This window comes from Mus musculus, chromosome 14 (assembly GCF_000001635.26).
Source record: "Mus musculus strain C57BL/6J chromosome 14, GRCm38.p6 C57BL/6J".
Classification (NCBI taxonomy): domain Eukaryota; kingdom Metazoa; phylum Chordata; class Mammalia; order Rodentia; family Muridae; genus Mus; species Mus musculus.
In genome coordinates this window covers 42,796,112-42,868,019 of record NC_000080.6, presented here as the reverse complement: position 1 = coordinate 42,868,019, position 71,908 = coordinate 42,796,112, and the positions used below count along the sequence as shown (strand labels likewise).

At 41.3% G+C, this 71,908-nt stretch overlaps 2 protein-coding genes and 1 long non-coding RNA gene across 4 annotated transcripts in view; 2 read left to right on the top strand and 1 right to left on the bottom strand.

Annotated features, from left to right (window-relative positions):
- The first annotated feature begins 14,488 nt into the window (after positions 1-14,488).
- Gm21977 (predicted gene 21977) lies at positions 14,489-28,259 on the top strand. 2 transcript variants are annotated; one of them, XM_011245309.1, is made up of 6 exons: positions 14,553-14,568; positions 15,694-15,856; positions 17,153-17,284; positions 17,938-18,121; positions 25,749-25,889; positions 28,014-28,259. In XM_011245309.1, the coding sequence occupies exons 1-6, from the start codon at positions 14,553-14,555 to the stop codon at positions 28,257-28,259; spliced, it is 882 nt and encodes a 293-aa protein (XP_011243611.1). The 2 variants fall into 2 exon arrangements, with proteins under 2 accessions (NP_001365655.1, XP_011243611.1); NM_001378726.1 differs by lacking the exons at positions 25,749-25,889; positions 28,014-28,259 and adding an exon at positions 19,274-20,048 and having other exon boundaries at positions 14,489-14,703.
- A 3,240-nt stretch (positions 28,260-31,499) lies between these two features.
- On the bottom strand, positions 31,500-41,627 carry Gm7152. The gene is made up of 5 exons (XR_874553.2): positions 41,501-41,627; positions 40,411-40,542; positions 39,549-39,730; positions 38,635-38,725; positions 31,500-31,560 (listed from the first exon to the last, which is right to left on the bottom strand). It is a non-coding gene; the product is annotated as a predicted gene 7152 (long non-coding RNA).
- A 28,457-nt stretch (positions 41,628-70,084) lies between these two features.
- The window catches only part of Gm10377 (predicted gene 10377), a 5,368-nt gene continuing 3,544 nt past the window's right edge, over positions 70,085-71,908 (top strand). Inside the window, exons 1-2 of the mRNA NM_001244671.1 lie at positions 70,085-70,108; positions 71,072-71,228. Coding sequence (NP_001231600.1) covers positions 70,093-70,108; positions 71,072-71,228 — 173 coding nt within the window. The 5' untranslated portion in view covers positions 70,085-70,092. The remainder of the gene's footprint in view (positions 70,109-71,071; positions 71,229-71,908) is intronic.

Sequence of the window (71,908 nt, the reverse complement as noted above, 5' to 3'; positions counted from 1 at the left end):
GAATTCAAGATTATGAACCGTAAAACTAGAGCAAATCTGTGTGTAGGACACTATTGGCTCATCAGTCCTGGGATGCACCAGGGCATACAGTAGGCACATATTTGTTTTAAGGAATCCCTACAGGTATGAGAAGACAGGATGAAGATGCCAAGATCATCCCCCTAAAGAGAAGAGCTGAGAATGTTAACTCATCACCTAATTTGTAGAAAAGTCTGTGCATTCCCTTTTAACTTCCAGCTATGCATGTGTTTAAAAAAGTGAATGAGAAAAGGCACAATGGGGAAATCCCAGCATCTTCAAGAAAACACCATTCTCTTCAATCACAGGAGAGTGGGTTAGGAATGCCTCCCCCACCCACCCGCACAACTCTTCCAGGGAAAACAGAGGCTTTAGAATCTAAAGCACAGACTCACATCTAACCAATGAGAGAGGCATTCTAAGTCAGCTCATACCAGTCCACAGACACTAAATGATACAATCAGAAAACCTTTTGAGATGCAATCCCCTCCACCCTACCACCCACTCCCCCTCCCTTTCTTTTCTCAGACAGGGTCTTTTGTAGCTCAGGAGGGTCTTGAACTCTGGATCTCCCTGGTTCAGTGTTCCCAGTGCCCAGCCTTGAGAGATATTTCTCAAACAATGTTTAACACTAGGCATCAGAGTCTAAACTTCAGAACTTCTAAGACTAGCAGAAGCCATTTTACACCTATATAAAAAAGTCACCACTGTGGGTGTGATTGGCAAACACATTCTTGCACATTTCTGCATTTTCTTAAACTTTATTTACATTATGCTCCACCCTTAAAGTTTCCTTCTAATTATCTGCAAGCTGGATAACTATCTCACTCTGTCTCTCAAAAATCCCCCCACGGACAGGAAAAGTTAAGTAAGGGCTGGAGGGACATTTCTGGGGTTGTCTGGTTTTGTCCCCAAAAGACACCCAATGCCCTTGGACCCCTTGGGGCAGGCAGAGCAAAAGCTCTTCAGAAAATCTTGGCTGCTGGGAAGCTTTTTTCTGCGCTGTCTAGCAGGGTCCCCGGTTTTATCTAGGGAAACTCAACTCTTAACTTTAGTTGGGCCACCAGCCGCCCTTGCCCAGCACCTTCCTGGACCCCATAGCCAGTGCTCCTGGCTCAACTGACCATGATCCAGTGCTCCAATTCTCCAGGTGTCTCAGCACTGCCACCTCGTGGATGGTGGAGAGTCGCATGCCCTCCTCACTGGTCTGCACTCCCAAGTGCTTCAGAGTCAGGAAGGGGCTGCCATTCTTCAGGTTGCAGTCCTTGAACACCTTCCTGTAGGCAGGCACTTCTCCAATCTCTGCCATGCACTCATACTGCTGATCAGTGTGACTCGGGCTGTCCTTCTCCATGCTGGCTGCAAGCTGTAGGCATGGCACAGTGGAACCGGGGTGCGCACTTGGTGCCTTACATGCCTCAGGGACTCCCAGAGTTGTACTGGCCACCAGGCTAGAGGGACCGACCTCCTCTCCCTCCAGAGCAAACCAGGAGCAGCTGCAGTGAAACTCCACCTAGCCAAGTTGCTGCACCTTGTATCCCCTCCTCAGGGATTACAAAGTCTGCCCACAATCTCTGCACCTAGGAGGAGGAGACAGGAGGACAAGGAGAAAGTGTGATCAGACTGCCCAGGAGACTTCCACCAGGTTCCTCCAGCTCCCCTCCTCCTCCACTCTTCTCCCCTTGGCTTCCTAATCCGGCCAGGTTTCTTGGAGAAAAATCAAGTTACTTTTCCCCCCAGCAGGGCCCATGCAGTCTTAGCGAGGTAAAGGTTGTTGGGGCCCCTCAGGGGATGAGTGCAGTGCAGGAAGAGAGGGTGCTTGCCCAGCAGCCCAGAGTGTGCCCAGAGCACAGGGGAGGGGAGGCGCCGGGTAGGTCAATGTCATGGCTCAATATTTATACCTATATTCTCCGCATCATAGTTAATATCAGCTGATAAACTGTATAGAAATACTGATGGGTGGTTGCATGCCAACATTTACTCTTCATAGCCAAGTCATGAATCTCTGTGTTTGTACCCTGTCTCTATTGATAGGGAGAACATATTTATTTTTAATGTATTTATTTTACTGTTTGAAAATATTACACACACATATATGTTGATCAGATTGACGCTTTACTCCCCTCCCAATCATCCAATCTGCTCACACCACTATTTCTGACCAAATTCATGTGCTGTTGAAAAATAAAACAGAGCCTATTTATTCATCCCTGAAGAAAACGGACTCTCCTCTCCTCAGCAGCAGTCAGTAACCAATAGCACCTCACTTAAGAATAGGACTTCATGAGTCCCTCTCTCATTAATGCCTGTGTTACTTGGAAAATATCTTGTGTATGTCTTGTGCATACAGTTACAGTTACTGTGCTTTCATGTGTGCAACATCCCTGTCATAGCCAGGAAAAACTGTTTTATTATACCTACCCACTATGTGTAGCTCTTACAATATTTTCCTCTTTTTCTTCTGATGCGTTCCCTAGGCCTAGGATTTATGGTTGATGTATAGCCGTGTTATGGAGCTCTGAGCACTCAACTGTCTCTTATTCGATGTACAATTACAAACTGGTGCTATGGGTCTCTAATAATCATTGTCTACTGTAAAGGGAATTTTCTCTGATGATGTGAAAGGTGTACTCTTCTTTATATCTAAAGGTAAAACTAAGAGACAGTTTTATGCTATTTCCATATAGCAGGATATTACTAGTAAGAACTCCTTTAGGTCCTGTGCTCTGAGCATTCATGGGCATTTGGTTTAATCAATAGTGCCAGTCATGAGACTTGTCAGACTTTATATCCAGTGAGAAAGTGGTTGGTTGTGCTCACACCATCATACCACTGTTTCCCCTGGGAGCATGTCTTGCCAGGCTGACAATCATTGTATATCTCAGGGTTCAGAGTTGGGTAAGAATGTTGATGACTTTCTCCCATGTTAGCATGTAAGCCATATTCTTTTTTTTTAAATTAGGTATTTTCCTCGTTTACATTTTCAATGCTATCCCAAAGGTCCCCCATACCCACCCCCCAATCCCCTACCTACACACTGCCCCTTTTTGGCCCTGGCGTTCCCCTGTACTGGGGCATATAAAGTTTGCAAGTCCAGTGGGCCTCTCTTTGCAGTGATGACCGAATAGGCCATCTTTTGATACATATGCAGCTAAAGACAAGAGCTCCCGGGTACTGGTTAGTTCGTATTGTTGTTCCACCTATAGGGTTGCAGTTCCCTATAGCTCCTTGGGTAATTTCTCTAGCTCCTCCATTAGGGGCCGTGTGACCCATCTAATAGCTGACTGTGATCATCCACTTCTGTGTTTGCTAGGCCCCGGCATAGTCTCACAAGAGAGAGCTATAACTGGGTCCTTTCAGCGAAATCTTGCTAGTGTATGCAATGGTGTCAGCATTTGGAAGCTGATTATGGGATGGATCCCTTCATATGGCAGTCACTAGATGGTCCATCCTTTCATCACAGCTCTAAATTTTGTCTCTGTAACTCCTTCTATGGGAGTTTTGTTCCCATTTCTAAAAAAGGGTAAAGTGTCCACACTTTGGTCTTCGTTCTTCTTGAATTTCATGCGTTTGGCAAGTTGTATCTTATATCTTGGGTATCCTAAGTTTATGGGCTATTATCCACTTATCAGTGAGTACATATTGTGCGAGTTCCTTTGTGATTGGGTTACCTCACTCAGGATGATACCCTCCAGGTCCATCCATTTGGCTAGGAATTTCATAAATTCATTTTTTTAATAGCTGAGTAGTATTCCATTGTGTAAATGTACCACATTTTCTGTATCCATTCCTCTGTTGAGGGGCATCTGGCTATTATAATTAAGGCTGCTATGAACATAGTAGAGCATGTGTTCTTCTTTCCGGTTGGGACATCTTCTGGATATATGCCCAAGAGAGGTATTGCGGGATCCTCCGGTAGTACTATGTCCAATTTTCTGAGGAACCACCAGACTGATTTCCAGAGTGGTTGTACAAGCTTGCAATCCCACCAACAACCGAGGAGTGTTCCTCTGTCTCCACATCCTCGCCAACATCTGCTGTCACCTGAGTTTTTGATCTTAGCCATTCTGACTGGAGTGAAGTGGAATCTCAGTGTTGTTTTGATTTGCATTTCCCTGATGATTAAGGATGTTGAACATTTTTTCAGGTGTTTCTCTGCCATCCGGTATTCCTCAGGTGAGAATTCTTTGTTCAGCTCTGAGCCCCATTTTTTAATGGAGTTATTTGATTTTCTGGAGTCCACCTTCTTGAGTTCTTTATATATATTGGGTATTAGTCCCCTATCCGATTTGGGATAGGTAAAGATCATTTCGCAATCTGTTGGTGGTCTTTTTGTCTTATTGACGGTGTCTTTTGCTTTGCAGAAGCTTTGCAATTTTATGAGGTCCCATTTATCGATTCCATTTTTTATCACAAGCCATTGCTGTTCTATTCAGAAATTTTCCTCCTGTACCCATATCTTCGAGGCTTTTCCCTACTTTCTCCTCTATAAGTTTCAGTGTCTCTGGTTTTATGTGGAGTTCCTTGATCCACTTAGATTTGACCTTAGTACAAGGAGATAGAAATGGATCAATTCACAATCTTCTACATGATAACCGCCAGTTGTGCCAGCACCATTTGTTGAAAATGCTGTCTTTTTTCTACTGGATAGTTCTAGCTCCCTTGTCAAAGATCAAGTGACCATAGGTGTGTGGATTCATCTCTGGGTCTTCAATTCTGTTCCATTGGTCTACTTGTCTGTCACTATACCAGTAACATGCAGTTTTGATCACAATTGCTCTGTAGTACAGTTTTAGGTCCGGCATGGTGATTCCACCAGAGGTTCTTTTATCCTTGAGAAGAGTTTTTGCTATCCTCGGTTTTTTGTTATTCCAGATGAATCTGCCGATTGCCCTTTCTAATTCGTTGAAGAATTGAGTTGGAATTTTGATGGGGATTGCGTAAGCCATATTCTAATTTTTTTCCCATTTTTATTAGGTATTTAGCTCATTTACATTTCCAATGCTATACCAAAAGTCCCCCATACCCACCCACCCCCACTCCCCTACCCACCCACTCCCCCTTTTTGGCCCTGGCGTTCCCCTGTACTGGGGCATATAAAGTTTACGTGTCCAAATGGCCTCTCTTTCCAGTGATGGCTGACTAGGCCATCTTTTGATACATATGAAGCTAGAGTCAAGAGCTCTGGGGTACTGGTTAGTTCATAATGTTGTTCCACCTATAGGGTTGCAGATCCCTTTAGCTCCTTGGCTACTTTCTCTAGCTCATACATTGGGAGCCCTGTGATCCACCCATTAGCTGACTGTGAGCATCCACTTCTGTGTTTGCTAGGCCCCGGCATAGTCTCACAAGAGACAGCTACATCTGGGTCCTTTCGATAAAATCTTGCTAGTATATGCAATGGTGTCAGCTTTTGGATGCTGATTATGGGGTGGATCCCTGGATATGGCAGTCTCTACATGGTCCATCCTTTCATCTCAGCTCCAAACGTTGTCTTTGTAACTCCTTCCATGGGTGTTTTGTTACCAATTCTAAGGAGGGGCATAGTGTCCACACTTCAGTCTTCATTCTTCTTGAGTTTCATGTGTTTAGCAAATTGTATCTTATATCTTGGGTATCCTAGGTTTGGGGCTAATATCCACTTATCAGTGAGTACATATTGTGTGAGTTCCTTTGTGAATGTGTTACCTCACTCAGGATGATGCCCTCCAGGTCCATCCATTTGGCTAGGAATTTCATAAATTCATTCTTTTTAATAGCTGAGTAGTACTCCATTGTGTAGATGTACCACATTTTCTATATCCATTCCTCTGTTGAGGGGCATCTGGGTTCTTTCCAGCTTCTGGCTATTATAAATAAGGCTGCTATGAACATAGTGGAGCATGTGTCCTTCTTACCAGTTGGGGCAACTTCTGGATATATGCCCAGGAGAGGTATTGCTGGATTCTCCGGTAGTACTATGTCCAATTTTCTGAGGAACCGCCAGACTGATTTCCAGAGTGGTTGTACAAGCCTGCAATCCCACCAACAATGGAGGAGTGTTCCTCTTTCTCCACATCCACGCCAGCATCTGCTGTCACCTGAGTTTTTGATCTTAGCCATTCTGACTGGTGTGAGGTTGAATCTCAGGGTTGTTTTGATTTGCATTTCCCTGATGATTAAGGATGTTGAACATTTTTTCAGGTGCTTCTCTGCCATTCGGTATTCCTCAGGTGAGAATTCTTTTTTTTTTCCCATTTTTTATTAGGTATTTAGCTCATTTACATTTCCAATGCTATACCAAAAGTCCCCCATACCCACCCACCCCCACTCCCCTACACACCCACTCCCCCTTTTTGGCCCTGGCGTTCCCCTGTACTGGGGCATATAAAGTTTAAGTGTCCAAATGGCCTCTCTTTCCAGTGATGGCCGATTAGGCCATCTTTTGATACATATGCACCTAGAGTCAAGAGCTCCGGGGTACTGGTTAGTTCATAATGTTGTTCCACCTATAGGGTTGCAGATCCCTTTAGCTCCTGGGTTCTTTCTCTAGCTCCTCCATTGGGAGCCCTGTGATCCATCCATTAGCTGACTGTGAGCATCCACTTCTGTGTTTGCTAGGCCCCCGGCATAGTCTCAGAAGAGATAGCTACATCTGGGTCCTTTCAATAAAATCTTGCTAGGGTATGCAATGGTGTCAGCGTTTGGATGCTGATTATGGGGTGGATCCCTGGATATGGCAATCTCTACATGGTCCATCCTTTCATCTCAGCTCCAAACCTTGTCTCTGTAACTCCTTCCATGGGTGTTTTGTTCCCAATTCTAAGGAGGGGCATAGTGTCCACACTTCAGTCTTCATTCTTCTTGAGTTTCATGTGTTTAGCAAATTGTACCTTATATCTTGGGTATCCTAGGTTTGGGGCTAATATCCACTTATCAGTGAGTACATATTGTGTGAGTTCCTTTGTGAATGTGTTACCTCACTCAGGATGATGCCCTCCAGGTCCATCCATTTGGCTAGGAATTTCATAAATTCATTCTTTTTAATAGCTGAGTAGTACTCCATTGTGTAGATGTACCACATTTTCTGTATCCATTCCTCTGTTGAGGGGCATCTGGGTTCTTTCCAGCTTCTGGCTATTATAAATAAGGCTGCTATGAACATAGTGGAGCATGTGTCCTTCTTACCAGTTGGGGCAACTTCTGGATAAATGCCGAGGAGAGGTATTGCTGGATCCTCCGGTAGTACTATGTCCAATTTTCTGAGGAACCGCCAGACTGATTTCCAGAGTGGTTGTACAAGCCTGCAATCCCACCAACAATGGAGGAGTGTTCCTCTTTCTCCACATCCACGCCAGCATCTGCTGTCACCTGAATTTTTGATCTTAGCCATTCTGACTGGTGTGAGGTGGAATCTCAGGGTTGTTTTGATTTGCATTTCCCTGATGATTAAGGATGTTGAACATTTTTTCAGGTGCTTCTCTGCCATTCGGTATTCCTCAGGTGAGAATTCTTTTTTTTTCCCATTTTTTATTAGGTATTTAGCTCATTTACATTTCCAATGCTATACCAAAAGTCCCCCATACCCACCCACCCCCACTCCCCTACACACCCACTCCCCCTTTTTGGCCCTGGCGTTCCCCTGTACTGGGGCATATAAAGTTTAAGTGTCCAAATGGCCTCTCTTTCCAGTGATGGCCGATTAGGCCATCTTTTGATACATATGCAGCTAGAGTCAAGAGCTCCGGGGTACTGGTTAGTTCATAATGTTGTTCCACCTATAGGGTTGCAGATCCCTTTAGCTCCTTCGGTTCTTTCTCTAGCTCCTCCATTGGGAGCCCTGTTATCCATCCATTAGCTGACTGTGAGCATCCACTTCTGTGTTTGCTAGGCCCCCGGCATAGTCTCAGAAGAGATAGCTACATCTGGGTCCTTTCAATAAAATCTTGCTAGGGTATGCAATGGTGTCAGCGTTTGGATGCTGATTATGGGGTGGATCCCTGGATATGGCAATCTCTACATGGTCCATCCTTTCATCTCAGCTCCAAACCTTGTCTCTGTAACTCCTTCCATGGGAGTTTTGTTCCCAATTCTAAGGAGGGGCATAGTGTCCACACTTCAGTCTTCATTCTTCTTGAGTTTCATGTGTTTAGCAAATTGTACCTTATATCTTGGGAATCCTAGGTTTGGGGCTAATATCCACTTATCAGTGAGTACATATTGTGTGAGTTCCTTTGTGAATGTGTTACCTCACTCAGGATGATGCCCTCCAGGTCCATCCATTTGGCTAGGAATTTCATAAATTCATTCTTTTTAATAGCTGAGTAGTACTCCATTGTGTAGATGTACCACATTTTCTGTATCCATTCCTCTGTTGAGGGGCATCTGGGTCCTTTCCAGCTTCTGGCTATTATAAATAAGGCTGCTATGAACATAGTGGAGCATGTGTCCTTCTTACCAGTTGGGGCATCTTCTGGATAAATGCCGAGGAGAGGTATTGCTGGATCCTCCGGTAGTACTATGTCCAATTTTCTGAGGAACCGCCAGACTGATTTCCAGAGTGGTTGTACAAGCCTGCAATCCCACCAACAATGGAGGAGTGTTCCTCTTTCTCCACATCCACGCCAGCATCTGCTGTCACCTGAATTTTTGATCTTAGCCATTCTGACTGGTGTGAGGTGGAATCTCAGGGTTGTTTTGATTTGCATTTCCCTGATGATTAAGGATGTTGAACATTTTTTCAGGTGCTTCTCTGCCATTCGGTATTCCTCAGGTGAGAATTCTTTGTTCAGTTCTGAGCCCCATTTTTTAATGGGGTTGTTCGATTTTCTGAAGTCCACCTTCTTGAGTTCTTTATATATGTTGGATATTAGCCCCCTATCTGATTTAGGATAGGTAAAGATCCTTTCCCAATCTGTTGGTGGTCTTTTTGTCTTATTGACGGTGTCTTTTGCCTTGCAGAAACTTTGGAGTTCATTAGGTCCCATTTGTCAATTCTCGATCTTACAGCACATGCCATTGCTGTTCTGTTCAGGAATTTTTCCCCTGTGCCCATATCTTCAAGGCTTTTCCCCACTTTCTCCTCTATAAGTTTCAGTGTCTCTGGTTTTATGTGAAGTTCTTTGATCCACTTAGATTTGACCTTAGTACAAGGAGATAAGTATGGATCGATTCGCATTCTTCTACATGATAACAACCAGTTGTGCCAGCACCAATTGTTGAAAATGCTGTCTTTCTTCCACTGGATGGTTTTAGCTCCCTTGTCGAAGATCAAGTGACCATAGGTGTGTGGGTTCATTTCTGGGTCTTCAATTCTATTCCATTGGTCTACTTGTCTGTCTCTATACCAGTACCATGCAGTTTTCATCACAGTTGCTCTGTAGTAAAGCTTTAGGTCAGGCATGGTGATTCCACCAGAGGTTCTTTTATCCTTGAGAAGAGTTTTTGCTATCCTCGGTTTTTTGTAATTCCAGATGAATCTGCCGATTGCCCTTTCTAATTCGTTGAAGAATTGAGTTGAAATTTTGATGGGGTTTGCGTAAGCCATATTCTAATAACATGAATACTAACAGGAAGGGATTACAGATTAGCACAAAATTGATTTCTCCATGTCCTAAGACACAAGCATACAATGTCTCGAGTGAAAGGAATTTACCATTAAGTTTTATGTGGTAACCAGCTCCACAGCAATAAACTATTCTGGTGGTATGGAAAAAATATGTTTAAATATATAAATATTGACTCAAAAGAAGGATAACATATGCCTAGCACTGCACTTTTTAGTAGACTGTTTTGTGTGGCATAGAACCAGAACTCTGTTATAGAGTAACAACATTGAAGTACACACACACAGACACACACACACATACATAGACACACACACATTTGTGTATATATATATATATATATGTATAATTAATTTTAAATATTATTTATACATTATATTATAAATATATTTTAAGCATATAATTTATATATTACATAAATATTTATTTCATTATATGATGATTATAAATATATAAAATTTATGTTTAATACATATAAATATACATAAATATGTTACCATTTACATACACCTGAGTGTTAAGCCATCTACTATAGTATGGTTCTATTTTGAAGTAGAGGTACAGAATATAATCTGAGGGTTCACAGGCTTCTTGGTTAGGTAAGACTGTTGATCACTTTTTCACAGCAGATTTCATACTATGTAGTCTGCAGGGTTTTGGTATTTCATTAACATGAATATTATATAAAAAAAGAAAGCTAAGTAAAAGATACAAGACTCTAAAGATTACATAGAGCATGACATTAAGTAGGGCATGCACATAGTTATGTTAAAATATTTATGTAAAAACCCTCTCCAATCTCTGACACAATTAGATATGATTCACTAATCAGTATAGTATGAGAACTCCCAGATCTCAGCTAGTTCAGGCATCTCTAGGAAACGCCTCAAAATAGATGCCTTATTTTCATCTCTCCAATTCTACATAATTCCCCCTTCATCTGCATTTTCTTTTCCACATTTAAAAAGCTAACACACTATTATATTTCACTGATGTATGCTTAGAGTATAATACTACTTCCCTTATAGCTATTGGTCATTGCTAATATGTATTGGTGTTGTTAAATTTTTTCTGTAGAATAAGATTCAGGACATGAACCAAATCCTTGCTCCAGTTTTTGTTTTCCTGCAATAAAAAGCTGGGCTGCAATTCTCACATAAAATCTTTCAGAACACCTGGCCAACATAACCATACTTTGGTCAATAGTGGTGACATTTTCCATTCTGTCCAGGTCAGTCATCGCAGCATAGAAACTGGCTGGACGGGTATTGACCTCTTCTGGATAGTTTCAGTACTGCAAGGGGATCTATCACACTTTATCTAGATGTGTTCAGTATTGCCTAGTGTCTTATTCTGGAGTCTGGGTATTTCATGTGTATTTGCATGGGGATCCAAAGGATCTCTTCTGGATACGTTTGTCATTGGAAGGTGATTGATAGCCACCTTTTAATATTTTGAGTACCAAAAGGCAATCTATCCCACTCTCTGGAAAAGGCACTTTGACTTCAGGTCAATTTGGGTGAGGTACTGAGCAGGAAGGTAAGAGCTGACCTGTGTGACATCAGAAGTCCCTTCCCTAGATGTTGTGTTGTAACCTGGAGAGCCCTGGCATTTTCTGTGATGTTACTAATGTTATGGTGACTCCAACTGCTCTTGGAGCATTCATTAACTACCTTTATAGTTCCCCCTTAGACATGTTGACAAAACTGAACAGGCCTCTTGGAGGAGAGAACAATGAAAATACAGAGACCAGAAAGAGGCAGCCACAAGATGGCCTTCAGTCTTAGTGTTAAAGAGCAAGAATTAATGGTCCGGAGGAAGTCACTGTGAATCCTGGGCATGAAAGAGTGAGCTTCCTAGAGAAGGTGGGCTTGAGCTTGGACTTCCAGTAATGGGAATTGGAGCTTGGAGCTTCTGGGAAGCAGTTTGTTTGATAGAGAGCAGGACTTGTCAAGGCTGCACCTGCTCTGCAAGAGCTCCTTAATTTCATTCTGACTGTCAGAAGAGGGCATCAGGAGGTAGATTCCTCCTCCTTGCTCCTAGGGGTAAAACACAAGCTGACTTTGATCTTAAGATGCTCTCTGGATGACTTTGGTACTGGATGGCAATCTGTCTTATCCCATCTTCTGGATACTTTGGGTACTGAGGATCTAGCACCCTCTTCTGGATATATTTGATATTACATGGAGGACTTTCATCCTTTTCTGCTTTGAGTATAGGAAATAAATCTAACCCATTCTTCTAGTCACTGAAGCTACTCCATGACACAGGCCCCAAGGATCATGTGAATTCAGGCTATGTTCTGGACTACCATCATGCAGTGGCTGCCAAATTCTGCTTCCTATATACTGAGACCTTCTGGTGCTTATTAAACTAAGTATCTTGATGCCAGGACAACACAGGTTGGGAATCCTTAGTTAGAGATCAAGGGCTTCAAGACCTCCCTCATAGGCCTGGAAGGAAACCCTTCTAAAATGTTCCCAGGAAGTCTGTGCCACAGGGTGTGGCCCACCTCAACCCTGTTACCACATTTTTTCTTCAGAACACAGATTCTCAGTTGTAGGTTCTTATTGCTACACAGCTACCCAGAGCAAAAAAAATCAGTATTTGCAGGGAGGAGACTCAATATCACGATGGCTATATATAATCCTCATGGGATTTCAATGTGCCATCAAGGTGAACATATAGACAAAGAGCAGTGCTGACTAAGGTGGGATTCCCTGCGCATGGAGACAGCATCACCTTGCAACAGGCCCCACTGTAGACTCCAGATTCCAAGGATGCATAGACCCATGGGGTACATAAGCACATATACACACACAGACATACACACACACACACAGGCACACACACACACAATTGGTCCTCTATGAGGAGTCCATGTCTGTAGGCTTTTGCTACACTGCATCCTTGGTGTATTTCTTTAAGGTCCATGGATGTCTAATAGCAAAAATCAAGAAAAGAATATACCCCTGGACATATTTCAAGTTCTGAGACATTTACTACTTTCATCTTAGACACAGGCAATCACAGCTTGGTGGTGCTAAGCACTAGGGAATCCAGGACTTACTTGCATCACATCAGATACTAGCTGACATTGCCCTCCAAGCACAGCATGGCTGGCTAGCTTATGCCATCCAGAGCCAGTAGGACTGCAGTATGTGCTGAGGTACCTGACTAGCCACAGGGGTTGGGAACAATATCCTATCTTGAGAACAGCTGCCCTGATTTTAGGCCAAGAAGTGGGAGGGAGGGAGTGGGTAGGGGAGCAGGGCGGCGGGGTGGGGGGACAGTATAGGGAACTTTAGGGATAGCATTTTAAGTGTAAATGAAGAAAATATCTAATAAAATAAAATAAAAAAAAGAAGAGGAAACTTCTCAAGGAGTAGCTAAAAAGCTCTTGAAGGTACTGGACCAACAGTTTTACCAGTCCCTTTGAATTGTGTCAAACCATAGCAAAGAATTCATAGCCAAACTTGTCAATAAACAGTGAATGATTTATGAATAGATGGGAAACTTCATGGTGCATGCAGAATTCAGAGTTCTGGTCTCAGGAAGTAAAGAATTTTTCTTGAATGGAAACACTACAAAACTCTCAGTAGAGTTCAGGAAAAGGTGGATGGGCCTCATTCTTACTTTGGGCCTATTGTACCCAAATACAGTGAGGGATTCATGCCTATACTATTTGAGTGGAATCCCTGCTGCATTGTTTTCCAGGCTCAGCGGTAATCAGCTACCCAAACTATAACTAATACTTTTTCATTACCCGTTTTCTCCAGTTCCCCATAAAGGTTATTCATCTGACTACCTGAGAGACAGAGTGGGCTTCTGACTACCACACCATCCCCCAGACACCTTGGACCAATGTCATAGTGATATTGCATAGCTCAAGATGGTAGACAAAGACAACACAATCAATTTGGAAAGGCTTTACATGATTTTTCCACTATTTTACTGGAGAGTTTAGGTAGCATTTTAGCATGCATTCAGCACACCCAGGTCAAGAAGGTAGAAGGAACAGATGTCAATGCCAGAGCCCCTCCTGAAATTATGGATCCATTAAAATTGAGGTTTCACTGGACCCGAGGCCTGTTCATCCTCTATCCATCCAATTGAGTCTTAGGTATCTTATGAATACAGGATCATATTCCAATCTCCAACAGACTCAGGCCTAGAACTGGGAACTCAAAAATGTAGAAACTGGAGAAGTGAGAGCTAATGGGACTACGAAGAAGCAATCCAATGTCCCTGTTGGCCTTTGTTCACAGATGCCTATTTTGTCTGGTTGTTTTGGAGATAGAGAGAATGTGGGATTTTAGCTTTTGAAGAAGGGACATAAACTTTACAATTTGATGTTGCCCCTGTCCCTGACTTCTTCTATTGCCAAGTACAAGGGAGTTTTCATTGCAAAGAAATGGGGTTGTAAATCAGAGATTTCATGAAAACCCATTGCTCACTTTATTGAAACAATGTCTCCTCTCAAGGCAGTTGCACACTAACACATATACTCCAACTTGTGTAAAGTTAAAGGTGCAGGAGTAGGTTTTTGGAGTCTGGGAAACAGAGACACCTGGGTAAATCGACTGTTTGTTACATGAACTGACCCCAGAAGTAGATTTATATTGGAGAAGAATCTCCCTCATAAAAGGATCCTAATGAAGATGAGCTAGCCATGCCATGGCACTAACAAACTCTCCCCATTCAAAGCACTGGAAATGTAGTGAAGCAGAGAGAAATCTCTAGCTTTGGAAGGAGAAGTTGCCAAGAGGTATCCCCAGGGGCAAAAGAGAGACTCCAGGAAAGGGCACCTCAGAAACTGGTCAGATGGGGCAAGCTGGTAAGCCGGTAGGCCATGGAAGTTCCAGGTGACATCATCAGTAGCCACTTCCCTGGACAATCTCTTGTATCCAAGAGAACCCTAGAATCTTCTGTGATGTTGCCAGTGTTGTGGTAACCAGAGCGGCTTGTGGGGTATTCCTTCAGATCCTCATGGGTTCCCAAGCAGGCATGTTGTCCATGCTCCTCAGGGTATTTCGGAGAGAGAATAGAATACACACAGACACTAGACCAAGGCAGAAGGAGGCCGGCCGCCCATCATGGTGGGAAAGGGCAAGAAACAACTGGTCGTGGAGAAGGCACAGTGAGTCCTGGGCAAGGTTTGGGAAGCTCCCTGGGGGATGTGGGCTTCAGCTGGTCCTTCCAGGAATAGGGATTGTGATCTGGATCCTTCAGATTCCTCAATGGTAGAGCCAGAGTCAAGAGTGTCTGATGATTAGTTTTATAGACAGCCTGGTATTGACAAGCCTGCAGGGGCTTTGCTGAGAGATCTTAATTTCCCACTGAATGGCAAATTATGCAAAGACCAAGCTCTGTGAGAATAGAAGTGTTGTTCTCAGGATACAGTGTTCATGTACTTCATCTTTTTTTTTTTTAAGATCTATTTATTTATTATATGTAAGTACACTGTAGCTGTCTTCAGACACTCCAGAAGATAAAGTCAGATCTTGTTACAGATGGTTGTGAGCCACGATGTGGTTGCTGGGATTTGAACTCCGGACCTTCGGAAGAGCAGTCGGGTGCTCTTACCCACTGAGCCATCTCACCAGCCCCATGTACTTCATCTTAATATAGTTTCCTCTAGGTTACATGAGCATGTGATGCCAAGAACAGAGAGGGCTATTCCCCTGCCTATGAACCAAGGTCTCAGACAGTTTGGTATTGAACGCACATGATGTGGACTAATACACAGTCTGGGTTCCTGTAGCAGTGTACGAGCTCTCATCATGCATTTGAAGAAGACTAGAAAAGTGTTGGCTAGTATGCTGAGAGGTACGGCTTTGGTTGTCAGATATGAGCCAACAATGCCCTCCATTTATTCTTGCCTGGCCCAGCTTATGCATTTCAGGGCTAGGGCGATTACAATAGGAAGTTGGGCATATGTTTAGTGGTGGTGGTTGTGAACAGGGACCTAGCTGAGGAGCCCAGCTTGAAGACAGCTATGATGCACTATCAGGGATTCTCAGTGTCTCTAGATTTTCCTCTTCCTCAGGCTTCTGTGTGGGACAAAGCATGGTTTCCCTTTCCCTGCCCTATTATCGCTACAAGGTTACTAGTGTTTTTCTACCTACAGGGTCTGCTGGGGAGGCATCACAGCAAGCCCCCACCATCAATGAGCAGGAGAAGAGACACGAGAGGTTGGAGAAGCTCAAAAGAGAGCTCCAGAACATAAAAAATGCCAGAGACGAACTTCAGGGAATCCTGGCCAACTACACTAACAAGGATTTAAATGACAGGTAGTCATTATGCCCAGTTCTTTGCTGACTATCTTGGGCCATCCCTGTTAAGCCCAGATTCCCTCATACCACAGGTGGCTACAACTCCAGGCTGTTTGCATACCCAAATCAATTTTGCTGATTGGAATTTCGATGCAGAACTTCACGTTCAGATAGGAGTGAGAGGGGGTCACAGGCACTTTTGATTCTTCCAAAAGTAATTCAGAGCCTGTGGCATGAATCACAGTCTGGGGATGAAGGTAGTAATGTGTGAGCTCCCCTCTTGCCATTTAAGAAGTTTACACAGGTGTTGGTTGGTGGGAGTTGCTAGGAAATGTTTGTTTATAGCCAATCCTTTCCATAATTGACCAGGCGGTAATATGAGTCCAATTGTTCCTGTCAACAGCTGGATGGGCCTGTCCCACATACTGCCTATCAGTATGACTGGATTGGCTGCAGTTTATAACGGCTTTTCTCGAATTTTTTTCATTATACTCTCAGATAAAGCCAAATCAATTCATTTATTTGGTATTACGATTGAGTGTAAGTGTGTGTGTGTGTGTGTGTGTGTGTGTGTGTGTGTGTGTTTGTGTGTGTGTGTGTCTGTGTGTGTGTGTGTGTGTTTGTGTGTGTGTGTAAAAGAGAGATAGACAGAGACAGACAATGGGAGAGATACTGGGTGCATGTGATCTTCTGTGAGCATTTGTGGATGTGTGTATTCCTGCGTGTGTGTGTTCCTGTGTGTGCAGCTTAAGATCTAGAGAGTCTGTATCATGTGATATATCCTGAGGTTGTGCCTGACTCCATTTCCAGGCAATAATAGTGAAGAAGCCAGGGAGGTTCATTTTTAGTAGCACAGCACTTAACCTCTGTGCTCACTGTGGATGCACATTGGAATCTCCTGGTAGGTTATAGAGGCTTTTCCCTGTAGATATGATTATGTCCTTTAGGAATTGATGTAGCAATAGAGCCAAGGATTGTCAATTCCGTGTCTAAAACCAGAAGGAGAATTGTACAGATTTAACGTAGACCCAGGCCTGTGACAAGGATTCCTGGAAAGTTCTGGGAGAACTAGTCTATTCTTTAAAACCCCTACAGGGAGCTGAGGCAGATCAGCACCCTGCCTTTACTTCCCTGGGCTTACTGGCCCAAGCTGAAGAGTAATAAGTTTAATAAGCACCAAGTGGAACTGGTAACAAGGAGCTAGGTCAAGTGGCATATATGGGGTGGGGTAGTGCATGATTCAGCTTCAATTGAAATGATCCTTGTATCCTTAGTTCACGGGACAATTTGTTCCTTGTCCATGCCTTCCCACAGGATCAACTTTGAGACATTCATGCTTGAGATGCAACATGACCAGGTGATGACTGACCTGAAGAGAATGCCCCAGGACATCAGTGAGGCCTTGTCCAAGTGCAAGCAGTTGACTAAAGAAAATCAGTTCTACTGGTGAGTGATTAACAGGGTCATAGCCCAAGACCTAGGCACAGGATATGTCTGCCAATGCTTGTATTTGAACTAAAGTGGGGACTCAGGTTCTATACTGTTAGTCTCTAAACAGGAAGCCTGACTCCTTCAAGCAAGGCACTAAGATTTTAACATCTTGGATCATTTTGACCAAGTGTGAAGAGACTGGGAGCCCCTCAAGCCACTGTCCTTTCCAACTAAGTATCCTCAAGATCGAAAAGGTTTCCACCATGATGGAGATATCAATCAGCCTTGGTCCTCTTGGGCTCTGAACATAGATTTATAGATGGGGTTTCCAGGAGAAACATAGAAAGATTCTGTGATGCTTGGGTCTCTTCACTCCTAGAGAATTTTGCCCCAGGTGGGTTTTTTTATACCACAGACTTATAAGCACATATAGACCCCATGTTCTTTTCTGAGAGATACATGAGTCCCTGTTGGTGTCAGGGTTTTCAAAAGTACCTTGGGTCTTCTGGAAAGTGGCAGTCCTCTGGATTTGATCTCCCTCTATGGCCAATCTGGATACTTGTTTGGGGCTGCCTGGGGATCAGGGCCAATGATGAAGGAATGGTCCTTGGAGGAATGGGAGGAAGATGGATGCTTCCTGAATTCACCATGTTTTGTTTGTGGCTCAGCTTCAGGAACTGCCACCTCCTGATTGAATCTAACCTCATCCAGCACAAAGTCAGGATGTTGAGGAAGGAGAACAGACAGCTGCTAAGGGAGCAGATTGCATTGGAAGAAGGCAACACAGAAACAAAAATACTATGTAAGGAAGGCAGCCAGAAGATCAAAGACTACTATACTAAGCAGCAGCAGGTAGGATGAATGAAGCATCAGGGGCAGAATGCCCTAAAGTGTGATCATAAACACAGTTAAGCCTATGTAAGCATCCTGCACCTTATCCAGGCTCTCTCCTATTTCTCATCCAGTTTTACACTTCTGTGATAATTTCCAAGACTTTCTGTGGACTTACCCTCTTTTGAAGAAATTGGATTTCTGCCATGCCCTCTCCTCCCCATCCTAGTCGGCCACCTCTAGCTTGCCACTCTAGGCAGAGGAGATCCTGGACCCCTAAGGCAACCCCTTGAGGCTCTATGGTATGGAGAGGTGCCTCAGGATGCCACTTCCTGAATTATCTAGGAACCAGGTCCTCTGCTCTGCTCTATGGCAACTCATCCTGAGGGGCTTGGGCCTGCCCTGTCCTAGGACCAAAGGGCAGGCTCCAATTTTATTTTGTATGTGTGTGTGTATGTGTGTGTGTGTGTGTGTGTGTGTGTGTGTGTGTGTGTGTGTCATGGCTTGGCTGAAATGATGCAGCGTCCTTTCACTGTCTCCAAGATGAGGTACTAGCACAGGATGGCAGTACCTAAGGAGCCATAAGCATAGCAGGGCTATTGGTTTTTGTTTTTGTTTTTGTTTTTGTTTTTTTTTCCTTCATGAGTATCCCCTTTAGAGTTCAATGCTTACACTTGGGAAGATTTGCATGAAGCACACTCTTGCTGATTACAGTATCCTTTCAGTTTGCATGAATTTCCTGTGAGATGGTTTCTCTGGGGATTCCCAGATATAGGGGTTCCCAAGGAGAGCCAAGGAAGGATTCAGCACTCCAGAAATAATAAGAGCCTTCACTTCAAAGTTTGCTAGGCTCCCTAGAAGGCCTCTGTTTAATGTTAGATTCAGACACTGATACACACTTATTTTTCAATATCAAGTATTTAGACTATTGGAGAAATGTGGTGTTTTACTATAACTCCAGCACAGTGTGTAGTTCACAATCCCTTGTCAAGCAATTTTTTCATTTGAGAAAAACATCCAGGCCCAGGTGCTCTCTTCCCCTTCTCCTATGGGGATATAGGAAAGATCTCAGATGAAAAGTGATACTGGATTGTCCTGCTGAGTAAAGCTGGTATTTTCTGGATACCTGACATGGAAAGATCTCACCAGGCTTTTTTTCTCTTCCTCCCGTAGGTCTGAAATATTCTGCAGAAGCTCAAACAGATCAGAGACCAGGACAAGATCTTGCTCAGACACAACTGTTCACCAGGAGCACTGGGTGTGCAAAGCAAATTAACCACCATTGCATCTAATCCTTGTAACCATGGCAATCTTGGGCTGCATTTTCTTCTTTTTTGGTTTGCTATGGGTAATGAGGCCTTTATTTTGTCTAGCCTCTGGTCCAGCAAGACTGCCTGTTTGGAAGGCTTCAGAGAAGTGCTAAGATACATCAAGATCTGCTCGGCATCCAGGAGAGCTCTGAGAATGCCAATTTTGGCTGGTCCTGTTAGGTCATCTAGAATTATATCATGGTGATCAGTCAAGTGAATTTGAAAAACTTTGAGGTATCATCTGTAACATCTCTCATGCTCAGACTTGAACATCTCTCATGCTTCAGCAGAACACCCACCCCAATGAGGCATGCCTATATTCATCCTGAACAGATTATTACCATCAGTGACTGCCTTTGCACTATTTCACCAAGGCCAGCAACAGGCTGTAGGTCTGTGCTGAACATCTGCAGCAAGAGAATGATGCTTAGCTTAATTATTTTGTTTGGTTTTGGTTAGAGTTTTGATTTCTTTGTGTCTTTGGTTTTCCTGTGTTTCATTTGAAGTTTCATTATGTATTCATTATCTTTTCGTTACTGTAATTAATTTGCTTTTTTAGCTAAATCTATATACTGTATAAACTGACTCCCCACTTCAAGATGTTATTGAATAAAATTAGTGTATTGTTATAGATAAAACATCGTCTCTAATTATGTCTATCATAAGGACATTCTGCATTTATGTGTGGTTCATACATAGTCTTGTAACACTAGAAGTTTCAGGCAGGAATGGGACTCTTCGAGTATCATGTTGTTTAGGTTTTTTAAGTAGTTCCCAGCCAGCCTGAGCTCCACAGAAAATTGAGTTTTTGATGTGGATAATGTGTCAAACTATGTGGATCCCAATGTCAGGATGAAAAAAGGATCCATGCTCTATCTCTATAGTCATAAATTTAGCTACAGTTATAATGTACTCTCCTGAGCATGACCACGTTGGACAAACAAATAAGAAACACAACAGTATTTCTCTAATACATCCCAGGAAATAAAAATATTCACATTGAGTAATTAAAATCTTCTGAATTACAAATAAAGTCATTTGGATAAAAATGACCTTCAAAGGTCATTTCATAATTGAATGTTTGATACCTACTTCATAGAACTGTTTTAGAAAGGACTAGTAGATATATGGCCTTGCAGGAGGAGTTGTGACACTGGAGGTTGGCATTGAGGTTTCAAAAGCTCATGCCAGTCCCTGCCTCTGTCTTTGTCACTACTCTCTGTCTCTGTTGATCTCACTATGTTTCTTTCTCTTTTTCTCTATATCTCAGTCTACACTCTCTCTGTCTCTGTTTCTGCCTCTGTCTGTCTGTGTGTCTGTCTGAATCTATCTCTTTCCTCTGACTTGTCTATATGCATTAGATGCAAGTTCATCTACTCCTCTAGTGCCATGATGCCTGTATGCATGCCTGCCTGCCTGCTGCCATGTTCCCACCTTGACAATCTTGGATCACCCTTTTATATTGTTGGCCAGCCCCAATTGAATATTTTCTTTATTTATTATCCTGGTCAAGGTGTGTCCTAGCAATAAAACAGTGAATAAGAAAGCAAAACAAACTCTTAATCAATGGAAAGATCAGCTACGAGATGGGAGAGGAACTTCACTAAGTGTACATATGACAGAGAGCTCATTTCTAGACAATCGGATGGTGTTAAAAACTAAACACCAGGAAACCTGCCTGTTAAACATTAAAACATTTTAAATTTAAACATTTCAAAACGTTCTATGGCTGTCCATGGTAGAGCACACCTGTAATCCCAGCAGTCAGATGGCAGAGGCAAGAAGAACTGCATGAGCCTCCGGACAGGCTGGTCTATGTACTAGATTCTGGGACAGCAGGGATAAGTAGAGAGTCCCAGTCTCAAACACACTCCCTTCTAATGTTCTGTCAAACTGAACAGAATCTTCAAAAGAAGAGAAAGAAATGGATCATAGATATGTATTTTAATGTTTAATACATTTCCTCATCAGAAAATGCAAATTAAAATAGTTTTAACCTTGTATCTTACTGCAGTCAGAATGGCTATTACCAATAGACTAAATGACCACAACTGTTGGCATGAGTGTGGGGTAAGAGAGTATATATTCACATGTACAGTCATTATGAAAAACAGGAGAAATGTTCTGGAAAACATTGCTAGAGATAGGTCTTCCATAAGAACCAACTGTATTATTTGTGGTGGTTTGAATGAGAAGAACCCTTATAGGCTCATAGATTTGAATACTTGGTCAACAGGGTATAGCACTCTTTGATGGTATTCAGAGCTATGGCCTTGTTGTGGGGGTGGGCTTTAAAGTTTCAAAAGCCCAGCTCAGGGCCAGTATCCCTGCTTCCTGCACATCCAAATCCAGAACTCTCAGCTACTTCTCCAACACCATGTCTGCCTCTGCATGATTCTGTCAAGACAAAAATGTACTAAACTTCTGAAATGGTAAGCAGGCCCCCATTTAAATGCTCTCATTAAAAGTACCTATCATGGTCCTGGTGTCTATTTCTAGAAAGAGAACACAGACTCAGACACTATTCCAGGGCATATAGCCAAAGGCAATATCTTAAGACAGAGACCTGGGTGTGCTCATGTTCCCTGCTGCTTTATTCACAATAGTCAGGACATCAAAACAACCCAGACATAAATAATACTGATGAAAGGATAATGAGTATATGGTTCATATACACAAGGTAATGAACTGTGACAATATAAATGAAATTTACAGGTTAATGGATGGAGACATGAATAATCTTTCTGAGTGATATAAACAAGACCCAAAAAGACAAATACCACATAATGTGTCTTATGTGGATGGTAACATTGAATGTCTAGAGATGTGCATTTAAACTGCAGTATCCATAGAAGGTAATGCACTAGTGTTGGGTTATAGGAGGATATTTCAAGAAAATAATAGAACACATAATTTGTGAAGGAAAAAAAGGAAAACAATAGGACAGAGTGAGGTAAATGTCTTGGGAGATTGCAGAGGAGTGTGGTGGCTTGAATATGGAGGTGGTACTTTTAGGAGTTGTGGCCTTGTTAGAAACAGTGTGTCAGTGTGGAGGGTAGGCATTCAGACCCTCATACTAAACATATGTCCTGGTGTCTCCTCACATCAATAAATCTCAGACTAAGACCTGGGACAGTAGACTACCATGTCCAGAATTTCGTAAATTTGAGTGGGTTGGAAGTCCCAGATCCACAGTAGATGGCAAAAGTGTCACCTGTTTTCTACCAGGCCTCTTTTATGGGACTAAAATCTCTACATAGGAACATGGCCTGTGGTCATTTAGAACAGAATAGGGTTCTCCCTGCTAATGAGGTAATAGAAGATGGTAGGGTTCAGTCAATAAGCTTCCCTTCCTGGACATTCCTTCCTCAGAAGGTACTTAACTTCTAGTCTAACCTTAAGACATGTTATGCTTTCATTTCCATGAAAAACAATCAATAAACAGTTTAGAACCAAGGACTGTCTCTCTCATCAAACCAACTGTGGGTTACATGGAGAAAAAGCCTTTGCCTACAGAGCCTTGCTATCTAAGTCTCCAACAGAAGGCTCCTCATTACTCCTGGGCTAGTCACTTCTGAGCTAATCCAGAATTCCCCATTCCCTGATTTCAGGGCTAGTTCTCAGCCTGCTGGCCTCCTCCATGTTCAGCTCCTCTAAGATTTCTAGAAGTGCCTGCATGTCTAAGATTCTGAGAACCCCTTGCCCTGGTCTCCTTGCAGGCCAGCAGGCTCAAAACTGCTGTGAACTCCCTGTAACCCAGAACTGTCTGTATGTCCAGGATTTCATGGGTCCCTGTCCCCAGACTCCTTAACATAGGCCCATAGAATTCAGAACCTCCATTCTCCACTATTGCCTGTGGTTTCCATTGTCAAATGGACTCTAAGGAGTCAGGGAACCCCATCTTCCATCCCCTCATGTCCAAGTCCACATTCTTCCACCCGTAAGTAGTGTGATTTCATTTCCATCCAGGTCAATATCAGAAAGTGGGCTTAGGATAAATACAATCTACCATGTCTGCATTTGATCTGCCCAGTGGGTTTTCCACACCTGTGGTACAGGACAGAAAGCAAAGCCACACTAAGTCAAGGAAGTAGTATAGAGGTGGGATAAATGACTGAAGACATTTGAAATGCCATGTGGAAACCTACAATTGAAGAAGCTTTATAATACACAAACGCATATAAAGGAGGTTTAAAAAAATACCCTATTAGGGCCAAGTTTGGGTTATCTTGTTTTGGGTTGCTCATCATTGAGTCTCATACACTTTCCCCAATCATTAAAGACTGATGCCATTGCTCTTCCTTCCTTTCTGGAATTCAATGCTAAGACCACATTCCTGAAGAAGATGGTATCTGGCACAGCCATCAATTCAGGCATCTATCTCATTATATTCTGTGTGTTGAGAACATATTTATTACTCTTTAGTAGTTACTTGGAGATATTTGGCCCATTGCAACCCACAAAATTTATATAGAAGAGGTAATCCCTTGGTAGCCGAGATTGCAACTCCCAATCCGCCATCACCCTCCCAACATCTGTCTTAAGATCTGGCAACTGATATTCTAATTTCAGCTTCTCTAAGTGGGCTAAACTGGAGAGGGAGCCCAGGGCATCATGCATACCAAGCAGCAAACACTACAGGAGAGTACACTACACTTCACCACAACACACCCCACCACACCACAATACAGTATACTACACTAGAGAACCCCAGTCCTCTTGTTTCTCTGAGATCAACTTTCTTTCTTAGCCCTTTCACAGCCTTCCTGTATGGATTATCTGCCCAAACAAGGTGAATGTAATAAAAGAAAGTGAACATTTTCTACTTTCATAATCCACATTGAAATTTGCTGTGAACTCTGTGCAGAGTTCATGACCACCAGGAACACCTGGCCTCCCTTCTCCCCATTGTCACTTACTGGGTTCCCTCTCCATTTTTTCTGTTGTCTTTCTAATCTGAGGATACAGCCTTGGATACTCAGATTTTGGGTACTTTGTCCTTTCCTTCAGACCTCTGTATTTGCTGTGTCTCCCCTTAGGACTCTGTGCATCAGGCTGAGTACTTAGTAGAGCTGTTTCTAACTCTGCATCAGCAGATACCCACAAGAGCTTCTGGCCCTCAGACAGGTGGTTCTTCAAAGCTTTAGAGAAGAGATGTGACTCTGAAGAACACCCTGACTCCTGCAGACAGATGGCTGCTGAACAAACTCCATGACTAGTTGTCCCAGGAGGGTTTTGGGACTCCTCCAAATCTGGCTGCACTGCAGCTTCTCCTAGAATTCAATGTGGATGCCTTACAGGTTAAGAGGATCAGTCAAGTACCAACAAGGTGGCCACATGGACGCATCCAGAAAGGCATGGTACAGGAGAAGCTGAGAGTCCTACATGTTCATGTGAAGGCTGCTAATAGAACATTAATGTCCAGGCAGCTAGGGTGAGGGTCTTGACCACACACACACAGTGTCTCATATACTCTAACTTGGCCACACCTTCTTATATTGCCACTCAGTGGGCTGAGCATATGAAAACCATAACAAATATTGATGCACAAATACTCAATAACTGAATCTAATGTAAGAATGATTCAATGTTTTGTAATTCATCAAGGCAATATACTATGTAACAAATTTAAGAAATTATTACTTGATCATCTCATTAGATACTGTATCATCCCACGGATGCAGGAATGATTCAATATATGGACATCCATCAATGTAATCCACTATATAAAATAACTTAAAATATATTGGATAATCTCATCAGATGGTGAAAAGTGTTTGACAAAATACAATACAACTTCAAGATAAATGCATTGGAGGATTCAGAAAGTCACGGTCTATATCTGAATATAATAAGAGCAAAATAGAGCAATCCAGCTGCCAACATCAAAATATATGGAGAAAAGTTTGAAGACATCCCATTAAAATCAGAGACAAGGAAAGACTTTGCCCTCTTCCCCTATGTATTGAACATAGTCCTTGACATTTTATCCAGAGCAATCAGGCAAAAAAGCAGATCAAAGTGATACAAATTGGAAGGGAGGAATTCAAGACACTACAATTTGAGAATTATGGGATATTTCACATAAGTGAGTGGGTTTACAGATGTACCTTGGCTTCCAAAATATGGCTGTCCTCTGGATTTGATCTCTCTCAATGTGATGCTCCGTGGCCAATCTGGACAGTTGTCTGGAGCTGTCTGGGCACCAGGGCACATTGTGGCAGGGATGGTCCTTGGAGGAGTGGGAGGAAGATGGATGCTGACTTGTGTAACCATTTGTTTGTTTGTGACTCAGCATCAGGCACTGCCACCTCCAGAGTGAATCTAAACATCTCCAGCACAAAGTCAGGATGTTGTGGAAGGAGAACAGACAGTTGCTAGAGGAGCAGATTGCATTAGAAGAATGTTCCAACGAATCAAAGAGGCAGTGTAAAGAAGGCAGCCTGAAAACCAATGACCTATGTACCAAGCAGCAGCAGGTAGGGTGCATAAATCATGAGGAGCAGGTTGCAGTCATGTCTAACCTTAAACACAGTCAAGCCTAAGCAACCATCCTGTACCTTATCCATGCTCTCTCCTATGTCTCATCCAGTTGTTCATTTCTGTGATCATTTCCAAGACTTTATGTGCAGTTATCCTCTTTCAAGAAACTACATGTTTGGGAAGTAAACAATCCTGCTCAACTAAAAGCTGCATTTCCTTATGATAGATAGGTTGAACACACAGTACACAAGTATTAGTGAAATTTATTACTAATGCTAAATGTGTTCTATGTGCTTGCCTCCATTGTAGTAGCACAGAATGTTGATTGATGAAGTCATTTGCTTCTTAGGGGTCATGTGAGATCACAGGCAGGACAAAATTTGCAAGTATTAGATCCCAGTGGAATTGCCATATGAGTGGAAATCATTGCCTTTGGGGGGAGGCTTGTATGCTTTCTCTCCCCTTTCCCTGCATTGCAAGATGGTCTCATCACTCTGCCTACATCTTGGCTCACACTGAAAGAGCCTGAGCAGGTACTTGTCAGGACTGTTTTATGTCAGTGTTGCTAGAGTTCTTTCCTAGAGCTTATATTCTGGAGCTGACTGGATCAACAGGGATGTGAGAAAGGCTTCTCTCAGGCTGAGTGTTGGTGTGAGAGTTGTGAGGCTTCAAGAATGAAATTTCACTAACACTCTCAACCTAGCCTAAGAAATGTGCCCCCTAAGAAATGTTAGGGCCCAAGGGATGGATAGCAGAGTCCAGTGTCTCACATTAAACATAAGCCTTCCATAGTCCCCATTCAACTGTTTCTCTACCATCCATTGTTATCTCCTCATAGTTTTCTACTCACTTATGATTTGTGGACAGAGAGAGTGATATATATATATATATAGTGAGAGAGAGAGTATGTGTTTGTGTGTGGCATAAGCATGTCTGTACCAATATGTATATTGTTGGTTTGTTAAATATCCACTTGTTTTGTTCAGTTTTTCTTTTTTGGTTTTATTTATTGATTTATTTATTGATTGATTGATTGATTGATTGATTGGGACAGCATCTTTTTGTTTGTTCGTTTGTTTTTTATTCAGTCTTTCTGTAACATATTCCCTAGAAACCAGGTCTGTCACTGAACCTGAGACTTCCTGTTTTGTTTAAGCTGTCTGACCAGCATCTTTGAAACTTCTGTTACCTCCCAGGGAGAGATCTTTGTATGGTTTGGTCTCAATTAACTGTTATGAGGTTCAATTGCTCATAGCTAGGAAGGTCATGGTGTTATTTTCTATAATTTTATACAAACATTTTAGTGTTTTGGATTTTTTTTATTTGTTTGTATTTGTAAGTGCAAATTCATTAACAAGGAGGAAGGCAATGCTGTCTCCTTCAGGTGCCAGACACACAACTTGGCTCACTGTGCCTTCTCATGAGTTTTATCTCATCATGATGGAAACTTCAGAAAGAAGTAGTAGGGAGGGGGTAGACCAGAGGTGGTCTTATACAAGAAACCTGGGCTACATGTTACCCACAGTGGAGTGTTTCAACAATTAATGCCTTTCTTAGCCAAGAGAAACCAAGTTGCCAACACTTAAAAGTGAATGAAAACATAGATAGGCCAGCCCACCTTTTCCAAATCTTACCATGTGACCTCAGATTCCCCTTCCCAGCCCTTCCCTCATTCATTACCACTTCCAGACCCAGGGTTTGGAGGCCCACCCATGTGAGAAAAAATCGCAAAGCAGGCATGGTACCTTTAGAATACGAGTATGATATGGGGCACAAAAGGGGTGCTCAAAAACAGCTAGCTGAAGAAATGTGACAAAACGGGGCTCCAAGGATCTCGATGTTCCTATTGAAAGAACACTTAGGAACCTAAAACAACAGTCTATCCTTCTACGATGGGAGTGTGGAGCTCTTGGAGGTCAGGGGGCAGGAGTCCAGGCACCGCGGAGTCACAAAAGATGGTTCCCTGGCCTGGTAGGAAAGCATTGGTGTTGGTTGAGGGACCACAGAAGCCAACATACCTGGATTATCATGGCTCTCCATCCACTGGTCCTAAGACTCCAGTGGCCCTGGGATCAAGCTTCTTCGTGAAGTTCCACTTCTGTGTCTGTCTTCTGCTGCAGGGCCTTCACAAAGCACTCTTTCTCTTGCCTGCCTCGTGGATGCTGGCAGGGATCACAGGAGATACTCAGACCCCTGTGTCAGGAGGTGAGGACACCAGGCAAGATGTGACCTTCATGGCCACTTCCAATCTAGCCACACGCTATTGTCCCCCTCCCAGTTGGTCACTGCTAGCTTTCCTTTCTAGGCAGAGGAGTTCCTGGACCCCTGACAGCAACCCCTTCCAGCTCTATGGTATGGAGAGGTGACTCAGGATGTCACTTCCGGAATTATCTAGGAACCAGGTCCTCCGATCTTTTCTATGGCAGCTATCTCAGAGCAGAGTCCCAGTACACTCCTAGGACAAAAGGACAGTCTCCAGTTTTATTGTTTTCTAATTAAACTCTTTAGTAATAAAAAGTTAAGCATGTAAGCATTTTAAAAATAAAACTTAGACTCCTTTGCCTTCATTGCACTAAGATAAACCCCTGGAATCTAATGAGTGTCTTACTGGCTTCACCAAGTGGATTCATGGAATCCTACACTGCATCCCTTTGCTGATGTTGTTTTGCTGAGTGTATCATAGACATGACTTTGCTTCTGTACAGATTCCCTCTAACTGTTTTGCAGAGTGCTGCATTTCAGAAAAATCAAGGCATGTTAAGTCACTAACCTCTTTTTGCCTGACATTACTAATGTGTATGTGTGTGTGTGTGTGTGTGTGTGTGTGTGTGTGCCCACAACTGTGTTCTTAAATTGGGTATTTACTTTACTCACATTATTCCATTTCTTGATTTCCCGTCATAAAAAAAAAAAAACCCTCCCCCAATTCCCTTTCCACTCCCCTTCTTACCAACCTACCTATTCCTGCTTCCTGGTCCTGCATTATATCACATGAACAATAATGAGTTGAATTGCAGCTACTGGATAATATTTATGGCTAACTGTTTTTATTGGTGCTAGAGAGTCTTATGAGAAGTAGCTAAGCTAGGTTTAGAGAGCAGAATATATTTCAGCTTGGAGCTTGCTGGAGGATGTTCTTCTGAACTCTCTCTTTTAGAACCTTGAATCTTGTGTGGACCCACCTGTGTGTGCAGAGGACCCATTTGGCTGTTCTATATCATACTTGTAGAAGCAGCAAATATCTGCATGGAAAAAGTTCCTGACAAGGAAATCAGCACAGGCCCAGGCAGCACAAGTTGGGTTAATTTAAGAATCGATTACAGAGCTCAGGTCTCAATACTTACTCAGTTGTCAGGAAATGTGCTGTAATATAGCAGTGTTTTTATTGGTTTGATGTGTGTGTGTGTGTGTGTGTATGTGTGTGTGTGTGTGTGTGTTTGCCCAGGTGTTTATGAGCATGTTTATGTTTCATATTTGTGTATTTTCATCCTTGTTTATTTTCATCCTTGCCTGCTACCATTTTCTTTTCAACTTTGCCTATGCTTCACTCAGTCTCCCTTCCCTGGAGTTTGTTCAGGGTGTTATGATTTGAAAGATTGAGTTCTTTGGAGTTGAGACTGTCCCAAGCCGAAGGGCCATAAGTATGGTGAAGTGTAAGAACAGGGCTGCCTCAGACAGACCCTTAGGCTCATGATAGTCAGAAGCGCAAACACTATGTTCTGTCTGTAGCCCTCTGTAATTCCTGTTATTAAAAACAGCTTTAAAGTTTCACCAGCTCAGGACAGGTATTCTTGCTTCCTGGAGTTCCAGATACAGAACTCCCAGCACCATGTCTGCCCATATGATGCCGTGCTTTTGACAAGACAAAAATGTACTAAAATATTGAAAATATAAGCCCAGTTTCAACCTCCCACATCCAAGGCTACATTTTTCTACCATCTAAGTAGTGTATCTGCATTTCCATCCAGGTCAATACCAGACAGTGGGCTATTGGCAAATATAGTCTAACATCTCTGCATTTGGTCTGCCCAGTGGCTTTTCCACACCTTTGCAGGGCAAAAAAGTAAAACCACACTAAGAGAAGGAGGTAGTATGGAGGTGGGATAACTGACTGAAGACTTTTGAAAGGCTACATGGAAACCAACAATTGTAGAACCATTATAATATACAAATCATATAAACGATGTTTAAATAGAATTAATCTCTTATGCTGACAATGCCTCCCCTAAATCCCATAAACTATCAAATGAAAAACCCAGGGGCAGTTTTAGGTTATTTTGTTTTGGGTTGTTCATCATGGAAGTCTAATACCCACTCAGGAAACATTAAAGGCCATTGGGATTGCTCTTGGATACTTTCCAGAAGTCAATGGTAAGATCACATTGCTGAAGAAGATGGTAATTGGCACATCCATCAGGTCAGATGTCTGTCACATTAGTGTGTCTGTGTGTGTGTGTGTCTGTGTGTGTGTGTGTGTGTTGTGTGTGGAGAACATACCAATTTCTCTTTAGCAGTTCCTTGGAGATATTTGGCCAATTGCTACCCACCACAGTACTTCTACAGAAGAGGTAATCCATTGGTAGCTGAGTTTGCAACTCATTGCCTACGGTCTCCCTCTCAACATCTGTCCCAAGATCTGTCACCTGCTCTTCTGATTTCAGCTTTTCTAAGTGGGCATTACTAGAGAGGGAGTCCAGGGTCTCAGGCACACTAAACATTAAGCATTACATTATACTACACTTCACTACACTACACTAGCCAACCCCAGTCTTCCTGTGGAGAACTGAGCTGAACACAAGCAAGCACTCAAGTGAGCTAGTGAGCATATATGTGTTCATTTCTCTCTGCTTTGGACTGTCAGTGTGATGAGACCTGTAATGTGAACCACCAGCTGTTATGACTTCCTGCAATGATAGACAGTCCCATGAAATTGTAAGCTAAATGAACTGTTTATTTCCTAAGACACTTTTTGCCTTGGATATTTCATCACAGCAAGAGAAATGAAACTACCACCTCTGATGAGCCTTTTCATTTGTCCACCCTGTTACATCTTTTCATTTGGAGACTTTGAACTATTTACTTAAGTTCTCCATAAAATATATAGTAAGTTTCTGGGGAGTGAACTTTCCCTTCTACAGTGTTAAGTACTAGAGTATATTTCTAGAGTATATTGTAGTTTGAAATCTCTTACCTAACAGTATCCATCTCCTTCCTTCTAAACAAATCTCTGCAACAACCATCTCATCAACTCTGAAATCACACCACACATCATACATCTTTGCTCTACTCCCCACACAACCTATGCACTAACCACACCATAATCATAGCATATGTCTTCTGGCCAAATTATATCCTAAGAGGATATACAGTGGGGTGATACATGGAGGAGAGAAAAATACATTTAAATAAAGGAAGACCTGGAAAGATGACCCAGACAGTAAGTACTCTCTGCAAGTAATAGGACGGAAAATAATAGAACAGGACACTTCATGTTCTTATCTGACCTAGACACGGCACAAATGTGTGTATCCCTCCATGTTAAAATGTTCATGTTTACTACATATATCAGACACACACACACACATTTTTATAAAAATTTTTTATCTAACAACCACTGAAGAATGTCATGCCCTGTCTCTGACTTTCCATTCTTCAGAGAACGATGATCTGTAAGCAGAGCCAAAAGTTAGAAATGCATAAGGCATTCAGTAGTTACAGAAATAAATGCATAAGGCATTCAGTACTTAGTGAAAGGCTTTGGTCCTGGGTAACCCCCTAGGCTGCCCCTACTGTTTTCATTGCATGTCATCTACTCCTCACTATCATGGTGCCTTTCTTCTACTCTGTACAGCTATAGTACTGTCGTCTCTGCATACTTGAAAGACCTACTGAGATTTGTTGAAAGTTTCTTTTTTTGTGTTAATAATCAAAGGAAAGTAGACTAGAATAAAACCTGTGTTGCTGTAAATCTCTCCAACCCAAATATGTCCCAGCAAGGAACAATACAATATGATTACATGCAGTGCACCTAGAAGGGCAGATCTACTGCTACAATACCATCTTTCAGAGCTTATGAGACACCTTCAAACTTGCAGTTTCTCCAGACCATGTGCTTCTGCTCCACTTTTCTCCTTCTTCCTCCTCCTCTGAGTCCTCTCTGTCTTCCATTTTCTCCTTCTCCTCCCCCCTCCTTCTGCTCCACCTTCCCTTTTACCTGCCCAATCATCAGCTCTACAAATTAAAATAGGAATCAGGTTTTCAGGAAATCACCTGAGTGCTGACTCATTCCTTGTTCACAACCACTCACAGGAGAACAGAATTAACAAATTATATAATTAGCCCCAGGGCTATCCACAACAAACTTGTGATGGGAATATCTCCAGTTTCTTCTCTATTATTCCTGCTGGGAAAAGCCAGGGGCAATGCCCTTGAGCTTCAGTGAATGTCAACCCTGGTGATGCATGCTGACCTCTGGAGGTGTCTTTCTACTAAAGGCTCACCCCTACAGTCTCTACAGTCTTTGACTCTAAACAGCAGGGATGGGATCAGGCACAGGTGTCTTCCAGGAAGCTCTAATGACTATTCTAATACTCAGGCACTGCTCTAAGCCACAATGTTACCTTCTCCCTCATTAGAGCAGTATTCTGTAATCCCAAGAAAGAGAGATTTGGAGCAAACTAATAAGAAGTCATCAGGACTTTGAGACAATTGGTCTGGGGAGGTGCTACGTACTCTGGTGGAGTCAGCTTGACAGGCGAAAGTTTGGAAGCTATCTCATTAGGAAAAGAGTTTCACGAAAGCTCCCTCCTGGAGTCTGGCGAAAGCCATGTTCTCCAGTTAGGTCAGTTTGACAAGTGGAAGCTTGGAAGCTGGCCATGAGGAAAAGAGTTTCAAGGAAACTCCCTCCTGGAGTCTAGCGATCCCCCTAACCCATAAAATTAATTTTCCACTCCCGCATTAGTCTAGTGTATGGATCCACGTGCCCTCTACTAAGCATTATCCTATTATAAGTGCCATTTAAGATTGAATTCTGACATAGCTAAAGCCTCTCCCAGTGTTCCAAGATTCCAGAATACAGTGAGGAGTTTAACCTATTCAGTAACTAATTAATCATTACAATAAAATGGCCATTAGCCCAGTTGATCTGCAGAAAGAGCCTGGGAATCTCACTGAGATAGAAATCTTTACTACAGGCTACATTCCATGCAAAGAGCAAGTTGATATACTATCCTGATAAATGGGGAATTTTCCAGACAAGATAAGATTTTACAAGGCCTAGGAATTTAGGGGTCTGTGACACTACAATAATCTTGAGGCCTGTCAAGAGTTAAAAACCCCTGGTGCTATTAACACTAAAGTGTGAAATTCTTGCCTGGCATTAGGCTGATCCTAGGCAGGGCTGTTGATCTCTATTGTAAATGTTTATCCAGTTCTTGCAAATTCCTTTTTTGCTTGTATCTGGTAAATTTCAGTGTACTTTGTCTTATTGTGATTTGTAGCTCCTGATAATTTGCTGTATTATAAACTAGTCTAATGCTCGACCTGACATTACATTCAGATTCAACACCTCTCTTGTGTGTGTCTGTTTGTCAATTTAATCCTAAGCTTTGCCCACCTACTCTAGAGACCAGTTCTATGGAGACAGAGGGGCCCAGAGGGTCTGCGGCAGGGAGGAAAGGGCAAGATTAGAAATTTTGCATCTGAGGCCCCTTCAGGAGGTGTTCGTGTTTTTAAAAAGCCCTTGAACAAACAGCAAAGATGCAAGCCTGGTACATTCTACAGGAAACAAACAGATCCCATGTGAGTGGAGGCTGACATCATTTCCCCTGAAATAAACTTCAGCAAATGTTTGAAGAATAGCCATTTGAAAAGTCCCATGTTGATTTTCTGGAGTTATCATTACAAACTACCACAAAGTGGATGCCTTAATCAATACAGGATTTTTATCCTCAATTCTGAAATTCAGGAGTTCAAAACTATGGTGACTTCATTTCTTTTCCTGTTGCTGTGATATAATATCCTTAGACAAGGGCCAGCTTTCTGTGCTACCCAGGCAATTTGCAGGGCCTGCCCTCCTGAGTGTTTCAGCTGGTGAGAAGCAGGGCCAGGTGTAACACTTGTATGGCCCTAAGTCCTGCTCCCCTACCTGGCACAGGGTTGAGAAATTGGGGACAACCTCTCTCCCATGCCCATGCCACAGCTCAGCTGACAAGTGGCAGAGTCATCTCTGCTGTACTCACATTCTTGGGGCTGGGTCACTGTTGCTCCTGCAACCTGTCTCAGCTCTAGTGTGCAGCCCAGGTGATATGGTGGGAGTAATGCTCTAACAGCTACAGTTTGTGAGGGGTGGGTAAGCTGTCACTCTCTCTTGTCCCCTGGGCTTCATTCTTGTCTACCTAAGGTGGCAAAGGATAAGGGCAGAAAGGGTACCTCCCCTGAATTCTGGCTACCTCACTGCAGATGAGTGGCAGGTCCAGCTCTTCTGTGGTGTAACTGGGGAAGATTGAGAGATGTGGCATTAGTGTGTGTGTGTGTGTGTGTGTGTGTGCATGCGTGCATGCGTGCATGCGTGCGTGTGTGTGTTCACTGGGCTCATGGCATTCCTAGTGTCCCTCTCATTCTCAGGTTGAGGATGAAGTTATAATCTCTCAGCTACTGCTCCAGTACAACGACTGACTGCCTGACTGCCTGATGCCATTTTCTCCAGCCATGATGGCCACAGACACATTTTCTGAAATTTTTGATTCCAAATATACATTTAATGGTTAATTTCTTTCGCAAATTTACTGGATTAAGAACTTCCTAGTGGGCCAGGCATGGTGGCATATGCCTTTAATCCCAGCACTCAGGAGGCAGAGCTCTAAGTTTGAAGCCAGCCTGGTCTACAAAGTGAGTTTCAGGACAGCCAGGGCTATACAGAGAAACCCTGTCTCAAAAAGCAAACAAACAAACAAACAAACAAGATCTACCTAGTATCTGAATGAGGTAAAACCTACAGATATATGTATGGGGACATTTCCAAATAGGATTAACCAGGTACAAAAGACCCACCCTGCAGTTTGGTGGTACAGTTTTATGGCCTTAAATCCTAGACATATAATTGAAGAAATATTATAAAAATGGAAGAACTTAGAGATATTAATTTCCCTTGTAGAACAGATTTTGACATGTGCTGGAGATACTGTTATTATGTTCTTTCCTGGAAATTTTCTACTTTTTTTTTCTTTTTCGATTTCTTCTTTTATATATCATTAACCAGCACTGAGTTCTTTGATCACAATGAGTTTTGTACCTATTATAGATTTGTTTGCTGTTGGTTTTAAATGTTACTGTACTGTGTTGCAATAGGGTATATGGACTTATTTTGGTTTTGCTCAAATTTGTTTTGTGGCCCACAAACTTGTCTATTTTAGAGATGAGTCCCTGGATTGTTGAGTAGAATGTTTATTATTTGGTACTTGGGTAGAATATTCTGCACAATCTGTCCATTTGATGTGTAGTATCATTTAATTCTCATGTTTCTCTATCTTTTGTCTGTGTTCTGGAGAGTAGAATACTGCAAAAAAGCTCACTACTATTCAATTGGTATCAATCTGCAGTAACCGTAGAAAACAAAAATGTAAATGGAGACCGTGGGAGTAGAATAGGCTAGCAGGATACAGGTGATAAGGTGATATGAAAAGGAAAATGGATAAAACAGGGAGAGGTTTAATTTGAGAAGGATGAGAGAGAGAGAGAGAGAGAGAGAGAGAGAGAGAGAGAGAGAGAGAGAGAGAGAGAGAGAGAGAGAGAGAGATGCTACTGGGAAAAAAGTCTTCCCCAAGAGCCATAGGCTATCAAATAAAAAGTCCCAATATAAGGCATGGGAGACATCCTTTGGCTGTGTTTGTCAGGAGACTCCAAGAGTCTCTTAATGATTTATAGACTATTGATTTTTGTGAGGCCAGAGAGCTAGGGGCTGAGGGAAGCAGGCCTGGGGCAAGAGGCAATTGAGGCATGTCCAAACCCTGGAAATTTCATCCTCAGAGTAGCAGCAATAGAATACCTTTTAGAGATTCACACTGATTATCTGAAAAGGTGTAAGTATAAATGTTGCAAAAGAGCTTTCCAGAGAATTCTACTGGTTGTAGTGTATAGCTGCAGTCATTCATTTCTCCAAGTTGTAGGGTTGGACAAGGTCACTATAAGAAACATTTGTTTATGGACAATAAGAGCTTCTATCATGCTCCAAGCTGAGAACCTAAGAAACGTCACTATTTGCAGCTAATGTAAAATGTGTAGACTTGGGGATGAACAAAGCTTTGAGTTCATTAGGCTCAACAGCCATTTCAGAGAGAAGGGAGCAATACCATACTCAGGTCTGTACTGCTGTGTGTAGTACATGTCAGAAAAAGGGAGAGGGGAGCTATGTGCTTCCAGGACAAAGCATCAAGAACACTTAGGTTGCTAGAATTTGTATTCTATACTATATTGTTTATGGTATATTATATTATATTTATGCTACAAAATTATTGTTGTACATCAAGAAGACATTCATCTTCTTAGGAGTTGAAAGACATGAGCAGAGATTAGATGATGTTCCGGGTATGCAGGGGCAGTGTATTTCCACACAGAGGTGTATGGGCTTCCCCTCTTGCTGAGGTTGCACCAGGCAGGGCTTCAGAGAAGGCAGAAGCACATCCAGAGCTGCTCAGCATAGAGCAGAAAATGTCTAAGACTGTAAATTAAAACTTGTCCTCACCTGCCACCAAGAATATTTAATGGAGGGTTGTTAAGTAAAGTTAAAAAACTTTGAGCAAAATCCTGTAACATGTGTCATCCTTAGTCTTACAAAGACTTAATTTACAAAGCCCCCAAAGAAACATGGCAACGCTTGCCTTGATAGGCTATTACATCTGAAACTGCCTTTCTACCTTGTCTTCACGGTTGACCACATGTTGTAATTCAGTGCCACTAAACTGCCCCTGTTGTTTTGGGTTTTGATTGCTTAGGGGATTAGCGTTTTTGGTTACATTAGTGTGCAGATTTGATTTTTATTTTCTCTTTCTTTTTTCTGGTCACTATTTTGATATTTTGCTGAAGCTATATACACTGCATATACTGATCCAACTGAGTACAGAGAGGTTCTTTTTAAACCCATACTGAATGAAAAGTCTGCACTTTTATGAATTAAAAAACAAACAAACAAAAAGAAAACAAGTTCAAAGCCTACAGTCTCAAGCCCAGCGTTTTTAGCCGGGTATGGTGTCACACTCCTGGAGCTCCAGAATTCACAGGCCAAGATGGTTTTCTGTAACCTCCAGGCATCATGGTCTAAATCGAGAATTACCAGACAGCCAGTGCTTCACAAAGGTACATTTTGGGGGGCGTGGATGTCATGGCCTACTCTGTGTATAAGCACTTCATGATAGAAAATGGATATATACTGTATCCTTTAGGTCATAGATTTAGGTACCCCTAAAATATGGTATATGGCATGCACGTGTTCCTGTAATAGGCATGCTGACCAAATTATGAGAGTCACAACTGTATTGCTCTAAAGCTTGTTATGAAATGAATATTCATTTGGGGTTCATAAGAAATCAGGAAACCCAGAGCTATCTGCCTCTCATTTCCTTGATATACAGCATTGGTGATAACTGTAAAGCAGAAATACTGAATTTCCAGAAAAGTACCTCCATCTACCCATGTTGAGATTTTCCAGACATGTTGGGACATGGCTTTCTTTTTAGGTAATATTAGTGTGACTACACATTTGGAGCCTTTTGGGGTTTTGTTTATTTGTTTGAATTTGGAGCACTGTTTTTATTATTATTATTATTATTATTATTATTATTATTATTTATATATATGTTTTGCCTGCCACAACCCGCACCTGGTACCAGCAAAACCACCAAAAAGCAAGCAAGCCAGGCTTGCAGGGCAGGACCCTATGGGTGCCCAGAGGGGGCTCTAGAAATCCCCACAGGACCACAACTGTGCCCCAAATGCATGCAATTCCTCCGGAGGCCAGAAGAGGGCATGGTATTCAACCAGAGACTCATTAAAGGATTGTTAGATGCACTCTGGGTCCTCTGCAAGCCTGTAGGTGCAACAACATTATGAACTAACCAGTACCCGGAGCTCTTGACTCTATCTGCATATGTATCAAAAGATGGCCGAGTCGGCCATCACTGGAAAGAGAGGCCCATTGGACACGCAAACTTTATATGCCCCAGTACAGGGGAATGCCAGGGCCAAAAAATGGGAATGGATGGGTAGGGAAGTGGGGGGGAGGGTATGGGGGACTTTTGGGATAGCATTCTAAATGTAATTGAGGAAAATATGTAATAATAAAAAATATTAAAAATAAAAAAAATTAAAAAAAAAAGAAAAATGTTCTTAATGGAAGAACCTTCTTTCTTGTCCCTACTCTATATTTCTTCTTTGTCCTTCCAGATTGTGTGGTTTTTTAATTGAACAAGATCATCCACAATCAAAGATAGAAGTGTATGGAGACCTATAGGTTCAGGTGCTTGAAGATGAAATGCTAATTTTCCTAGGTTACCTGGCACCCATCCAGAGCTCTTGTGGGTTCAAGATAAGGCCATAGAATTGTCAAGTTTGGAGCAAATCTGTCACCTCTCATGGAGGATAACCATGCAGACTAGGCATGAAGTGCCTAATTGATGAAATGCAGAATTGAGAAGTTCCTCAGTAGGTAGAGGTAGAGGAAGGAATAACCATTTAAGGGCAGCTCACCAGTGTTGGGATGAAACTTCAAACTCTCCTGCATGGATAGATCCTGAAATAGAGGCCACATGCCCATGGTGGACAGCATGTCTGTGCAAGGCTAGGAGCAAAAAACAATGAAGAATCTGTCATGCTAGAAGACCAAATAATTTAGAATATGCAGTGTAGATGTTTCGACTGAGAAATTCAACTCTAGTATTCTTACTAGAGAAATAGAAACCTCTAGAGAACATTCTTCTTGGTCAGAATGAATGGTATATATGGAGAAATTTTTTCATGAAGCCTCAAAACTCTCACACCAAACCTGAGATTGTGAGAAGCCTTTCCTACATCCCTGCTCATTCAGCCAGCTCCAGACCACAAGGCCCAGGAACTCCAACTCCAACAGCACTCAAAGAAAATAGGACTGGCAAGCTGCTAGTCAGTCAGTGTGAATCAAAATCTACAGGGGAAACGGTGGGGGTGGGGGACAAAAACTTCCAAAAGGCAACATTAAATCCACTTATTTGTCAATTCCACTAAGCTATCATCCCTGCAAATTACTTCCTACCTGGAATCTCACATGATCTCCATAAAGCAAATGGGCTACAAGCCTTTACATCTTCCTTCAAAGCTCTCTACTATTCTAAAGAAAGGCTCTAGCCCAACACCATTCAAACTTAATAGCATGTAGAGTTGTGATGTGTAATCAACTAATCTCCCCTAGTGAACTGCAGATTATAGCAGGGCAGAAAAATTTGTTTGCTAAACATGCAGTTTCTTGAAAAGTCTACCTCCACAGAAAGCCTTGTAGATGATCACCTAAATAAACACTTGGAGGAGACAGAGGTGAGTGCCTGGATAAGTTGGTGGATTGTTACATTGATTGTCTATATGTATGGTTAGCCATGAGGGAAATCTGCCTCTGATATGCATCATCCTACCTGCTGCTGCTTTGCACTTGGGATGTATGTTCTTGCTGGTCTCATCACAGAACTCTTTTCTTCACCAAAGGATGCCTCCTGGTCAGCCTGCTCTACCAGCAGCTTTCTGTTCTCATTCAGCAACATCCTTACTTTTTTTCTTCAATTGATTGCATTCTTTCAGGAGGTGGGTGTGCCTGATGCTGAACCACAAACAAATAAAACATAAATGTTGATTCCCACCTATCTTCGATTTGCCTGCCACTCTTCCAAATATTATGATCCCTGCAAGGGCTCTGATCCCCAGAAAGCCCGAGACTAGAGTACACTGTATATCCATAAGTACCAAATAGAGGCAGGTCAAATCCAGAGACCAGCCACATGTAACAAGACTCAAAATATTTCTGATAACCCTACACCAAGAGTGTTCCATATACATCACAGAAGAGGAAAACTTCCTCATGGTTGCTCATATGTGTGTAGTACCAGAAAACCATCAGTAGGGAGAGGGCAATGCCCTCTTAGGGAGAGAGAAGACCCAAAAGGTATAAACTCTTTCCATTTTTGTCATGGATCCCAGATCTTGTAATCTGCTGTCAGAACCCTAGAAGTTCAGGGTTGCTTGAGATTCCCAGCATGGTGGAAATGGTTTCGATGCAGAAGATCCTGAATTTGGAAGAATAAAGACTGGAGGGTCTTGGACAATATTCACACTTAGGAAAACTGAGTCCAAGAGGTACAAATCCAAGACCCATGCCTCATGGGAGGGCTCCTATTAAGAAACAGAGAGTATAGAACTAGAGCTCTTACTTTTGTACAAAGTCCCAGAAGGCCACAACCATTCCCTGCCTAGTGCTGGGTCTCAGCTGTGTCTGGGACTCACCTGTAGGAATCCTTATCTTCTATGAATTCCTTGTACTTCTCAATGGTATCACTTATGGACTGCGTCATTTTCTCCATATCCAACATTGTCTTCTCATGTTGTGATTTAATGATGGTGAATTCAATATTCATCCTGTGGTAGAGCATGGTCCAAAGAGTAAATCATCCTCTGAACTAAGCAATCAAGTATCATGTGCAAAAAGGCTGTATCTGGAATTCCCAAGGAAATTGTATCCCACATCCTTGCTCCTTCCAACTGGGTCCTATTGGTACTGATTAAACTTATTATCTTGGGCAGAGGACAGCAGAGCGAGGGGACCAAATGGAGATAGTTGACCCTCAAGAACTCTTAGGTGAGCCCAAAGGAATACACTAGTTCTGTGAAATGTTTCTACTAGACTGTCCCACAGGCTTTGGTCCTCAGTTTTAAGGCTTTTTTTTTCCTCTTAGTTTTAAGGCAGGGATAATCCTTTGTTCATATTGCTACATTAATTCTCAGAGGGCATAACTAGTATATAAAGGAAAAGGCTTTATAACACTTCCTACTCCAGGAGAATCCTATGTGACACCAAGTTAAACACAGGGAATAAAGAACCCTGATGATCAATTTGGGCCTCTAAGGGCTCAACACTATCATGCCCTACAAACTGTCCATCACACAAATCCTCAGAACCCATCGAAGGACCCACAACCCCAGATCCTGAACAAAACACACACAACTAACTTCACACACAGAAAAAAAATTAAAATGCCAAATAAATCCAGGTAGGTTCCATAGACTCAGAGTACAATGAATAAAACAAGAGTAAAGCAGTAATGGCCTGCAGACATTGCATTCTTACACAGTAAGGCAGCTATTGTGACCAGGTCCTTCCAGCTGTTGACAAAACCAATCAGACTCCAAGCACGTCAAGGGCAAGTACAAAAGAGGATGACCATAGAACACACAGCACTTATCTCATCCAACAATTAAATAACTGTCAAGACTTCTTATAATGAATGTGAGAGATGACACACTCCATTCATGGGAGAAAATGTGGGTCAACAGAGAGGGCACAATACAGTCAACAGGATACAGGGCATAATTTTACCTATAGTTCAAATCAGTATTCATGTCAATGTCCAAGATTCGAAAAAGTTCTTCCCACTCAGCATTTATCTTCCTGATATAAAATTTCATATCTTCTAGTTTATTCATATTCTTCATATGATTAGTGATGTTGCAACTTTGGTGTGATGTTCTCCCAGCAGACATTGAAGATAGATAAACACAAATGCATTTGCATAGTTGATGGCCCAGGGCAGGGGAGACCATTTTGAGTCCCAGAGAGAAGGTTGAGGAAGAGAAAAGCTAGAGACAGGATTAATCACTGAAAAAGCAGAAAGGCTTTTTTTGAGCTGGTCTGCTAAGCTATATTCCTCTTCCCAACCACCACTGTTGGTCCCAACTACCACCACAGTTCTTATAGCATTCCCCCTTGCCCTGAAATCCAAAAGCTGCCTCAGACATACAGGTTTGGGGAACATTTCCAGCTCATGTCATATGTTATGTCAAAAAAACCTGAAGTTCATAGTGCTTAGCAAAGGTCAACCTGGACTGTACAAATTACTGCATTGTAGACTCCTGGCCATCACTTCTCTAATATCTGTCTTCCTGAATTCCCAAGTGCAGGCATGAGGATGCTGGGGGTTGTACCATAATACTTTACTCATCAATACCTAATCATGTGTGTTCAAACTCAAAGTGTCTGAGACCTCAACACATGACCAGGTTAGAATCCTTCTCTGTTCTCTGCATCAGAGACTCATGTATCCTACAATAATCTAGAAGATGAAGTGCTTCAACTCCCTACCAATAAGGGATACATTGTTATTCTCATAGTGCCTTCACAGGGCAGTCTTTGACACTAAATGAAATTGAATAGCTCCCAGAAAAATAGCTGCAGGCTTGTCAATTCCTGGATCTGTCAAATGAATTATCAGGAATTCTAGACTCTTGGTCTGTCATTAAGAAACTCCAAGGCTCCAGCTTGTAAGATCTACTCAGGGAAGGCTAGCTCAAGCCTACCTGTTCCAGAAATTTCCCCAACTCTGCCAAGGACTCACCGTGTCTTCCCCAGAATGATTTCATTCTTCCTTTTTCATAAGAAAGGATGCCAAATTCCTTCTGCCTTGGTCTGGTCTCTCCTTGATTGCCATTCTCCCTGTGAAATAACCTGAGCAGCCGGGAAAACATGCCTGATAGAGAATAAAAAAGGCACTGAAGGAATATCCCACAAGCAGCTTTTGTAACCACAACACAGGTGATGTCATAGAAGATTCTAGTTCTCTCATAGATACAACAGATGGTCCAAGGAAGGCATTACTTATGATGTCACTGGGAAAGGCTAAGGCCTATTTGATAACTAGTTCTCCCCAAATTGACCAGTTTCTGTTGTGCATTTCCTGGAGCCTCTCCTGTGACTTGGGAAATACCCTTAGCAACGTCTCTCCTTCCAAATTTAAGAGATTTCTCATCTGCTTCATTAGAAAACAAGTGCTTTCGATGAAAAGCATTGATTAGGACCCTGAAATGCATAAGAGGTTTTTGTTAGCACCCAAATCTCTAAGGACAGTGAATATAAGAGCTATTTCTCAATAAGAAATATACCACCTGAGTAAATTCATTTGACATACAGTCTACTTCCCCAGGATTTCCCTGTTTCACAAAGGCCAATATATTTCTCCTATACCTTTAATTGTATAAAACCTGAATAATATTTTCTTACTGTGCTTATCTTGATAGTGGGCATTGTTCCCACATACATATCCATGTGTTTCACAAAATCTCCTGTTTACAATCCCATCTTTTGCAAGGAAAACTCCCCTTTCTTTGGAACATAGGGGCTCAACGACAGGACAAATATAAAATGGTAATCGTTCTGTCCCATCTTCAAAATATTAACTTGCACACCCTCCCTTTCTCAAATACAACCAGACAATTAAAGTGGGCATCAGTGAGCAAAGGTCAACCTGGACTATACAAATTACTGCATTGTAGCCTCCTAGTCATCACTTCTCTAATATCAGTCTTCCTGAATTCCCAAGTGCAGGCATGAGGATGCTGGGGGTTGTACCATAATACTTTACTCATAGCAAACACGAGTTACTCCCTACTCAGGAGGTAGGGCAGGGAATGGAATGGCCTGAGTTCAGGTTAAACCTCAATTTTAATGGGTCCATAAGTTCAGGATGGAGTCCCTTTGGCTTTGTCATCTGAGGCTTCTGTGTTCTTATGCTGGGTGTGCTGAATGTGTGCTATAATGCAACCTGCCCTCAGAGATGCAAGATGAAAATTCATATATGTCTTTTATTGGAAGACATCTGCCTTTGACTACCATCTGGAGCCACACAATACCAATATGCAGAGCTCAAAATTGGGGGGGGGGATTATTGAAGCCTTAGAATTTGAGGGTGTTTTCTTCCAAAATGAGGCCTATATTGTGCCAATGTGATTTTTCCTTTGATTTTTCATAAACGGTGGCTTGGTTGTTTCCTGGCCTAAAGGATTTTCGAACCACCAAGAAGGGGCCTACTCCATACATGCTCTTTTTTATCAAGAAAAGGATTGTTGCAGAATCATTCCAGGCAGCAGGAAGGTCAACTAGGCTGCTCTTAGGTCCAGCTCACCTGGTACAGGACTGATAACTTGAGGTATCTGGGGAAAGGAAGCAGCACACAGAATCACACAGCTCCCTCTACGGCAACTGCTAGACCTGTAATAGGGTATTTTGTTGTTTTTTATTATAAATACATATAAAACTAGCCAGAGGCATGCCTTTAATCCCAGCACTCAGAAGGTATTTTTAAAAATGTTGTTAGTATTTCTATTATTTCCTTTGGTTTTTGTTGTTAACTGCCCCAGTTATTTGCACTGTACCTAGAACGTTAAGCCCATGCTCTGTACAGTCCTATCATTCATGTTAGTCAGGAGTGGTTACTCCTCAGATGATCGATCTCATTACTCACTTTCAAATAAGGAAAACAGTCACAGAGACATTAGTTACCTTGCATGGTCTCATGTAACAAACTCATCATGAGAAGTGAATTGCATAATTTTGCACTGGTATCCATAAGTGAAATTCAGAAGTTCTTTCCTCGTTGGGTCTTTGTGTGGCTTTGGTATCAGTGTAACTGTGGCTCCATAGAGCACATTGGGTATCATTCCTTTTGTTTCTATTTTGTGGAATGGTTTGAAGGGAATAGGTATTAGGTCTTCTTTGAAGGTTTGAAAGAATTCTGCACTAAACCCATCTGGTCCCGAGCTTTTGTTGGATCGGAGATTTTACCCATTGCTTCTAATTCTTTAGGGGTTATGAGACAGTTCACATGGTTTATCTGATCCTGATTTAATTATGGTACCTGGTATCTGTCAAAATTTGTCCAGTGCATCCAGATTTTCCAGTTTTGAGTACAGTTTTGTAGTAGGATTTGAGGGTCTCTCTTTCTTTCTTTCTTTCTTTCTTTCTTTCTTTCTTTCTTTCTTTCTTTCTTTCTTTCTTTCTTTCTTTCTTCCGTCCGTCCTTCCTTCCTTCCTTCCTTCCTTCCTTCCTTCCTTCCTTCCTTTCTTTCTTTCTTTCTTTCTTTCTTTCTTTCTTTGTTTTTATTAGCTTGGTTTCTGTCATTATGTCTCCCTTTTCATTTCTGATTTTGTTAATTTGGATACTGTCTCTGTGCCATCAGGTTAGTCTGGCTAAGGGATTTTCTATCTTGTAGATTTTCTCAAAGAATCATCTGGTTTTGTTGATTCATTGTATAGTTTTTTTGTTTCTTTGGTTAATTTCAGCCCCGAGTTTGATTACTTCCTGCCATCTACTCTTCTTGGGTATATTTGCTTCTTTTTGTTCTAGAATTTTCAGATGTTCTGTCAAGCTGCTAGTGTATACTCTCTCCAGTTTCTTTTAGGAGGTACTCAGAGCTATGAGTTTTCCATTTAACATAGTTTTCTTTGTGTCCCATAAGTTTGGGTGTGTTGTAACATTGTTTTCACTGAATTTTAAAAAGTCTTTAATTTCTTTCTTTAATTCTTCCTTGGCCTAGTTATAATTGAGGAGAGCATTGTTCAGCTTCCATGTGTATGTGGGCTTTCTGTTGTTTTTGTTGTTATTAAAAACCAGCCTTAGTCTGTGGTGATCTGATAGGTTGCATGAGATTATTTCAATTTTTTGTATCTGTTGTGGCCTGTTTTGTGAACGATTATATGGTCAATTTTGTAAAAGGTGCCATGAGGTGCTGAGAAGACAGTATATTCTTTGCATTTAGGATGAAATGTTCTATAGATATCTGTTAAATCGATTTTGATCATAACTTCTGTTAGTTTCACTGTGTCTCTGTTTAGATTCTTTATCCATGATCTGACCATTGATGAGAGTGGCTTACTGAAGTCGCCCTCCAGTATTGTGTGCGTTACAATATGTGCTTTGAACTTCGGTAAAATTTCTTTTATGGCTTTGATTTCTTTTGCAATTGGAGCATAGATGTTCAGAATTGAGAGTTTATCTTGGTAGATGTTTCCTTTGATGAATATGAAGTGTCCTTCCTTATTTTTTTTTGAAAACTTTAGGCTGAAAGTCGATTTTATTTGATATTAGAATGCCTACTTCAGCTTATTTCTTGGGAACATTTGTTTGGAAAATTGTTTTCCAGATTTTAATTCTGAGGTAGTATCTGGGTCCTGTTTACTTTTCCACTCTTTTACTCTATGTCATTTTATTTGGGAACTGAGTCCACTGATGATTGAAAAACACTCTGGAAATCAGTTGGGTGGTTCCTCAGAAGAGTGAACAGAGTACTACTTGACGACCCAGCAATACCACTCCTGGGCATGTACTGAGAAGATGCTCCAACATGTAATCATGACACATGCTCTGCTATGTTCATAGCAGCCTTATTATAATAGCCAGTAGCTGGAAAGAACCCAGATGTCCCTCAACCGAGGAATGGATGCAAAAAATGTGATGTAATTACACAATGGAGTACTGTTCAGCTATTAAAAACAATGGATTAACAAACAACCAGGAAAAACCAAAGTGGGGATACATTGGTCCTTCTTAGAAGGGGGAACAAAATACCCATGGGTGGAGACAGAGAGACAAAGTATGGAGCAGAGACTGAATGAAAGGTCATTTAGAGGATGTCCTATCTGACTAATCATTCCCTATAGTGTCACTACACCCAGGTGCTATTGTGGATGCCAACAAGGGCTTGCTGACCAGAGCCTGGTATAGCTATCTCCTGAGAGACTCTGTCAGTGCTTGAAAATACTGAGGAGGATGCTCTCAACCAACCATTGGACTGATCACAGGGACCACAATGGAGGAGATAGAGAAAGGACCCAAGGTACTGGAGGGTTTTGCAGCCCCATAGGAGGAACAATATGAACCAACCAGTACCCACAGTGATCTTAGGGACTAAAGCACTGCCCAAGAGTACATATGGAGAGAACCATTTCTCTAGCTGCATATTTAGCAGAGGATGGCTTTGTTGGTTATCAATGAGAGAAGATGTCCTTAGTCTTGTGAAGGCTCAATGTCCTAATGTAGGGGAATTTCAGGACCAGGTAGCTGGAGTAGGTTGGTCAGTGAGCAGTGGGAGTGGGTAGGGGATAGGGGTTTTTCATATGAGAAACCAGGAAATGGGAAAACATTTGAAATATAAATAAAGAAAATAATTAATTAAAAATGTTTTTAAAGTAATAAATAAACCAAACTTCTAAATTATACAGAGATTATGAGACTTGAGAAGATCTTGGCTAATCTTCCTAACGTGTGTGTCCTTGTATAATTAAGACAGGTTTCTTTGTGTGCTGGGGAGGGTAGTTGAAGGAAACAATTTTAATTTTCATCTGGAGGTGGCTAGTTCCCTAACGATGAGGATGAATTCTGACCTTGTCTGTCAGGAATGGCACTGAACCATACATTGTTGTCCCATTTCCAGGCTGCAGAGCCCCACTGGTTTCTGAGCTTTATTGGCTATTTGCTCTTCTCTACAAACCCTGCTCTCTCTTTTGGAGTAAATTGTCCCCCATTATATGTACTTAATTTTGTGTTTTGTCTTCCTACAGGATGTTGAGTAACTGCTTAAGTATTTTCAGGACCACTAATCTTAGTGCTTTTATATAAGATTGAGTGGGATTATCATTTCAAAATCTGCACATGATCTCCAGAAAACAAAGAAAAGGAGTCAATTTGATAATCCAGAAATAAAATAACATGGGAAAAGCTTAAAAACCAGTGAATGAATTCTTTGCAAACTTCTATGATAGTGAAAGACTGTGGAAATCCCTAGGAATTGGAGTATGAAGTGAGACTTAGTACAACGTGTATAGGCACAGAAATCAAATGTTGAAAAAGCTTAGAAGACAGATAGGACAAAATATATTGAGTCCAACTGATGCTGGGGAGTCAATTAACAATTCAGAGAACATTGGCTCTGAACAATGGCCTCCCTGCTCCTTTCCTTCCAAGTAGGATAGGAGCAGGAGGAGAGGTACTTGGACAGGTCTTGAAGTTAGCCTTTGCTAAAAATGAGTAAAAAATCAATTTTTCACAGTCAGTGCATTCATACAGGAAAGGAGGAGATGACTCAGTCACTAAAGGTTCTGAGAGGCCACACTGAGCTGCATTCATGAACTCTCCATTATTCAGTAAGAACAACTACACTTGATTAAGATGCTTACATGACCTTTATACCCAGCACTTCCCTCTCTGCTACTATCTGTCATGGTGGAGGATTTTCTCAGGGTTGTCTCTTCTGAGCTGTCAGGACAAAAGCAGGCTTTTCCTCTGATATGTTTTGGTCTCCACAAACTCTCCCCTCACCAGCCAGAAAATCTCTTCTTGAAATTTCAGCCTCATTATGAAGCAGCAAGAAAGTGGAAACAATCTATGACAGTACAGATGAGACCTTTGGAAGGGAATGTGGGTTAGATAATGTCATCAGAGTAAATCCTTGCCTTTTGTAAAAGCCTTCTAAACAAATGGTTCCCTAGGATATTTCCCAACCAGAGAACAGGATAGCATGCGGCTTATGTATTTGCAATATGGTGTGTGGGAGACAGGCAGCTGATTTTAGATAGTCTTAAGTAGGCAGGGCTGGTCTTGTACAAAACGCACTAATGTGGTCAAGGTTGATTTGGATCCCAATAGCCACCCTAAATATTTGAGTATCAATAATTAAGAACCACTTCTTCATTTCTAAAATTAGTAAGTTCTTCTAGTCTAAAATAATTTACCTTTACCTTCTCTTTTTTTTCCTTTTTTTTTTATTACGTATTTTCTTCAATTACATTTCCAATGGTATCCCAAAAGTCCCCCCCCCAAACTCCCCTACCCACCCATTCCCATTTTTTGGCCCTGGCATTCCCCTGTACTGGGGCATATAACGTTTGCCTGACCAATGGAACTCTCTTTCCATTGATGGCCAACTAGGTCATCTTTTGATACATATGCAGCTAGAGTCAAGAGCTCTGGGGTACTGGTTAGTTCATAATGTTGTTCCTCTGATAGGGTTGCAGATCTCTGTAGCTCCTTGGATATGTTCTCTAGCTCCTCCATTGGGGGCCCTGTGCTCCATCCAATAGCTGACTGTGAGCATCCACTTCTGTGTTTGCTAGGCCCCGGCCTAGTCTCACAAGGAACAGCTATATCACCGTCCTTGCAACAAAGGCTTGCTAGTGTATGCAATGGTGTCATCGCTTGGAAGCTAATTATGGGATGGATCCCTGGATATGGCAGTCTCTAGATGGACCATCCTTTTGTCTCAGCTCCACACTTTGTCTCTGTAACTCCTTCCATGGGTGATTGTTTCCAATTCTAAGAATGAGCAAAGTGTCCACACTTTGGTCTCCGTTCTTCTTCAGTTTCATATGTTTTACATATTGTACCTTATATCTCTCTATACTAAGTTTCTGGGTTAATATCCACTTATCAATGAGTACATTTCATTTGAGTTCTTTTGTGATTGGGTTACCTCACTCAGGATGATGCCCTCCAGGTCCAACCATTTGCCTAGGAATTTCGTGAATTCATTCTTTTTAATAGCTGAGTAGTACTCCATTGTGTAAATGTACCACATTTTATGTATCCATTCCTCTGTTGAGGGACATCTGGGTTCTTTCCAGCTTCTGGCTATTATAAATAAGGCTGCTATGAACATAGTGGAGCATGTGTCCTTCTTACCGGTTGGGACATCTTCTGGATATATGCCCAGGAGAGGTATTGGGGGATCCTCCGGTAGTACCATGTCCAATTTTCGGAGGAACCGCCAGACTGATTCCCAGAGTGGTTGTACAAGCTTGCAATCCCACCAACAATGGAGGAGTGTTCCTCGCCAGCATCTGCTGTCACCTGAATTTTTGATCTTAGCCATTCTGACTGGATTTGTACTGGGGCATATAAAGTTTGCAAGTCCAATGGGCCTCTCTTTCCAGTGATGGCCGACTAGGCCATCTTTTGATATATATGCAGCTAGAGTCAAGAGCTCCGGGGTACTGGTTAGTTCATAATGTTGTTCCACCTATAGGGTTGCAGATCCCTTTAGCTCCTTGGCTACTTTCTCTAGCTCCTCCATTGGGAGCCCTATGATCCATTCATTAGCTGACTGTGAGCATCCACTTCTGTGTTTGCTAGGCCCCGGCATAGTCTCACAAGAGACAGCTACATCTGGGTCCTTTCAATAAAATCTTGCTAGTGTATGCAATGGTGTCAGCGTTTGGATGCTGATTATGGGGTGGATCCCTGGATATGGCAGTCTCTACATGGTCCATCCTTTCATCTCAGCTCCAAACTTTGTCTCTGTAACTCCTTCCATGGGTGTTTTGTTCCGAAATCTAAGGAGGGGCATAGTGTCCACACTTCAGTCTTCATTCTTCTTGAGTTTCATGTGTTTAGCAAATTATATCTTATATCTTGGGTATCCTAGGTTTGGGGCTAATATCCACTTATCAGTGATACATATTGTGTGAGTTTCTTTGTGAATGTGTTACCTCACTCAGGATGATGCCCTCCAGGTCCATTCATTTGGCTAGGAATTTCATAAATTCATTCTTTTTAATAGCTGAGTAGTACTCCATTGTGTAGATGTACCACATTTTCTGTATCCATTCCTCTGTTGAGGGGCATCTAGGTTCTTTCCAGCTTCTGGCTATTATAAATAAGGCTGCTATGAACATAGTGGAGCATGTGTCCTTCTTACCAGTTGGGGCATCTTCTGGATATATGCCCAGGAGAGGTATTGCTGGATCATCCGGTAGTACTATGTCCAATTTTCTGAGGAACCGCCAGACTGATTTCCAGAGTTGTTGTACAAGCCTGCACTCCCACCAACAATGGAGGAGTGTTCCTCTTTCTCCACATCCACGCCAGCATCTGCTGTCACCTGAATTTTTGATCTTAGCCATTCTGACTGGTGTGAGGTGGAATCTCAGGGTTGTTTTGATTTGCATTTCCCTGATGATTAAGGATGTTGAACATTTTTTGTCAGGTGCTTCTCTGCCATTTGGTATTCCTCAGGTGAGAATTCTTTGTTCAGTTCTGAGCCCCATTTTTTAATGGGGTTATTTGATTTTCTGAAGTCCACCTTCTTGAGTTCTTTATATATGTTGGATATTAGTCCCCTATCTGATTTAGGATAGGTAAAGATCCTTTCCCAATCTGTTGGTGGTCTTTTTGTCTTATTGACGGTGTCTTTTGCCTTGCAGAAACTTTTGAGTTTCATTAGGTCCCATTTGTCGATTCTCGATCTTACAGCACAAGCCATTGCTGTTCTGTTCAGGAATTTTTCCCCTGTGCCCATATCTTCAAGGCTTTTCCCCACTTTCTCCTCTATAAGTTTCAGTGTCTCTGGTTTTATGTGAAGTTCCTTGATCCACTTAGATTTGACCTTAGTACAAGGAGATAAGTATGGATCGATTCGCATTCTTCTACACGATAACAACCAGTTGTGCCAGCACCAATTGTTGAAAATGCTGTCTTTCTTCCACTGGATGGTTTTAGCTCCCTTGTCGAAGATCAAGTGACCATAGGTGTGTGGGTTCATTTCTGGGTCTTCAATTCTATTCCATTGGTCTACTTGTCTGTCTCTATACCAGTACCATGCAGTTTTTATCACAATTGCTCTGTAGTAAAGCTTTAGGTCTGGCATGGTGATTCCGCCAGAAGTTCTTTTATCCTTGAGAAAACTTTTTGCTATCCTAGGTTTTTTGTTATTCCAGATGAATTTGCAAATTGCTCCTTCCAATTCGTTGAAGAATTGAGTTGGAATTTTGATGGGGATTGCATTGAATCTGTAGATTGCTTTTGGCAAGATAGCCATTTTTACAAAGTTGATCCTGCCAATCCATGAGCATGGGAGATCTTTCCATCTTCTGAGATCTTCCTTAATTTCTTTCTTCAGAGATTTGAAGTTTTTATCATACAGATCTTTCACTTCCTTAGTTAGAGTCACGCCAAGATATTTTATATTATTTGTGACTATTGAGAAGGGTGTTGTTTCCCTAATTTCTTTCTCAGCCTGTTTATTCTTTGTATAGAGAAAGGCCATTGACTTGTTTGAGTTTATTTTATATCCAGCTACTTCACCGAAGCTGTTTATCAGGTTTGGGAGTTCTCTGGTAGAATTTTTAGGGTCACTTATATATACTATCATATCATCTGCAAAAAAGTGATATTTTGACTTCCTCTTTTCCAATTTGTATCCCCTTGATCTCCTTCTGTTGTCGAATTGCTCTGGCTAATACTTCAAGTACTATGTTGAAAAGGTAGGGAGAAAGTGGGCAGCCTTTTCTAGTCCCTGATTTTAGTGGGATTGCTTCCAGCTTCTCTCCATTTACTTTGATGTTGGCTACTGGTTTGCTGTAGATTGCTTTTATCATGTTTAGGTATGGGCCTTGAATTCCTGATCTTTCCAACACTTTTATCATGAATGGGTGTTGGATCTTGTCAAATGCTTTTTCTGCATCTAACGAGATGATCATGTGGTTTTTGTCTTTGAGTTTGTTTATATAATGGATTACATTGATGGATTTTCGTATATTAAACCATCCCTGCATCCCTGGAATAAAACCTACTTGGTCAGGATGGATGATTGCTTTAATGTGTTCTTGGATTCGGTTAGCGAGAATTTTATTGAGGATTTTTGCATCGATATTCATAAGAGAAATTGGTCTGAAGTTCTCTATCTTTGTTGGGTCTTTCTATGGTTTAGGTATCAGAGTAATAGTGGCTTCATAAAATGAGTTGGGTAGAGTACCTTCTACTTCTATTTTGTGAAATAGTTTGTGCAGAACTGGAATTAGATCTTCTTTGAAGGTCTGATAGAACTCTGCACTAAACCCGTCTGGTCCTGGGCTTTTTTTGGCTGGGAGACTATTAATAACTGCTTCTATTTCTTTAGGTGATATGGGACTGTTTAGATGGTCAACTTGATCCTGACTCAACTTTGGTACCTGGTATCTGTTCAGAAATTTGTCCATTTCGTCCAGGTTTTCCAGTTTTGTTGAGTATAACCTTTTGTAGAAGGATCTGATGGTGTTTTGGATTTCTTCAGGATCTGTTGTTATGTCTCCCTTTTCATTTCTGATTTTGTTAATTAGGATTTTGTCCCTGTGCCCTCTAGTGAGTCTAGCTAAGGGTTTATCTATCTTGTTGATTTTCTCAAAGAACCAACTCCTCGTTTGGTTAATTCTTTGAATAGTTCTTCTTGTTTCCACTTGGTTGATTTCGCCCCTGAGTTTGATTATTTCCTGCCGTCTACTCCTCTTGGGTGAATTTGCTTCCTTTTTTTCTAGAGCTTTTAGATGTGTTGTCAAGCTGCTAGTATGTGCTCTCTCCCGTTTCTTCTTGGAGGTACTCAGAGCTATGAGTTTCCCTTTTTGAAATGCTTTCATTGTGTCCCATAGGTTTGGGTATGTTGTGGCTTCATTTTCATTAAACTCTAAAAAGTCTTTAATTTCTTTCTTTATTCCTTCCTTGACCAAGGTATCATTGAGAAGAGTGTTGTTCAGTTTCCAATTGAATGTTGGCTTTCCATTATTTGTGTTGTTATTGAAGATCAGTCTTAGGCCATGGTGGTCTGATAGGATACATGGGACAATTTCAATATTTTTGTATCTGTTGAGGCCTGTTTTGTGACCAATTATATGGTCAATTTTGGAGAAGGTCCCGTGAGGTGCTGAGAAGAAGGTATATCCTTTTGTTTTAGGATAAAATGTTCTGTAGATATCTGTCAGATCCATTTGTTTCATAACCTCTGTTAGTTTCACTGTGTCCCTGTTTAGTTTCTGTTTCCATGATCTGTCCATTGATGAAAGTGGTGTGTTGAAGTCTCCCAGTATTATTGTGTGAGGTGCAATGTGTGCTTTGAGCTTTACTCAAGTGTCTTTAATGAATGTGGCTGCCCTTGCATTTGGAGCATAGATATTCAGAATTGAGAGTTCCTCTTGGAGGATTTTACCTTTGATGAGCATGAAGTGTCCCTCCTTGTCTTTTTTGCTAACTTTGGGTTGGAAGTCAATTTTATCCGATATTAGAATGGCTACTCCAGCTTGTTTCTTCAGACCATTTGCTTGGAAAATTGTTTTCCAGCCTTTCACTCTGAGGTAGTGTCTGTCTTTTTCCCTAAGATGGGTTTCCTGTAAGCAGCAGAATGTTGGGTCCTGTTTGTGTAGCCAGTCTGTTAGTCTATGTCTTTTTATTGGGGAATTGAGTCAATTGATATTAAGAGATATTAAGGAAAAGTAATTGTTGCTTCCTTTTATTTTTGTTGTTGTCATTCTGTTCTTGTGGCTGTCTTCTTTTTGGTTTGTTGAGTGATTACTTTCTTGCTTGTTCTAGGGCATGATTTCCGTCCTTGTATTGCTTCTTTTCTGTTATTATCCTTTGAAGGGCTGGATTTGTGGAAAGATAATGTGTGAATTTGGTTTTGTCGTGGAATACTTTGGTTTCTCCATCTATGGTAATTGAGAGTTTGGCCGGATATAGTAGCCTGGGCTGTCATTTGTGTTCTCTTAGTGTCTGTATAACATCTGTCCAGGCTCTTCTGGCTTTCATAGTCTCCGATGAAAAGTCTGGTGTAATTCTGATAGGTCTGCCTTTATATGTTACTTGACCTTTCTCCCTTACTGCTTTTAATATTCTCTCTTTATTTAGTGCATTTGTTGTTCTGATTATTATGTGTCGGGAGGAATTTCTTTTCTGGCCCAGTCTATTTGGAGTTCTGTAGGCTTCTTGTATGTTTATGGGCATGTCATTCTTTAGGTTTGGGAAGTTTTCTTCTAAAATTTTGTTGAATATATTTGCTGGCCCTTTAAGTTGAAAATCTTCATTCTCATCAACTCCTATTATCTGTAGGTTTGGTTTTCTCATTGTATCCTGGATTTCCTGGATGTTTTGAGTTAGGATCATTTTGCATTTTGTATTATCTTTGATTGATGTGCCGATGTTCTCTATGGAATCTTCTGCACCTGAGATTCTCTCTTCCACCTCCTGTATTCTGTTGCTGATGCTCGCGTCTATGGTTCCAGATTTCTTTCCTAGGGTTTCTATCTCCAGCGTTGCCTCACTTTGGGTTTTCTTTATTGTGTCTACTTCCCTTTTTAGGTCTAGTATGGTTTTGTTCATTTCCATCACCTGTTTGGATGTGTTTTCCTGTTTTTCTATAAGGACTTCTACCTGTTTGGATGTGTTTTCCTGCTTTTCTTTAAGGACTTGTAACGCTTTAGCAGTGCTCTCCTGTATTTCTTTAAGTGAGTTATTAAAGTCCTTCTTTATGTCCTCTACCATCATCATGAGATATGCTTTTAAATCCGGTCTAGCTTTTCGGTTGTGTTGGGGTGCCCAGGACTAGGTGGGGTGGGAGTGCTGCGTTCTGATGATGGTGAGTGGTCTTGATTTCTGTTAGTAGGATTCTTACCTTTGCCTTTCGCCATCTGGTATTCTCTGGAGCTGTGCAGGATACACTCGGCAGGATCCTGGAACTAAGATGTCTGTGCAGGGTACACTAGGCAGGGTCCTGGAACTAAGATGTCTGCTGCCAATGCTCAGGCAAAGCGCTCCCGCGCCAGGCAAGTCCCTATCCTCTGACTGGGAAAATAGTCACCTGCCTGTACAGGACACACTCGGCGGGATCGCAGAACCATGATGTCTGCTGCTGATGCTCAGGCAAAATGCTCTCACGCCGGGCAGATCCCTATCCTCTGGCCGGGAAAATGGTCACTTGCCTGTGCAGGATACACTTGGCGGGATCCCAGAACCGAGATGTCTGCTGCTGATGCTCAGGCAAAGCGCTCCTGCGCTGGGCAGATCCCAGTCCTCAGAATTCTCAAGATCTCTTGGCTGGTGTTGTGGGTATCTGGTGGTAGTCAGCCAACTGTGCGCCCTAGCTACCCAGGTGCTGCTCGGACCATAAGGGGCTTGTGCCCCTACTCAAACCGGGTTTTTGCTTCCCTGACTAATGCAGTCTCAAGTCCCACGATTGGATTGGAGCAGATGCTGTGTTCCACTCAACAGAAGTCTTAAGATCGCTTGGCGGGTGTTGTGGGTAGCTGGCGGTAGTCAGACGACTGTGCGGCCTAGCTACCCTGTGCTGATCGGACCGGAAGGGGCTCACCTTTAAATTCTCTTAAGTTAGTATGTAAATAATGATATCATTGTGTAACGATGATTTAATTTTTCACACCAAGAAATAGAATGTTGCTTTCTTTTTCTTGGACCTAAATGGTTAAATGGAACCAATGATGGAAATCTTCTGTCAAAGTTCCCTCTCTAAAGAAAATTCTTTTGATTCCTGACTAAGGAACAGAGTGTGGTGTGTGTTTCTGGTTGAGGCCTCTTAACAAGTTAAGGAACTAAACTAGATTTCCTTTTTAGAAACCCATAAAAGTGTGCCATCTTGTATCAAAAGTTTCTTCTGAGTGTGATGAGAACAACATTTTTTTTTTCCCACAGAGATATTGTCAAGACTGAAGCTTCTGTGTGCAAAGCAGAGATCTGCTCAACCTTTCCCAACTCAGTTCATGACTCAGTTTATGTTCAAATAATGTATGACCTTATTAGTGATGCAAGGTAGATGAATACCTCCTGTATTCTCCTCATGGGAATAGTCTAGACCAGAGTGAGATTATTTTTCTCTTTCTGACTCTCTCTTTGTCCCTTAATTATGTTTCTGTTTGCGTCTGTCTCTCTGTCTCTGTCTATGTCTGTCTCTCTGTCCCTGTCACTCTCTCTCTCTCATGGCGGTTTTGAGATAGTGTTTCTGTGTTTATTCCAAGCTGGTCTCTACCTCACTCTATACACCATGCTGTCCTTGGGAGACTCAGGTAAAATCATGCACCACAAATGCCTACTGCCTGATTCTAAGAAATCATATATACCTTAAAGTATAGTGGAAGTTCATTGTAACAGTGACTGGAGCCCTTGTTCATTTAATCTAGATAGGGAGATTAGAATTTAAGCTCTTTGGGATCTCCAGAGTTAAAAGATTATCCTGTGCTTCCTCCTTTTCTGAGTTCCTTCTTCCTTTCCTGTATCCCTCCCATGTTCCCTCTCTCCCGCCATACTTTCTTCCTTCTTTCCTACCCACCTTCCTTACATCCTTCCTTCCTTTCATCCACGTTTATTAATTTCCTTCTTCATTTGCTCTTGTTTCTTTTTATATCTCTGTTTATTTCATTATTTCTTCCTCTAATTAAATTTGTGAAAAATTTTGAGACTGCTTCTGACACTATGGCTCAAGTTGGCATAAATCTCATAATAATACTATGCCTAAGATTTCCAATTGGTAGAATTATAGATAAGGGACAATATGCCCCATAAGATTTTTCTCTTTGGATCACTACTTGGCTTTCATTTTCATAGTATTAGTTTATGTGTCCAGGCTTACAAATTATTGAAAAAAATTACTTTTCTTTGTCTCCTCCCCACTTCTGTCTAATTTGTGGTTGAAGTTATTTATTACTTTCTGAATCTTCTTCAAAAGTTAAGGTCAGAATGATGAAGAAGTCTACAGCATTCACAGATGGGAGGAAAACAGGAGGAAGCAACATGATGTAAGACAGGGCTTAGATGCAGACTCAGGACAAAAGAGAAGGTGAGTGGAACAATGAGTCAGGTGAGAAGAGGTTGACTAAAAGTGTCATGCCAGTCTGTACTTCCTGGTGTGGACCACATTGCTATGACTGTAAGCAGTTGACCTCTGGAGAAAGTGAGTGAAGCATGTACACACATATGTCTACTTTTATATTTTTTCCTGCTTTTCTTTTACATCCATAATAATTTTGAATGAAGAAAAAAGAAAATCCTGACAAGGGTGAACAAAATGAAAAAGCATTACTATAGAAATCACTCAAAGTCCTTAGTGATCGGAGAAGTGCAAATCAAAACGACCCTGAGATTCCAGGTTACACCCATCTGACATGCTAAGATCTAAACCTACACTGACAGTACATGTTGGCAAGGATGTGGAGAAAAAGGAACATTCCTCCACTGCTGGGGGGAATGGAAACTTGTAAAAACCACTCAGGAAATCAATTTGGAGCTTCCTCAGAAAATTGAAAATATATCTGCCTGAAGATCCAGCTTTACCACTCTTGGGTATAAACCCAAAAGATGCCCCACCATACCAAGGGGCTACATATTCCACTATGTTCATAGAAGCCTTGTTTGTGATACCCAGATGCTGGAGAAAACCCAGATGTCCCACAACAGAAGAATGGATATAGAAAATATGGTTCATTTACACAGTGGAATACTACTAAGCTACTAAGCACAAGGACATCCTGAGATTTGCATGTACATGGGTGGAACTACAAACTATCATACTGAGTGATGTAACTCGGACCCAAAAGACATGTATGCTGAGGGGCAGGGTGACCCTGTAGCAGGACCAGCAGACACAATTAACTTAGATCCCAGAGACCTCTCAGACCCTGTACCACCAACCAGGCAGCATTCATCAGCATTTATGAGGCTTCAAACACATATACAGCAAAGGACTACGAGGTCAAAGTTCAGTCAGAGAAGATGCACCTAACCCTTAAAAGACTGGAAGCCCAAGAGAGGGTAGGGCTAGTGTGGTGACAGTTGTGGATATCGTGGGAACATCCAGGTAGAGATGGGGTCTGGATAGAGGTATGGGGTGGGGAAGAGTTAGATAGTAGACCTGGAGGGGAATAAAACCTGGAGTGTAAGAAGATGATAAAAAAAACATAATAAAATAATTCAATTTACTCTACAGAAACCCACTTTTAGAGAGAAGACACCAAGCAATGAACTGTCAGAAAGTTGTTTGAACAGAGTAGAAGCTGAAGACATGATGAAGCATACTAAGTTTACAAGGGATGACATCAATACATTAGTCAGTAGTGCTTCAAGACAATGTTCTTTTAGGGGGTTTGGGGTTGTGCATACAAGTTGAGGTCAGAGGTCGCAACTGGGAATCAGCCTCAAATACGTTAACATTGTAATTTTCAAGAATAGGTCTCTCACTGATCAGGGACCTCAGCAATTGGCTGCACTACCCAGTGTACTCAGGGATTTGCCTAGGTGTCACCCACTGCTGTTATTACAGGTGCATGACTCCATGAGAAGCTTTAGATAGGGGTGATAGGACTCTGAACTCAGGCCTCAAACTTTTGTATAATATTATGTACTGCCATGTATTATTACATAGGCTGTTATAGCATCTATTATGTGCACATTGCAACATTGTCGCAAATGCAAACAATGCATTTCATAGAATTCTCTGTTCATCATCTCCTATCACACCGCATCCTTTATACTGACCATTTCTCAGAATATTCCCAGTAAACTTTTGATATTATTTTAATTTAAGTTTAGATTCAGCATGATTAGAGAAAATGTGCAGCATTTGTCCTTTTGATTTTGGTTCATTTCATCTCTTTGACTGTCTTCCATTCCCTCCATTCTTCAGCAGATGACATAAGTGCATTCTAAATAACACTTCCCATTTCCCAATGTTTTGGTCTAGTAATGTGTTTCCAGGCAGATTCTATAATGTGGCATTTTTGTACAGTGCTGCAGTGCACATCCTTGTATGCAAGCACCTCTACTGACATCAATCTTCCAGCTAAATGTTTAAATGTAGGATTGCAGCATAGAATGGCAGTTCTATTTCAGGACTTTGAGCATCCTCTAAACCAAGGTTTTCTCCAGCGGCTTTGCTAGTTTCCTGTCTTAGTGAATAGTGTTCCTTTCCTCACATCCTCCACACCATTTGTTGTTTGTTCCCTTAATTGTGCACATGCTGTCTGGAATGAGATTGCACGTTGGTGTGGTTTTCTTTAAATTTTCATTCCTTTTATGCCTGAAAATATTGAATATGGTTCATTATTTATTCACCATTTCACTCCTTTTTGGAATCATCTGTTCATCTCATTTACTGTGAACCCCTGTATTACTAGAATTCTACCCAGAAACCTGTGTCCTTACCTACATCTTGCTGTGGCTTCTCTTAGGAATTTCTACCTATTATAATAAGATCTTTAATTAATAGTGATATGACTTTAGTCCAGTGTCACATCTTGGAATCTGATTTCTGTTCACACATATGAGGACCCACATGGCCAGGCACCATTTGGTAAGGGTATCCTTTCTTCAATGTAAGTTTGACTTCCTTACTAGAATTCACATGCCTTTTCTCTGTCAGAACAACTCATTCTGGGTGAAAAGGTCATGGGTGCTTGGTTGAAGTCACATATGGTGAAGAGGAGTTCTGGCCTAATCATGCCTGAAGTTTTCTTGTAGTACCTGTCAACAGGAAACATTTTCCAAAGTTTTACTGAGTTCAGATTTGTAAAAATTCATCCACTAGGCATCAAGCTCCAGAAGTTTGAAACAGCCTTGCTGACTAATTTGAACTGAACTTACTTTTCTTCTTACCTCACCAAGAGCACTTCCCTAATGAAAGTAGAGTTTGCAGGGATCCACACATTCATTTTCTCTTTCCATCTTGTTTCTTTATACTTGCTCAATGCTTCTAAGTCTCAGGTATTATATTACATAAGGTAGAGAGAATGTATACCCTGGTCTTGTTTCTTATTTTATACAGACTTTTTCTCTCTCCCATTACTATAATGTTGACTATGTTTGTTGAATAGAAGATTTATTAGGGTGAGGCATGTTTCTCCTATTCCTAGTTTCTTCAGGAATTTTATCATGAGGTGATGATGGCCATGTCCAATGCATTTTCTGTAGGTACTGAGATGACAATTCAACTATTAATTTTTGAGACTATTTTTGTGCTGAGATACATTTATTTGATTTACATCTATTGTGTTATCCTTGCATAACTATATCACATTTTCATTGTGTGTATAGAACTTTATTTTTAAATTTATTTATTCTTTGAGATAGGTTCTCTCTATGAAGCCCTGCCTGTTTTGGGACTCATGGGACCATATTGGCCTCAAACTCACAGATATCTGCCTGCAAGTGCTGCCTTTCAAGTGCAGAGATTAAAGTATTCTTATGCTACTACACAAGGCATTTCTTTGTTTGTTTGTTTTTTTTAAGACAGGGTTTCTCTGTATAGCTCTGGCTGTCCTGGAGCTCACTTTGTAGACTAGGATTACCTTGAACTGAATGCAGAAATCCACCTGCCTCTGCCTCCTGAGTGCTGAGATTACAGGCATGCACCACCATGCCCAGCACACCAACATGGTTTTAAATTTGTTCTGGAATTCAATTTTCAACTGCTTGTTAAGCTCATATAACTTTCAGGGATATAGGTATTGCAGTTGTTGCGAACTGCAGTGATGGTGTTTTACTGTTATTCAGTTTATAAGAGGGGGAGGCAACCATGATTTTGTGGAATCTGATAGTGTTTCTTCCATTTCTGACTCATACAAACATTTGCTGTTCTTGAAAGATCTGTGGCAAAATATGATTGTGTATCTGTTTTGTTTTGGGCACTTATTGCTTGGAAGACATTATCATGGCTTATCATTCTGTGTGTATTTGAGGTTTCTGAGTATTGAATGGTATGGGAAGGACTTGAACTGCTGTAACACAAAGGGACATTGCAAAGAATCTCCATAAATACTACCCAAATTAGTACTTGCCAGCATGCCTCTCTTCAAGGAGCATTAGGTAGTCCAAAAATAGACTCAAAAATAGAACGGAAGAAGGCTGGGGATATTGTGAATTCTTTTTATAGTGAGGAATTGTTCTGTAATCTTATGAGTCCCATTACCTTTTACAGAGAAGAAAGGGGACAGAAGTAATTGAAGCTCATGGGTATTTAAAATCTATACTCAATTAGGTTAGGGAGGGGAGCTGGGAAACTGATGAGATAACAATCAATAAAGCTAGGGTCAGGAGGTCATTCAGGTGTGAATTTATATTTCTGAGTGACTTTTCTACTCTTTTTTTATAATTTATTTTTATTCATTTTCTAATCAGAAATACAAATAGGGAGAAAACCAACAAAGAATGTTTCATGACACATGAAGCAAAAATAAAAGCAACTATATGAAACACCAGGAAAAATACATATACCTCCTATCAAAGACAAAAAAACTGATCCCTTTAAGATAGAAGGAACACAGAAGTCAAGGAAATTCTGGCATCCCAGTGCAAAATCAAGGTTGAGAAGGAGGGGATGACCCAAATCTGCTGAAAGAGAAGTATGCCTCTTAGACACACTGTCACACTCCTGAGAAAGAAATGCATATGGTCAAATTCTCTTAGCTACCAGAATGACAGGAATCTTCGTCTCCACCAGACATATTTCAGTGGGCCTGTGGTTATTCCACATTACTGAGTCAAGCATACACACACCACAGGATTGCTAAGTAGTGCCACTTATGAAAAACATCCATAATTGTTTAAATAACATAATCATCTATTCTCTACCCATGAGCTGAGTTTCCTAATAATATTTTCACCACTAATCTTCAGCTAAATCAACTAGGGAATGTCCCCATGATAAAACACACTTGACGTCTGTCTGTACTGCCAAGCTGTATTAAATGCAAACGACATAGGCATAATGTAAGTATTTATGCTGCTCTGTATCTGAATTTAAAAAAAAAAATGAGAAGAGCTCTCGAAGTAAAGAAGAGTAAAAATGTTCACCTGAAGACATTGTGCAAGCCAAGATTTACTGGGAGAGGCAAAATCTCTCATCATGTACCTCCTTACATAATCATAATAACATTGAAATTATATAAATATATATCAATAAGACTTTTCTACTCTTAACAGAATACTGGCTGACACTTGCCTAAATATTTCCACCAACTGACATTCCTCAACCACAGGGCATTTAAGTTGATTTCTCTGCAGAGTTGGATTTGAATTGGAGAGCATGCACCTATGTACCTGCTGCCCCTGGCAGCCATGGTTCTAATAATGTGAGTGGGAGGTCACTTCCCTAGCCTGACAGCAAAATGAAGATCTTTGAGCTCCGGAGATATAAAAACGTATGGACCTTTAAATGACCTGAAAGAGCAGAATGGTAGCAATTGTAATCTAGGATGGTGTTTGCAGAGGAGCCTGTTATGATGGTAAGCTTTCCATCTAGCTATTTACTGATAAATGGGCTTTAACACATCTTAAATGTGAAGATTTTTAGACAGGGTAAGGCAATATTTTTTACATGAAGCACCGGTTGAGATGTTAAATGTCATGTAATTCATTTTGGAAGATTTAACAAGTAAGCTGTGTTTATTGTAGTCAGCACAGTAATCAGTAGTAAATTAAGTGTACTGGTTCATGTTTTTATAAATGATTTTAACAGTGTGAGGAGCCAAGCACATACATAGATATTTAACTGATAAATAGTAAGTGGTTGCTTCTGTTTCTTCATTCATACACTGTAATACATAAACACAGAGTTATTTTGACAACAAGCCCCCCCCAAACATAAAACATTCTACCTGCACATCTTCAGCAACTGTCTAAACAGCAAAACTAAACAGAAATATGACAGCAGGTCCCTACTCTTAGATCAACCTGCTGCCAAGGCTTCGAAGGAGATTCAGCATGAGCCTAGTGAATCACAGTTGGTGCATCTTAAGGAAGTCATTTTAAAAGATCTCAAAGTAAAAGTGAAGTGCTTAAAACATGGAAATATTGTTTCCCCAAGGAAGAAAACCTACCTCATTTCTCTAAGGAAAAAACAAGATTAAAGGTGATTCTAATTTTAATAACAGTATATGTCATTTGAGTGCAAAGATGCATGTGTGAGCCCACATCTGCAGTGCTTAGGAATGTCTAGACAACAGGATCTCAGCTCTGTGCATGTCCTGCATCTTCTTCACACCCTCAGTTCCTTCTATAGCCTTCTCATTGATCATTAAAGCTCTAAGGTATATAAATTAGACTGTGAATAAAATAAACCAGAAATTAGCAAGCTGTTTACACAAATGACAATTCTTAAAGTAATAATAATAATAATATTAATAATAATAATGGGAATGATGTTAAAAGTCTTTTTTAAAACATACAGTGAAATGAAACAAACTAGTATCTTTAATATGCAAATTAGACATTTTAAACCGAAACTTAATTAACCAGAAAGGCTATATTACACGTGTACCTCAGTCTAATAAACTGGAAGAGCAATGGTTCCCATAATTCAAATAAGTAAATCATGTGATTATAAAACAGCATGTGGTTGTATTGAAAAGCCTTACATTAAGAGATAACTTGATCCACTGACTCTTCTTCTGCCTCTGGTGTTGTCAATGAAATATTTCAGATTCTGTGTAGGATTACATTTTAAAGTGTTCTTTGTAAATATTCACTTTCTTGAATCCATATACTTTTTCCAATTAGTCAACCTCAACCTATTCTGTTAAGTTAGTTGTTTCTTCTGATATTATCTGGAGCCTCACATTCCACATGACAAGCTGAAGACAATTCCCTGATACTTGTCTGGCTACTATTCTATTCTGTCAGCTGCTGTTTGTATCATAGTTAATATCAGATGATAAACTGTATAGAAATACTGATGGGTGGTTGCATGCCAACATTTACTCTTCATAGCCCAGTCATTAAACTCTGTGTTTGTGCCCTGTCTCTATTGATAAGGAGAACATATTTATTTATTTATTTATTTATTTATTTATTTATTTATTTATTTATTTATTAAATATTTTTATTATTATGTATTTTCCTCAGTTAGATTTAGAATGCTATCCCAAAAGTCCCCCATACCCTCCCCCCTACTTCCCTACCCACCCATTCCCATTTTTTCGCCCTGGCATTCCCCTGTACTGGGGCATAAACAGTTGGCGTGTCCAATGGGCCTCTCTTCCCAGTGATGGCCAACTAGGCCATCTTTTGATACATATGCAGCTAGAGTCAAGAGCTCCGGGGTACTGGTTAGTTCATAATGTTGTTGCACCTATAAAATTGCAGATCTCTTTAGCTCCTTGGATATGTTCTTTAGCTCCTCCATTGGGGGCCCTGTGCTCCATCCAATAGCTGACTGTGAGCATCCACTTATGTGTTTGCTAGGCCCAGGCCTAGTCTCACAAGAGACAGCTATATCAGGGTCCTTTCAACCAATGCTTGCTAGTGTATGCAATGGTGTCATCGTTTGGAGGCTAATTATGGGATGTATCCCTGGATATGGCAGTCTCAAGATGGTCCATCGTTTTGTTTCAGCTCCAAACTTTGTCTCTGTAACTCTTTCCATGGGTGATTGTTTCCAATTCTAAGAAGGGGCAAAGTGCCTACACTTTGGTCTTCGTTCTTCTTCATTTTAATGTGTTTTGCAAATTGTATCTTATATCTCGGGTATACTTAGGTTCTGGGCTAATTTATTTATTTTACTGTTTGAAAATATTACACACACATATATATTGATCAGATTTACACTTTACTACCCTCACAATCATCCATATCTGCCCACACCACTCTTTCTGACCAAATTCATGTGCTGTGTATATATATATTCACAAATTCACGTGTGTGTATATATATTTATAAAATTTTAAATATAACTTATACATTATATTATAAATATATTTTAAGTATATAATTTATATTATGTTACATAAATATTTATTTCATTATATGATAATTATAAATATATAAAAATTTATGTTTAATACATATAAATATACATAAATATGTTACCATTTACATACACCTGAGTGTGAAGCCATCTATTATAGTATGGCTTATTTGAAGTACAGGTACATAATATAATCTGAGGGTTCACAGGCTTCTTGGTTAGGTAAGACTGTTGATCACTTTTTCACAGCAGATTTCATAGTATGTAGTCTGTAGGGTTTTGATATTTCACTAACATGAATATTATTTAAAAAAAGAAAGCTAAGTAAAAGATACCAGACTCGAAAGATTACATAGAGCATGACATTCAGTAGGGCATGTACACAGTTATGTTAAAATATTTATGTAAAAACCCTCTCCAATCTCTGACAAAATTAGATATGATACACTAAATCAGTGTAGTATGAGAACTCCCAGATCTTGGCTACTTCAGGCATCTCTAGAAAATGCCTCAAAACAGATGCCTTATTTTCATCTCTCCAATTCTACACAATTCCCCCTTCATCTGCATTTTCTTTTCCATATTTAAAAAGCTAACACACTATTATATTTCACTGATGTATGCTTAGAGTATAATACTACTTCCCTTATAGCTATTGGTCATTGCTAATATGTATTAGTGTTGTTAAATTTTTACTGTAGAATAAGATTTAGGACATGAACCAAATCCTTGCTCCAGTTTTTGTTTTCCTGCAATAACAAGCTGGGCTGCAATTCTCACATGAAATCTTCCAGAACACCTGGCCAACATAACCATACTTTGGTCATTAGTGGTGACATTTTCCATTCTGTCCAGGTCAGTCGTCACAGCATAGAAACTGGCTGGACGTGTATTAGCCTCTTCTGGATAGTTTCAGTACTGCAAGGGGATCTATCACACTTTATCTAGATGTGTTGTGTATTGTCTAGTGTCTTATTCTGGAGTCTGGGTATTTCATGTGTATTTGCATGGGGATCCAAAGGATCTCTTCTGGATACGTTTGTCATTGGAAGGTGATTGGTAGCCACCTTTTAATATTTTGAGTAACAAAAGGCAATCTATCCTACTCTCTGGAAAAGGCACTTTGACTTCAGGTCAATTTGGGTGAGGTACTGAGCAGGAAGGTAAGAGCTGTCCTGTGAGACATCAGAAGTCCCTTCCCTAGATGTTGTGTTGTAACCTGGAGAGCCCTGGCATTTTCTGTGATGTTACTAATGTTATGGTGACTCCAACTGCTCTTGGAGCATTCATTAACTACCTTTATGGTTCCCCCTTAGTCATGCTGACAAAACTGAGCAGGCCTCTTGGAGGAGAGAACAATGAACATACCGAGACCAGAAAGAGGCAGCCACAGATGGCCTTCAGTCTTAGTGTTAAAGAGCAAGAATTAATGGTCCTGGGGAAGTCACTGTGAATCCTGGGCATGAAAGAGGGAGCTTCCTACAGAAGGTGGGCTTGAGCTTGGACTTCCAGTAATGGGAATCAGGAGCTTGGTGCTTCTGGGAAGCATTTGTGTGACAGAGAGCAGGACTTGGCAAGGTTGCAGCTGCTGTGCAAGAGTTCCTCAATTTCATTCTGACTGTCAGAAGAGGGCATCAGGAGGCAGACTCCTCCTCTTTGCTGCTAGGGCTACAACACAAGCTGACTTTGATCTTAAGATGCTCTCTGGATGACTTTGGTACTGGATGGCAATCTGTCTTATCCCATCTTCTGGATACTTTGGGTACTGAGGATCTAGCACCCTCTTCTGGATATATTTGATATTACATGGAGGACTTTCATCCTTTTCTGCCTGCTTTGAGTATAGGAAATAAATCTGACCCATTCTTCTAGTCACTGAAGCTACTCCATGACACAGGCCCCAAGGATTATGTGAATTCAGGTTATGTCCTGGACTACCCTCATGCAGTGGCTGCCACATTCTGCTTCCTATATACTGAGACCTTCTGGTGCTTATTAAACTAAGTATCCTGATGCCAGTACAACACAGGTTGGGGTTCCTTAATAAGGGATCAAGGGCTTCAAGACCTCCCTCATGGGCCTGGAAGGAAAGACTACCCTTCTAAAAAGTTCCCAGGAAGTCTGTGCCACAAGTCCTGGCCCACGTCAACCCTGTTACCACTTTTTTTTTTAAAAATATATATTCAGAACACAGATTCTCAGTTGTAGGTTCTTATTGCTACACAGCTACCCAGAGCAAAAAAAAAATCAGTATTTGCTGGGAGGAGACTCAATATCAGGATGGCTATATATAATCCTCACGGGATTTCAATGTGCCACCAAGGTGAACATATAGACAAAGAGCAGTGCTGACTAAGGTGGGGTTCCCTGTGCATGGAGACAGCATCACCTTGCAACAGGCCCCACTGTAGACTCCAGATTCCAAGGATGCATAGAACCATGGGCAACACAAGCACAGACACACACACACACAGACACACACACACAGGCACACACACAGGCACACACACACATTTGGTCTTCTATGAGGAGTCCATGTCTGTAAGCTTTTGCTACACTGCATCCTTGATGTATTTCTTTAAGGTCCATGGATGTCTGATAGTAAAAATCAAGAAAAGAATATACCCCTGGACATATTTCAAGTTCTCAGACATTCACTGCTTTTGTCTTGGACACAGGCAATCACAGCTTGGTGGTGCTATGCACCAGGGAATCCAGGAACTCCATGCATCACATCAGATACTAGCTGACATTCCCCTCCAAGCGCAGCATGGCTGGCTAACTTATGCCATATTGAGCCAGCAGGACTACAGTATGTGCTGAGGTACCTGACTAGCCACAGGGTTGGGAACGATATCCTATCTTGAGAACAGCTGCCCTGATTTTAGGCCAAGAAGTGGGAGGGAGTGGGTAGGGGAGCAGGGCGGGGGGAAGGTATAGGGAACTTTAGGGATAGCATTTTAAATGTAAATGAAGAAAATATCTAAAAAAAAATTAAAAAACAGAAGAGGAAACTTCTCAAAGAGTAGCTGAAAAGCTCTTCCAGATACTGGACCAACAGTTTTTCCAGTCGCTTTGAATTGTGGCAAACCATAGCAAGGAATTCAGAGACAAAACTTGTCAATAAACAGTGAATGATTTATGGATAAATGGGAAACTTCATGGTGCAGGCAGACTTAAGAGTTCTGGTCTCATGAAGTAAAGAAGATTTCTTAAATGGAAACACTACAAAACTCTCAGTAGAGTTCAGGAAAAGGTGGATGGGCCTCATTCTTACTTTGGGCCTATTGTACACAAATACAGGGAGGGATTCATCCCTATACTATTTGATTGGAATGCCTGCTGCATTGCTTTCCAGGCTCAGAGATAATTAGCCTCCCAAATTATAACTATTACTTTTTTCATTAACCATGTTCTACAGTTCTCCCTAAAGGCTATTCATCTGACTACCTGAGAGACAGAGTGGGCGTCTGACTACCCCACCATCCCCCCAGACACTTTGGAGCCTTGTCATAGTGATATTGCATAGCTCAAGATGGTAGACAAAGACAACACAATCAATTTAGAAAGGCTTTACATGATTTTTCCACAATTTTACTGGTGAGTTTAAGTATCATTTTAGCATGCACTCAGCACACCCAGGTCAATAAGGCAGAAGGAATAGATGTCAATGCCAAACAGATCCCCTCCTGAAATGGTGGATCCATTAAAATTGAGGTTTCACTGGGCCAGAGGCATTTCCATCCCCTATCCATCGCCTATCCATTATATTGAGTCTTAAGCATCTTATGAATACAGGATCATTATCCAATCCTGAACAGTCTCAGGCCTGGAACTGAGGACACAAAAAAGTAGGAACTGGAGAAGGGATAGGTAATGGGACTATAGAGCAGCCATTCAATATCCCTGTAGGCTTTTGTTCACAGATGCCTATTTTGTGTGGTTGTTTTAGAGACAGGAAGAATGTGGGATTTTAGCTTTTGAAGAATGGATGTAAAATTTACAAGTTGATGCTCTCCCTGTATCTGCCTTGCTCTATTGCCAAGTACAAGGGAGTTTTCTTTGCAAAGAAATGGGGTTGTAAAACAGAGATTTAATGAAAACACATGGCTCAATATAGTGAAACAATGTGTGCTTCCAAGGTATGTGCTCACTAAAAAATATAATCCAATTTGCATAAAAATAAAGGTGCAGGAGGATGTTTTTGGCCTCTGGGAAACAGGGCCTCCTGGGGAATAGGATTGTCTGTTACATGAATACACCCCAGAACTAGATTTATATTGAAGAAGAATCTCCCTCATCCAAAGATGCTAGAGCTTTAGATCCTATCAAAGATGAGCCAACCATACCATGGCTCTAACAAAATCTCCCCATTCAAATCATTTGACTTGTAGTGAAGCAGAGAGAAATGTCTGGTTTTGGAAGGAAAAGTTGCCAAGAGTTAACCCCTGGGTCAAAAGAGAGACTCCAGGAAAGGGCACTTCAAAAACTGGTCAAGATGGGGCAAGCTGGCAAGCAGGTAAGCCATGGACATTCCCAGTGACATCATCAATAGTCATTTCCCTTGACAATCTCTTGTATCCAGGAGAACCTTAGAATGTTCAGTGATGTCACCAGTGTTGTGGTAACAAGAGTTGCCTGTGAGGGATTCCATCAGATCCTAATGGGTTCCCAAGCAGGTATGTTGTCCATGCTCCTCAGGGTATTTTGGAGGGAGAATATAATACAAACAGAGACCAGATCAAGGCAGAAGGACACTGTCCCTCTATCATGTTGAAAGTGGGCAAGAAAGAACTGGTCATGGAGAAGGCACAGTGAGACCTGGGCAAGGTTGGGGGAGCTACCTGGGGGATGTGGGCTTGAGCTGGTCCTTGCAGGCATATGGCCTTTGATCTGGATCCTTCAGATTCCTCAATGGTTAAACCAGAGTCAGGAATATCTGATGATTAGTTTTACAGACAGTGTGGAATTGACAAGCCTGCAGTTGATTTGCTGAGAGATCTTTATTTTCCTGGGAATGGCAAATTATTCAAGAAACAGCTCTGTGATAATAACAAAGTGTTGCTCTCAGGAAAGTGTGTTGAAGCACTTCAACCTAATATAGTTTCCTCTAGGTTACATAAGGATGGGGTGCCAAGAACAGAGAGGTATATTCCCCTGCTCATGTATCAAGGTTTCAGAAATTTTGGTATTGAACACATATGATGTGGACTGATTCACAGTCTGTGGTCAGTGTAGTAGTGTATGACCTCTCATCACACACTATAAGAAGTCTAGAAAGGTGTTGGCTCATGGGATGTTAGGGGCTGGTGTTTATGGTCAGTTTGTTTTGTGCTACGAGGGATGGAATAAGTTGTAAGATATGAACTGAAAATGCCCTCCAATTCTTCTTTCGGGAGCAGTTTATTATGCATTTCAGTCCTTGGAGAATGCAATAGGTTGTCAGGCATATGTTTAGTGATGGTGGATGGGAACAGGGACCTAGCTGAGGAGACCAGCTTGAAGATAGCTTTCCTGCTCTTTCAGGGATTCACAGTGTCTCTAGATTTTCTTCTTCCTCAGGCTTCTGTGTGTGACAATGCATGGTTTCTGCTTTCCCTGCTTTATTTTCTCTACAAGTTTAAGTGTTTATCTACCTACAGGGTCATTTAGGAAGGCATCACCCCAAACTCCCAACATCGATGAGAATGAGAAAAGAATCAAGAGGTTGGAGAAGCTCAAAAGAGATCTCCAGAACATTAAAAATGAGAGAGACATTCTCCAGGGAATCCTGGCCAAGTACAAGGATTTGAATGACAGGTAGTCATTGTGCCTACTTCTTTACTATCTTGGGCCCTTCCTGTTAAGCCCTGATTCCCTCATACAACAAGACGCTACAACTCCAGGCTGTCCACATATCCAAACTCTTCTGCCTGATTGGAGTTTCAACAGAGAACTTGAAGTTCAGATAGGAGTGAGATGGGGGTCACAAGAATTTTGATGCCTCCAAAAGTTAATCAGAGCCTTTAGCATGAATCACAGTGTGGGGATGAAGTTAGTAATATGTGAGCTCTCATCCTGCCTTTAAAGAAGCTTGCACAGGTGGGGGAGTTGCTAGGTATTGTGTGTTTATGGCCTATCCTTTTAAAATTGATCTGGAGGTAATTTGGGTGCAATTGACCCTGTCAACAGCTGGAGTTGCCTGGTCCCACATATTACCTCTCAGTATGACTGGATTGGCTCCAGTTAATCACTACTTTTCTCAAATTTTATTCATTATACTCTCAGATAATGCCACATCATTATATTTATTTGGCATTCTGATTGAGTGTAAGTGTGTGTGTGTGTGTATGTGTGTGTGTGTGTTTGCTTATCATCTGAAGAATCTATGTAATGTGACAGGTCATTATGTTTTGCCTGACACAGTTTCTAGGAAATAACAGTGAGGAAGCAAGGAAGGATCATTTTGAGCAGCACAGGACTTGACTTCTGTGCTTACA

Bases quoted from the DNA above. Each gene is read 5' to 3' on its own strand.
- Gm21977 (XM_011245309.1), top strand. The intron at 15,857-17,152 runs GTAGTCATTATG...GCCTTCCCACAG, and splicing joins AACAAGGATTTAAATGACAG to GATCAACTTTGAGACATTCA. The intron at 25,890-28,013 runs GTAGGGTGCATA...CTTCTGCTGCAG, and splicing joins TATGTACCAAGCAGCAGCAG to GGCCTTCACAAAGCACTCTT.